The sequence below is a fragment of the Ammospiza caudacuta genome, chromosome 6 (genome assembly GCF_027887145.1).
Source record: "Ammospiza caudacuta isolate bAmmCau1 chromosome 6, bAmmCau1.pri, whole genome shotgun sequence".
Lineage (NCBI taxonomy): Eukaryota > Metazoa > Chordata > Aves > Passeriformes > Passerellidae > Ammospiza > Ammospiza caudacuta.
The window spans coordinates 890722-962810 of record NC_080598.1 but is presented as its reverse complement, the minus strand read 5'-3'; the positions used below and the strand labels follow the sequence as shown (position 1 = coordinate 962810).

General features: G+C 41.9%; 1 protein-coding gene across 2 annotated transcripts; it reads left to right on the top strand.

The window, feature by feature from the left end:
* The first annotated feature begins 41836 nt into the window (after positions 1 to 41836).
* On the top strand, positions 41837 to 54722 carry RCN1 (reticulocalbin 1). Of its 2 annotated transcripts, none has more exons than XM_058806940.1 (6): positions 41837 to 42070; positions 46714 to 46907; positions 48459 to 48637; positions 49158 to 49218; positions 51731 to 51930; positions 52825 to 54722. In XM_058806940.1, exons 1-6 carry the CDS (start codon positions 41853 to 41855, stop codon positions 52930 to 52932), a joined length of 960 nt encoding a protein of 319 aa, XP_058662923.1. In that variant the 5' UTR covers positions 41837 to 41852; the 3' UTR covers positions 52933 to 54722. The 2 variants fall into 2 exon arrangements, with proteins under 2 accessions (XP_058662923.1, XP_058662924.1); XM_058806941.1 differs by lacking the exon at positions 41837 to 42070 and adding an exon at positions 46401 to 46471.
* The last annotated feature ends 17367 nt before the right edge of the window (positions 54723 to 72089 follow it).

Genomic DNA, 72089 nt, shown 5'->3' with positions numbered 1-72089 from the left:
TCCAACCAAGCACTTCTGATTAAGGCAGTCGGTTCAATTCCTACCACAGCTCACATCTAAACCTTTTAGAGGTTTACTAAAATCTCATGCGCCTAAAAAAAGGAGCGGTGACTAACATCAGGTGTGCAAGCAAATATTTTTAACCCCAGAGCAAAACTGAGATGGGCAGGTAGGCTTTCCTGCTCTCAACTAAGCTACATATGGGATTTGTGATGTGATCATTCACATTTACAATGAGTGTCAATCCAGCATCTGCTCCTACCATATTGGACTGTGAATATTTCACATCAACAACTGAAATCCAGATGTGTTTGTGTCATGAGCTCTATGCACTCTACTTGAAATGATTTGTCTTTAAAAAACAGAATTAGGGATGCACTCAGGCTTGCAGGAGGATCCTGAAACATTCCTGGTGCACAGCAGAGCTTGGGAGGGAGCATTCAGCCACCTGGGCCCAAAGTCCCTGATATTCCAGGCCAGAGGCATGTGCAGATGGGGACTGCCTCCCTTCCCAGAGCAACAGCTGGAAGGAGAAGGCAAACCACCATCACATTCTGCACCATTATTTTCCCTGCTCCCAAACCTTTCCTGAGCACCCTCTATTCTAAGGCTACCACAACACTTTATATATGGTCACAAAATCAACAAAAGCCACACCCATTTTATCCCCATGTCTCCCCACACAGGTGACTAATTTTAAAATGGTTATTTCAAACCATGTGGGGCCTGCTGCACTTTACCAATTTTCCTGTCTTATTTCTTTTCTTTACTCTTCAAGTTGAGGATTTCCACCCTGATCACTGGCCTCACCTTCCTCCCCTTATTTAGGGAGAGGGCTGAGAGCTGTAGGGAGCAAAAGGGGCAGGATGTGCTGTGGAGCACACCACACAACCTGGGCACAAAGCTGGGAGGCTTTTGCAAACTGATTTTATAACAGGGTTAGTTCAGATGCTAAACACAGGGAAATTCCTAATGCTCGAACATCCTGCCCCAAACACAGGGAATATCTCTGGTTGTAAAAGGGGAAAGTTGTTGTTGAGGTTTAACTCATATCAGAATGTTTTAAGACCAATGATTACATTTTTATTTTGTTTTCCACCCAGCCTGGGTTCCAGCTGGTGCTGGAGATGGGGTTCATGTGCACATCTGCAAGAGCCGCACATCCAGATGTTCACCTGGGTATGGAATCAAACATGGATGCCTGGACACTGCTCCTCAACTTCCACCAAAAAAGAGATATTCACAGGACACTGCTCCTGCACTTCCACAAAAAAAAGATATTCACAGATTTGACCAGCCCTGGAGTTTAAGGCATTGCTTCTTTCAGAGGGATGGGGAAGGAGCTCATTGCCCTGGGTGGGGTAAAACACTGAGAATTTCTCTCTGCCTGCCATTAGCACAGCTCTGAAACTCCCTGTGCCAGAGAGCTTAAAAACTGCACTGAGGAGGGGGAAAAGACAGCCAAGAGCACAGGGGAGTGCTCACCATAGCCAGGGGACTTAAATTTATCCATCTGGATTACTGCTGTGGGTCTTTTCCCAGTTCTGCTCCATAAAACATTCATTGGGCCACCTTGTTTAGGTGTGTGGAACTTCAGAGCATGTTCCTTGTTTGTTAAAGTACCTGGCACTTCCCATATTCTAAGCAGAATTTGTATTTTTAGACACAAGCCTAAGCAAAGGTGCTCTTAAGTAAAATAACTATAATCAGTCAGGAGTATTCTGACAAAAAAAATCTCTGGAAAATACTAATTCATCGAATCCTGCCCTTCCTATTCTATTTTTGTGGGTTTTTTTTTTTTGGTAGGGAGAAGGTCAGAGAAATATTTTTTGGAACTATAACTTTATGTAAAGAAAAAAAAGCTATATAGAATAAAGACATTACTGTCTTTATTCTATACAGAATAAAGCTATATAGAATAAAAAAATATAGCTATCTAGAATAAAAAAAGCTATATGGAATAAAGACGTTCACCTGAAACACAAGAGACCCAGATTCAACCTGGAGCTTTATCTGATTTAATTTTGGCTTCAGCAAATCCTAGGTGAATGTCATGACCAAGTGCATACATCTCAGCCTTTGGTACTGGCCCAGGGAATTCAGGGAGCCCAAGACATTAAAAATGTCCCTTGGAAACTCATCAAGAAATCAGGACAATGGCAGGAGTGGGATCCAAATCTGCACAAATAACGGGAAAGAAAAACAGGTGCAAAAAAAAAGAAAAAAATTGCCAAAAGGAAATCAAAGATCTCATTTTACCACACGTCAGTCAGAAAATGCTGTGTTCCTCTACTATAAAACCTGGTAAAATGGAATGTCTTCATGAGGTCTGAAATCCCCATTTATGGTGATACATAAGCTCTAAACCATCCTCTTGATTAAAAAAAAAAAAAAAAAAAGGACCATTAAATCCAGATATCCCCAAGTCTGAGGAAAACTCCCAGTGACTTTATCGAGAACTTTGTCTTGATGAAGAGAGACTTTGGAGTTCAGGAGGTGGCCCTGAAATTTCACGGTCAGATCTCTTCAGCACCTCAAACCAAGCTCAGAGGAACCAGCCAGGACTCTGAAATTCTTCCCCTACCCCCTAACATATATAATATAGGGTGTATATATATAGGGTATATTACATATATATATATATATATATATATATACATCTATATATATATATATATATTATATATATATATATACATCTATATATAGAAAATATAATATATAAGGGTATATAATATATATATAAAAATATATATTATATACCCTTATATATTATATACCCTATATATACACCCTATATTATATGTATTTATATCATATATAATGATATAAATATAAAAGTCACAATATAAATATAAAAGCAATATAAAAGTCACCAAATACAATGTGAGATTTGCCAGGTTCTGGGTTCCTTTTCTGCTCCAGACTGTGGTGCTATCACACCCAATGCCACTGAGGGCTCAGGAAGTGCCAAAGTCCCTGATTTCTCAGACTCTGCATTTCCCACGCTGCCTGGATTTGCCTGTCACAGTTTTGCTGCTTGATAACTGCAGGGATGAGAATATTAGGAGTGGCAGACTAATCAGTGACCACTCTGGGCACTCAGCCTGTCACAGCTGAAAACTCATGAATGAGCTGCAGCGGGTCAGTGAGGAGCTCACACATCAACCAGAGCACCAGGGCTCTTCCTCCTCACACAGCCAGGACAAAAATGAAAACCACACAATTAAACAATTTTTTAAAAAATATTGAAATTAAAAAAAAAATTAAACAAATTTTAAAAATCTCAAACCAAAACCCAGCAAGAAGCAAAAGCCACACAACAAAGGTCTATTTCAGCACAGTGAAAATATAACAAAATATTTGCTTGTTTTTTAGACATGATATCAGGCAGGTATTGTACTAAAGAGATTTTTTTTTTTTTTTTGCAAAGTCATAGCACGGATCAGACCTTTTCTCTCACAGTGAATCCAAATATCAGATGTGCACAAATCCTTGTAAATCTCATCAATAACTATTTAAAAATAAATCTATCTATTTCAAATCCCACAAGTACAAGTAAATGAATTCAAATGTTCTCATTGCTCAATTAAATCTCATAAAGAGATGGGTCTGGGCACCATGGCCCCAGTTCAACAAACCACTTAAGCATATGCTTAAAACAAGCTCTGGATGAATTCCCAGTGAGGATTAATGCATATTCGTAAATGCTTCACTCCTTTGGAGACCACAGAATGAAATATTGCTGGAAAAGCCTTAAAAAGTAAAAGCACAATTTTAGTCACTTGTTTTTAAATTAGCTTAAGCCACACTGAATATTCCAGACTCAGCAAACCCTCTGCAGACAAATGCTTATTTTCATTCCCTAGCACCTTGTGCAAGGAAATTAAAATTTCAGGATGCAGCACGGGGTGGCCAGAGGGAGAGCTGAGGACAGAAGGTGGAGGTTAATGCAGAAGGACCCTCTGAGGTTTCCAAGTACATTAGAACAGAAAGCACACAGATAGCATGGCCCAGCCAGTAAATAATGATAGATCAATCTGCTGCTATTTCTGCAGCTCTGCAAGATGTACACGTCCTGACACTCCTGTTCATGTATTAAATTGAGAATGGGAATTGATACAAAGTGAAATGTTTTCTTTCCCTCAAGCCCCTTTTGTGCCTAGATGGACGGATGTTCACACTCTGCTTTTTTTCCTTTGGTTAACCAGAGAAATAAATTCTTGATTAGACCCACATTATTCTTGTTTTGCAGAGTATTTTTTTGCCTACACATACAAGTCCTGCTGGGGTAAGCCAGCAGAGACCTATTGACTTAGTGTCGTGGCAAATTACATGGCCCTACAGCCAGATGAAATATTAACTCAAGGGACTGATATTTTCACTGGATCAAAGACCCACTAATGAGAAACACAACACCGGTCCTCCAAGAGGCTTTAAAAAGTTAGAACAAAAACACAGATCACTTAATAACACTGCAAAAAGTTGCAGGAACTTCCTGACAGTTTGCTTGCCTCCAAACCTCTTAGCCCTGATTTATTAACATCAGCTGCTGTGCCAAGTTGGTGTCATAAAGGATAGATGCTGTGTGCCCACGCTCTGCTTGGAACTGCACAAACACGATCATCAACTCCATTTGACATCATAATCAAAACAATGAAAATAAGCTAAAGGTGGCAGGCAATATCCAAGAAAACGTATTAAGAAGCTCCGTCTACATTAGGAAAAATTAAATTTGTCTCCACTGATGGAGGGAAGGACCTGTTTTTTAAAGGAATTCAGGTGCTTAAAGGAGCAGATGGGTGCACAGTGGGATTTTTAGAAGCTCTTTGAGATGGCAACTCCCACTGAAAGCACTGTGTATTAGGCAGCTAGGTATTTTGGAAAACTCACATTACCTGCATCTTTAAGCACCTAAATACCTTTAAATATTTGGCCCAAAGACAGCTTACTGCAACGTCATAGGAAACAGAATAGTCCCTGCTCAAGGGAAAATAGTTTCTTGTATGGTCAATTAATTTTCCAGGGAGAGAAATCCGTACAAGCAATTTGTGAGAGAAATTAGGCCAGAACTCCTGAGCTATGGCTTCTGAACAGTATTTTGTAATTGAAATGAGAGATCTGGTACACCAAGAAACTGTGGGCTTTTTTTTTTTTTTTTTTTTTTGCAGGATTATAAGAGAGATAATACCTGTAGAGGTAAGGTGCTCACCTTAGTCCGGAGCACATCCCAATCCCATGGAACAGGGGAAGATAAATGTGGTGCCTGGGTGTTTGTGAAGGCAGGCAGGGGCTGGTAAGTGCAGGGGCTACAGGAGGGACACACTCCCTGTGGAGAAGGCAGGCAAATGGTCAGAGGAGTCATTTGTCTCTTTGGTCTGGGAGAAAGACACTGGAGGGCACAGGTGGTGTCCCAAGGAAGAGCTGGAATTCCAAACGTGAACGTGTCAGGGTTTTCCGGACATTTGTGTCCACCACTGTGAAGGAAAGGAGGCACTGCTCCTGATGCCTCAGGGTTTAGCTTTTATATTTTCCACATTCTGTGCTGCTTTAGTGTGTGGCTCTGGGCTCCACATTCAGGGATGGTGAGCTCTGTGCACAGAGCAGGGAGACAAAACAATTCCTGCTCCAGCTGGGCACCAAGGACAAATGATGCCAATCTCAGCCCCAGAGCACAAACCCCGTGGGCTGCAGAGAGAAAAACAAGCAGGCTGGGAGTGCCTGGGCTAAAGCTGCAATGGGACAATGAACTGCAAGGTGCAAATGGAGCAGAACTGATCCCAGGGAGAGAGCCCGGCAGCGCTCGTGCATTTTGGGGCCATTTTGGGTCATCTTGGGTGCAGCCCTGGCTGGGCTCTGGTGCTGCCCAAGGTGGATCCATGGAGGAGATGCTTTGAATCAATCCCTGCTTGATTCTGTAGCTCTGTCCTAGGGCAGCCTGCACAAGGCATCACACCTTCCTCAGAGGAGGCCAGTAACAGCTCCAGTGCCACATTGTGCCACCTTCCAGTTGCAGAAGAAGATTTCTCCTGCATCACCAATCTGTGTATCCCATCCAAGTCACTTCATTTAAAGTGGAAAAAAACAAGCAGTGACAGAACAGGGCCCTTAGAGTAAGGCTCCCAGCATAATGCAGCCACAAGAATTTAACAAGTGGGATTTACTTAACTGGTCACTAAGTGTTAGCATTGCTCTGAAGATATATGGCTGAAAGTGTTTCTCTGGCTATAAAGAAACAGAACCCAGGGAGCAGAGAAAATGCCTGGCAAGCAAACTCTCTCCCTTTTGTTTAATAGCTCTCTTCAGAATGGTAAGCCTAGAAAAAAGCTTCGTTAAAGTTAATGGACAAATCTTCCACGGAAAAATTAAGCACTTGATTTTTGGTCTGAGCACGCAAAATTTCTCTTCCTTGCTGGGTTCACCCCAAGACAGCAATCTTCAGGCGGAATTCCATAAATACTGTCAGCTCTCAGGCTGGCTTTGTGTCTCAGGGCTGATGAGTGACTGGCAGAGTTCAGGGACCAGGTTCACCAGCCTTGTGAGTGGGAACAGCCTCACTGAAGCCAGTGGGAGGCCTGAGCACATTACAGGAACCTTCCACAAATAGAGCAGAGCTGTGCCCATTTGTACCAGAAATGGCTGCAAATTGCTGCCAGCAACGAGGCAGAGAACATTTTTCACCCTGTAGACTTCAGGCAACCCATTCCTGAAGATGCCATACAAAAACACTGCCCCCAAGTCCCTTCCCTGGCTACTGCCATGGCACCCCTGCCCTTTATAACACTTTAAATCCCTTTAAGAGCCCAAAGCCAACCAGAGCTGTGCCCCCAGTGTGCTGCTGTGCTTGCTTTTCAATAGGTGACTCAGGCACAGATTGTGACCTTCACCAGGTCCCAGGGAGCTGATGGGGAGACACAGCAAGGTGCTGGGACAAAGAAAGGTGAAAATCATCCCTTATCTAAAGTATTTTACACTCAGGCTTTACCCACATTAGGCATTTCACAGAAGAAATGCTTTAAACAGGTTCTTTATACATTCACAGCACAGACAGAAAACTTAAAATTAAAAAAGCTGACAACACATGCTGCCATTTTAGATTATATTTGTGGCCAGATAAAAAGGGATAAAAATTCCACACCGAGCCAGGCAAAGCTGGGACTCTGCACGAAGACAACTGCACTCTAGTACCACACCTGAGGTGAGACACAGCAAACATCATCTGCAGCTCCCACCTGGGTGTTGCCAAGTGTAAAAACAGCATTTGAGATGTCCTGCTCTTGCCAGACACGAGTGATGCAATCACAGATAAAGTTCCCTGCTGTGAAGGCTGCAGCTCAAGCAGGGAGCAGAGTGAAACAGGGACCACTTACACAACGTGACACCGCTGCCTGCCCTTGGAACAAGGTTGGCAGAGACCCCTCTGGATGAACAAGGAGCTACAATTTCTCATCCGTGCACTGTTTCTGAAATTTCACATATCGTCTTTATTATAATGTCAGGATGATGCTGCTACCTGCTGTTTGTTCAAACTAATACAGTTAAGAATAGAAGAATAGATGGATTTTGGTGTAAAAGTGGCCTGTTTTGGCAACTTTCAACAGCACATTATGTGATGGCTTCTTTGGTCAATTTTTCTTCAAGTGCAATAGCAGGACATACAGCAAAATACTCCAAGAGAGATTTCAAAAATCTGAGAGAATTTAAGGGATCTGTTGGTGGCACTGTCAGGCAGCTCAGCAAAACACAGAATATTTTAATACTGCCTTATAAGCAGAGACCAAAAAATATGATTCTGAGCTTCCTCCCATGAGGAGGCTGAATACTTTTGTAGTCACAAGGAAAACCTGCTATCTTTGACAGAAAAAAAATCAAAAATTGGGAGGGTTCAGCTTAACAAACCTCATGTTTTTCCCCATCAAAATTAAGAGGAAGAAATCCAAGAGTTTGCTGTTCAAACTCAGGAGTCCAGACTGACAGCGCTAGGTGCACTACAGCACAGAATGGAGAGCACAAGGACCTGATGTTTGTGGCTTTCCATTGTGATCCTCAGCATCTGCTGAAGTTTCTGCAAAGTTATTCTAATTTATTCCCCAAAACACACGGACCCAAACAGACCGGAGAACTCTAAAAGTTCATGTCCTGACTGACCTCCTGAAGAGAGTAGATTGAAGCTTTTTAAAGTTGAGCTTCATGTTTCAGGCTGAATCTCCCCACAATGCACAATCTAATTTACCTAGACCCCAAATGTTTCACATTTTACTTCCAAATCCCAAAATTTGTTAACACTGACAGAAACAAAATATCCAAAACGTCGCTATAGGACACGAAAGAGCACAAGCGCACGCCGCTGTTCTCAAGGTGAAGAAAAAGAGAAGTTTTATTTTCTGACTCCAACATTTATAGTTTTCTACAACTGACAGTGGATTGGAAGGTGACAGTGCCACCTCTCCAATGACACTGGACAAACCAACAGTCCGTCAACTTTCTCTTCTTCCATAAAAGAGTGCAAAACAATGAGTTATTTACAGAAAGTGTGTGAGAAAGTTCACCACAAGAACGTCAACATCAGAAGGCTTAGAAAATCTTCAAAAACCAGGGTGACATCATAGTGGTGACATTGCAATCCTGGAAATACAATGCTGTAAGGTTTCACACCTCCCAGGAGCCTTTAAATATGGAGATAAGGATGTATGAGCCCACAGCACACCCAGGGAAATGTTATTTGCTAATAACAGCTTCCATTCCCCATCCCAGCTCAGGACTCTGCTGCTTGTGAGCAATCGAGGTCCCTGCAAATTTCATCTCCAATATTCCTGCACTTTGAGACAGTTTTTTATTGTGCCCCCCTCCCACAAGGGCTTTCCTAGCTGAAATAGTAAATATTACTATTAACAGTAACCTCTATGCCATTAAAGAGAGGCTGGCCAAAGGAGGGAAATGGAAAACGCTGATACCCATCATGCTAATCCCTGCACTCTGCTCAACACCACAGTGAGCCAGTGGAAGAATTAGAAGTGATCAGTGTAATTGTTTCAACATTAGATGCAGAATTTCAGATCAGAAACTGAGCAGCAGCTGCAGAGATTGCTGGAAATTCAGTGTTAAGTATCACCACCCTTGCCTGTGGGTAGAGTGCTGAGAGAGAAGACCATATTCTGACTCATGGAGTGGTAAAAGCACTCCAGCATTTTCCAGCAGGCTTCTCTGCAGAGCTACCATGCCTAAAGTGAACTTGAAAATGTGTTCTTCAACAACTCCACAATAAAAGTGAAGGGAAAAGGATTTTCCTGCTTTTTTCCAAAGCATGCTGGCACCACTTGACAATTTTTTGTCACATTGATCCAAATTCACTTCTTCCCCTGAGAAGTATAAGAATTCCTCAGCTTTCCTTACCTGATTTCTGCTGTCAAACACATCAGGAAGGATGTACCTCTCCACAATTCAAATGTTTTCCTGCCCACCTTAATTGTGTGTCTCTTTTCTGGATGTAACACAGGAAGAATGGGATGTCTTCAAGGGAGGCTTGCCCTGGATGCCCTCCCAAGGCAGGTGCACATGATCACTGAAGGGTAAGTCCCACCCATAATTCTTCTGTCATCAATTTACTTTACATCTCCATGCCCCATGACAGCCATTTTAAAGGCCTTGTCCACAGGGAATGCTGCCATGAACTTCCTTAGGCTCTGCAAGGAGTGACAGGAAATCCACACCTCCAAGAGTAAGCAATTCCAGCTGTTCCAGGAGAAAGCAAAATGGTAAACTCATGCTCTTCAGGAGCAACAAAAATCCTGATTTAGATAACTTTCTTAGCACAGGAGTTGAGGACAACTTCACATTTCTGTGGAAGCCAGTTAAAATCTCACATATTTCCACTTGTCTTTAACAACTTCCAGGGAGCTGATAAGAAGCTCTGCTGATAACAAGAAGTTGGTGTGTCAGACAGCAATTGCTAGAAAAGAGCATATGTTCATCTCTGTGCTTCACAGATCTCTAGTTTCATAGATCTCTAACAGCCTGTAGACCCTGAGGTTTGGATGGTTGTGGATTTTGGGTTAATCTGACTGTCCCCAGCATTATACAGAAAACATTATTTGTGGATGGTTGTGGATTTTGGGTTAATCTGACTGTCCCCAGTGTTATACAGAAAACATTATTTGTGGATGGTTGTGGATTTTGGGTTAATCTGACTGTCCCCAGCGTTATACAGAAAACATTATTTGTGCCACATCTTCAGGGATTAGGGCTCTGCATCTCTACCCTTTTAACTCCAAATGTCACATATTGCTTAAGAAAAATCTTTAAAAATACCTAAAATTCAGTCTGCAGCACTGGATTGCTTCTAGATGGCAGCTTTCTGAAATGTCTTCACCCTAGTATGCTGTGGTACCCACTGCAGGTTGTAAAGAGCAACAGAGATAAGGACAAAAAAGGAAAAGGGGTACTATAAAAATATTGAACAAAAAAAGAAAGTGTCAAGCATGGAAAGGGAAGATAAGCCAACTGTTAAATAAAGATTTTCTTACCCTGATAAACTGGGGGCTTCTGGTAAGAGTTCACAACTGAGTGGTGGGAAAATGTGTCATGGCTCTGCTCAATGACTGCTGCTTATTTTGTCTGCCCAAAAATCTTCCCCAGGACTGTGCAGAGTGTACAGAACACATCCTGTGTGCTGGATCACCAATGGGCCAAACTCCCATTGTTCACTGAGCAGCCACAGAGCTGTCCCCTTGCTCTGCTGCCACATTTCACCCAAATCAAACCATCACTGTAAACATATGGATGCCTCAGAATAAGGTTATATACAGGTAGGTGCACAAAGGAGGTGCTAAGCTTGTTTCTTTCCAGGATAAACATGGTGGAGGGGAGTGTGTGTGTGAGGAAACTACAAATCTTGGTCATCAATTGAATTGATTAAATGTCAATCCCATCAGTGGAAAAAAAGGAAAGGAGAAAGGAAAAATAAATAATAAGATTTTCCCTTCTTTTTCATATTCTCTCAACATTCCAGAATTTCTATAATGGAGATTTACCCTCTTTTAGAAGAAGAAACTTCCTAAGATATCTGACTCTATGAGATTTTTTCAGGCTTATCATTATTCAAACAATTTCTCATTTAGTTAAACAACTGCATAGTTAAGGAACCTGGCATTCAGTGCTGTATATTATTCCTTGATGCTCCCAGCAAATATAAAGTTATGACTGTATGGCAAAAATCCACCACCCCCAAAAGAAAATCCCTCCCAAAACCTGGAAGAAGGTAACTGTGCTTGAGAGATGCTACTTTTGCCTTTCTTTCCTTGCCCTCTTTAGAAAAATCCAACCGTGACATAATCTTGCCAACTGCTTACTGAAGGGGCTGAAGCGCCTTTTGTTAAAGTCAGAGAGAATCAGAATAAGGTTTTAAAAAAACCTGGGAATAAAAATAAAACAATCACCCAGCAAACAGGGTAAAAAGGAACTGCAAGCAAGTATTTGTATCAGTAAACTTGAAAACCATCATCTGCTGTCTCCACTTAATGTCAATAGTTTCTGATGTCCACTTTCATCAATATCATCTTGTAACTGGCTTTTCCTCCCTTTCCACACACTGCACCCCTCCCCCTCAACAAGCACTCGGTTGTAATGCATGGGAAAATTGAGCTTGGGAAGCAAATTTCAGACCGTGATGGCAAATCTTAAGAGACTTCCACACAGTGCTGGCAATTTACACTGATGGCTAATTTGGCCATTAAAGAAGTTGTTCTGGTCAATGAATTAGTTTGTTTACAAGTAAAAGGAAGTAGTAACTGTGAACTAAAGTGCTGTTTGAATATTCCTTGTTTACAAACTCTGGTTCGGCAAAGCTTACACTAGTTACATTTGATTCAAACTGATTCTGTGGTGCAACCCAAGTACAGGTTGTGTTTATCTGACTAAAATAACACATTTTGCTAATAAGCTGCAACACTGTGCTCTACCTCTTTTCCCCCAGATCTTTAAGGGAAAAAAAGAAATAAAATCCATAAATATACATACATTGCTTATATGCCTGAAGGCCAAATGAATATACTTACTGCTACTTGAAATAAGGCAGGGGAATGCTGCTGGAATCTTCCTGAAGGAGCCAGAAAAAGGCCTGAGGAGCAGAACACAATAAGCGTTCAAAACCATCTCACAATGTAATAATCAATGTGTAATATGAGCTAGGGGTTAGTTAAATAAAATGTGAAAGCTGTATTAATGAACCCTTTCGCTGTCCAACACAGCATTTCATTTTCTTTCATAGGCTGCATAATGCAGGGCTTGGGAATAAATTATAGATGAAACCCCCATCATATGTTTATAAATACACTAACATTAGCATTTTACTTCCTCATAAATCTGCAGCAAACATTCAGGCACAAGATAGAAAGCCCTGTAAAACAATGATATATTCTCTGCTTGCAAGACTTGCCTAGTGGCCCATTCATTTTTACCGCTGTTCTTCAAACATTACTTCCTTCGCTCATGCCCCCTCATTTAAAATCCATTTTAATTTAAAGATGTTCCACGCAGTCCTAGTGGTACATTTACTCATCCTGGTTATACATCATGGAGCAGGGAAAAGAAAATTGTTTAATCTAGAGATACGGTTCACTGTGGTCACCACTGAACAGTGGAGTAATTACCAGATCAGCTCTGCTAAAAATGCACTCAGGGTGTTCTGTGACCTATCATCTTCTAATCTGCATAGTGAAGTATAGCTTCATAACTATAAATTGCTGACTTAATTAAAACCAGGACCTTTCTGTCATTTAATTACAGGGAGAAAGGTTATTGCTTAAATGCAATTTTCCAAATGTGATTTCTTAACAGTTATTAACTGCTTCACCATCATTTATTGTTTCAGATTTTTCAATTTGAAAATAGTCCCTGTGACAGAAGTAATGACTTCATGAAAAACTCAATCTAGATGGAGCTGAGCAGACCCATTTGTTTCTCATAAGTGGAGCAGACAGAAAACTTGAAAATGTCACAGGAGAATGCTGTGATTGCTCCACTTTACAGGAGTAATTAAAAACCAAGAGGTTGTATTAAAGGTGAAGAGAGGAGGTTTATGACAATTTCCAGGTTTTTCCCCTTACCAAAATATTGTCTGTGCCTTTTCAACTCTGTTAGGAAAGGTTTGGATTAATAATTAATAGTTTATCCCAATCCAATGCGCAATACTAGCACCAGTGCACTAAGCTCTGCAGTTTTCTATTCATCTGCCAAGAGCCTCCTTAATTTCAACATAAGCAAGTTCCATGCAATTTCTCTCTGCATATAAAGCTTTTTATTCCCAAGAATTGTTGTTTCCATGAATTAAGAGCATTTTAACTAAAATTTGAAGGTCTAAGACAGATCTTTTCCAAGAATGAACTTGATTCTGCAAGGCCACTTTTGCATCAATCTGAGTCCCATGAGAAAAAAAAAAAATCAGCATCAAGACCTCCCCTGCAGAGTGCTGCAAGAAATTCTGCTTAAAGGACTAAACCCTGACCATTATAACTCACACGAACAGCTAAAACCTGAAAGCCCTTTTGTCACTGCAAATACAAGACAAGGTTCCTCTCCCAATAAAAAAAAAAAGATAAATTAAAAAAAATATATAAAATAAAAGATAAAAAAAGGACATAAAAAAGAGGGAGAAGAAAGAGGGGGGGGGGAAAGAAAAAAAGAAGAGAAAAAGAGAGAAAAAGAGACAAAGAAAAAAGAGGGAAAAGGGAAAATATAGGAGGGAAAAATTTAAAAAAAGAAGAGAGAAAATGCAGATGCTTGTTGTTGCCAGGACAACAATTTCTCGCTCCCAATAAGAACACATTTTTAATCTGAATTTTCCTTGCATCCCCTTTTGTCTAATTAACAGTCCTTCCAAGATATATGTGAATTTTAGATGGAGGAGGTTTTGCAGATCAAGGGAAGTTTATTGTTCAAGAGTACCAGAGGAAGTGAAGAAGCTTTCTACCAGTCAGCCACACTCTCCTTTCCCCTGTGGGGAGCCTCCACATTCCCAGAAAGTTTCCCTGCCATCTCTGATGGGGGCTTTAAGCTATCAGAGGAGCTGGACATAACAGGCAGCACTACAGATCCAATCATTTTAAACATCTTTGTGGCCCTACAAGCACATTAGAGTCTCCAATTCATTAACCCAGCAACACCCCCATTAGTGAGGAGAGAGCTGCTGCCCCAGCACACTGGAGCTGAGGGATCCGGAGCCTTCAGCTCCAGGGCAAGGCCAGAGGAAGAGAGAACTTATTTCCTGAACGAAAAAGGCGTAAGGATTCCTTTGCCGCCCAATTTTCCAAAGCATTCTGCTGCACACGGACTAATTGTGAGGCTCTGGAGCCGAGTGGGGGCTGCTCCTCAGCAGGCAAATTCTGCGGAGCAGTTTGGTGCAGATATTCAGGGTAGGCACGAGCCATGTGGCAATGTTTGCTCTCCCTGCAGCAACACAGCTGAGTGTTGCCCACTCAGAATTTGCTCTGCTTTTGCTGCGAACACAACAACTAAAATATTTTCAAACCACTTGTCACCGCCGTTCCAAATTGCGTTACCGAGCGGAATACGAGCTTTGGACTCTTCTTTTTCTTATTGTGAGCACAAATCACATTTTTGATTAGTCACCAAACATATGGGGCATTGGTTTTGTTCCCTGACTGGTAGACTTGCATAACTTAGCAATGGAATCAAAACTGTAAACAGACAGCATATGTGCATGTACGACGTGCAGCTTGCTCTCAGCTAATGATCAAGCACTCTGGGTTGCAGTTTGCCCTTGGCAAGCAATCTGTACTAGCATAGCTTGAATCCCCACATGTTTACACTCCACACTGGCAGGGGAGTGGCACTGTGGCACAGGGAATAGCACAGGGAACGTGAATTATATATTTTCGGGCTCTGGAGATGGCCTTTGCAAGAATAAAAACTGCACGGATAGAAAATCAAGGAGAGAGAAATAAAAAAAACCCGGGAGATTTTAAGAGAAAAAGGGGAAAATAAAATGCAGCTACTGTAGGAAAAGAACAGGGAAAGTGGGATACAGCCCCAATCCCTGGAACAAAAATGCAGCAGCTCTGAGCAGAAAGCACCAGGTACAAGCAGTCTTGACCAGGACTCAAAACCTGGAATTTCCTGCCAGGCCAAACCAACATCTTAGAGATGAGAAAGATGCACGTAGAGATATACACTTAGAGATATACACTGTGGCCCTGTCTATTTATTTGTTACTGCCAAAGTCATGGAATTCTGTGGTAGGACTAATAAATTCCATTATTTTTGTGACCTTCTCCTCATGCAGGGGAAAGTCTCCCCTCCGGCCAAGAGTGCAGGATTTTCTCCTAAATAGAACAATACACCTTGCACCCCCATTTAAAATGAAGCTAGAAATTGTACTATCAGGACACCAGTGCAACTAGAGGGGTTTACTGACAATTTTCCAGTCTCAGCTCGACACTCAAAACACTTCTGTGTCCTCCCCAGTGCCAAGAGCTGCTCTGCAGGTGGAGGAAGGAAAGCCACTGCAGAATTCCTGCTGGGTTGTGTCCTGTGCAAGTTGCAGCAGAGCTCCTTACCACCACATCCACGCTGGGTTTGAGTTTTCATAAAGCCCTTGCACAGAACTCCAAGGAGACTGACATTCTCTAAAAGGGCCCAAAACACACTTACAGAGTATAAGCATGGGTATTTGGGGTTTCCAACCCTTGTCAAATACTTTATCTCTGATGGCATTGTAAACAGGACTGAGAATCAGAGACCCAGTTCCTAATATCAGAGTACAGGTCCACCCAGGCTTTGATCCCTCTTACCCAAGTTTAACTCACATACAAAAGGAAGCAAACATAATAAATTCCAGTGGTATTTTTTATGTACCCTTGCAGCTGCTGAGGTTCACAAGGCAACAGGACACATAGCACAGCTCGGGGAATTAGAAGAATGAGGAGGAAAGGACAATGACAGTTCCTTTACAAATACTTTAGGACTGAATTCAAGTGAACCCACTAACATCAAACCTGTGTCTTTAACACCTAAGAGATTCTCACAGGTTACTGTAAAGTAGATACTCTTTTAGTGAACACCAAAATAGTAAGAGAAGCCCATAATTCATTTAAATTTATTGTTTTGCCTTGGATAAGCTGGGGGGCACCAGCGATCTGCTCTGAGGCAAACTCCTTATGCTCACATATCCAGAAATATGCGGTCCTGTTTCACAGACAGAACTGGCTCAACCATGTGAAATCAGACTCAGTTTAGGTAGGCTCTGCCAAAGCAGGTGACACAAAAACCATCACGCCACGCTGCCTTACGAGCTTCCCACGTTTTCCTATGAATCCCAAAATCATGTACTCTCAGAGAACCAACACCTGGGCTCCGAACCACACCACCAGCACAACCAGGATGCAGCGGCCATGAGGGTTAACAGCCTGAAAACACAGAATGAGCCCTTTCTGTGATCTCCTACGGTCTGTTCATCTGATTAATTGAGCCCGTTCCATTCCCATTTCAGACTATTAAGAAGTCTGTAGCTTTAGCTATTTTTGTCTGCCAGACTCAGCCTGGAGATTTCAGAAGCTTAACATTCGAGCTGCATGTCACTGCAACCATTGTCTCTTGTCACAATTCTAATTCTATGTTCTGATAATAAAATTTCATTAGTGTCTGCACATCCTTTGCCTTACCTTTGAAGCACTGTCTTGTGCTGAAACGATTAGCAGTACTTTACGTCATATCACTTGACTGTTTGACAGCCATTGTGAGTGAGCTAAACGGGGAGAAATTAAAATTTCTGACAATTCCCATTACATCTAAATTGCTGAGAAATTAAGGGATATTTACTTTTACAAATATTAAAGGTTGTTTAAAATGTAAACTGACTTCTTTTTATTAGTAGATTCCACAATGTGCTAATTCAAAATGACTACAACGGCCTTATGTGAATAAATTACCAACTCATTTTCCAAAAGCGAAGGACATTTCCTCCAGGCTGCTTTTTGACTGTTTGTGTCAGTAGAAAAAGAAAACAAAAAAACTTATGAATATTTCAGGACAGAAGACATTCCTTGGTGCCTGCATTCCGTGCTTCATCTTAACACAATAATGAGGTTATCCCTGTATGATATGATTTTTTTAACAACTTAACAAACGGCATGCCATGAAGCACTGAGTTTATCACATGTTAATTTATCTTAGGAGGGGTTCTTCCCTGATCAATGCCTTGAACACAGCTAATCCAGACCATCACACCCCACATACCTGCCCATACAATGACTGAACTTAATTTTGAAAGTAATTTACATTTTCCTGCTCCTGAGGATTCACATGTTTGGTGTCACAGTTTCTTCCATGATTCGGTGTTGCCTCAAACCTAAGTGGTCCCTGTCCCTGCAGACTCCAAAGGGACACGAGCAAAAGAGGTGCTGAGATGTTTAGCACACCTGCACGAGTTTGTGGGGTCTCACCAGTCAGATTTCAGACACAAATGCATGGCTGAAAGTCTTCTAGCTGTTCGTTTTACCACCCAGAGCTGCAGCTCAGTTGTAATTTTTAAAAAGTGACTCAGTGCAGCTGCCTAGAGTTATTTAGATTCCAGGCTGGGAATGAGCAAGGTTAACAATGTTATGACTTTAACTCTCAGCTGAACTATTACAAGGTGACCAGATGTTCCTCTACACTTTTAATTGCAGCCAAGAAAATCTGGTCATGGTTCCTCCACTCTAAAACCCTTCCTTTGATTCCTCAGACCATCCTCAACACTACCATTCTTTCCACACTGATGAACCTTCATTTCATCATTCGTTAGACTTTTTCACCTTCAATTATTTCCAAGACTTTTCTTGGTGTCTAATCACAGTTCACAATTTTTTCCAAGCTCTCTGCATAAGGTCCAAAGACAAACACAGCTTCTAAAAGTGCTTTGCCTTGTAGATACCTCCATTGTAGACAGCATTTTGGGATGAAACCCTGCTCACACTGTGCTGGCATGGTGAATGCAGCTTATTCCACAAAGTCTGGCCCCTGTAAAAGGGGCAGAACAGTTACCCACCACATAGGATGGGGTAAGGCGTAATTTATTAGTGCTGTAAAGCATTGTAGACCCCCAGAAGAAGGGTATTAGGAAAACATAAAGTGCTATTGCCATAAAAGATTTGTCTGGCTGAAAGCCCTCACTGGTCTGCTTGAGGAACAAAGAGGGATGTGGGGAACCAGAGCACTTCCCAATAAGAATAAAAGTGGTGCTGACATTTATTCGGTGCCAGCATGCATACTCTACGACACCTGGTGATGGAGAAGGAGGGAGAGCAGTAAGGCTATTGCACGAAACATTACTATTTGATTAAAAGATTACTAGGACATGGAAAAGCACACAAGCTATTTCCTGTCACCCAAGCACATTCACCAAGAGAAACAGATCTGCAAATGGAGGAACTTGAAAAGTTTTAAGTCCTTCTGATCAAAGCAATTAATTATGAATCAAGCAAACTGCGTAAGGAATGCTGTGCAAGGATGTGAAAATGAAGAAAGATTACAATATTTTTGATGGCTTCATTGTTGGCAACTGCTTTGTTTGGTTGGGATTTTTGAGAAGCAGGAATCCCAGCAGTAAATGCAGTCATGTTCACTGGCTGCCACCAAAGCTCACTGTGTCTGAAATTCTTTCTTACATGCTTTGCTGAACCAGGATTCCAGTACATGAAATCGACTTTGATCTTGACAGTGGTTTTCAAGTCTTTTCCTTAAAGTCAAAGCCCAATTTGGCTTTTTTGCTTTGATGCACCATCAAGCTCATGCACATTCTTTGTCAAAATATATCCATATAATAGGGTTATAATAAATAGTTCTCTTAACAGTTTATTTAGGATTCCAAAATGATGAGGTTTGCAAAATGCAAAGAAAAAGATCACACAGATTTTTTAAAAGCAAACAAACTGAAACAACCCCTGAATTAATACTACAACCAAAAGAAAATTAAATCTGAGATAAGTTTATATGACCAAAAAGGCTTTGGGGCAGGACACTGCAATATGCTAAAGACACACTCGTAACCACAAGCTACATTTAGGACTCAAATCACATATGAGTGGCACATTTCAGATGTTCTTCTACTCCTTAAAATAGATATGAACTTAGGAGATGCTGACAAATGGCTAAAGAAAGATTTCTTTGTGTTCATATTTCATCTTCTTTCCCATTCTATGTCATGTCCAGCTCCTGCTCATTTGCTACTGAGTCAAAAATAGAGATACTCCATGAGAAATGTTGATATTTCTGATCTGCCCAGAAGACAACACAGCATGTGACAGCACATATTTCATAAAAGATTTCCATTGAGTTCACTAGAAACCCCCATACAGGTGCTCATAATTTGGGCTCTACATTTCAGTTCCAGGAATCAGAGGTTGTAAGTCTCAAAAGGACCTTTAAGACTCTGGGCTGCCCTCCAGCAAAAAAAAAAAAAAAAAAATCCCCATCAGAATATTCCTCCAGCAAATCGGAAAGATTCAGAGGAGCATCTCAACTTTTGGGAATATACTTAGATCAAACTTCCAAACCTCTCCCAACAATATAAAAACAGAAATAAAACTGGCAGGTGCATCTTTTGCTATGTCCTATAACATAAAAATCATGGGCCACTTCATTGAAGTGATTGGAAGTCAAGAAGATAATATATATATATATATAATTTATATATTTATCTGCAGCCATCCTGTGAAGCCTGCTATTTGCAGCTGGACTTCCAAAGCTTTGCTAGCAAACCGGTAATCGTATCTAAAATTAAAAAGCACAAAATGAGCTTGGCTTTAAATTAAATTTAAATTAACAAATGAATGCAATAGCTCAGGTGAATTCACTGGGCAGTGACCAGCTCAGCCTCGCTGGAATTGTGCTAGTGCTGCACTAGAAATTTATATAAATAAATATAAATAATAAATAAATATAATATATAAAGATATATTTATTTTATATATTTGTATAATATATAAATAAATACATAAAGATAATATATAAATATATAAAAATAAATAAATAAATTTATATATAAACATAAATAGTATAAAATAAATATATTTTAAAAGCAAACAAAAATATTTATTTATATAAATAAATATATATTTATATATTAAATATATAAAATATTTAAATATATTTATTTATATATAAATATATATAATAAATAAATAAATGTATAAATCTCCATACCTTTCCCTGCTGCACAGCAATGTGTCAGGGTGCCTGGAGAAGGGATTATCCTCATGATCCCATGGACAGACACTGACCTCAGGGCATGCACACAGAGCTACTCCTTGCCAGTAAAACCATGGCTGGCTCTAGGTTGAGCAGGGGGTTTTGCACCAGGAAAATGGCAGCACCAAGGAAGCTTCCCAGGGAAGGGGCAGAATTGATGTCTGTGTCACACCACTCAGCAAGTGCCTGCCTCAGTGACAGCAGATCTTTGACAAGTTTCTAAACCACCCAAAGTGGGCAATCCTGCCCCCAGGGCACAGCCCTTCCCCTCAAAGTATTGTTTGGATAAATAAATTTAGCCCCCAGTTTGGCCTGTCCCTTATTGCCAGCTTACAGTGTCATTTCTGTCTGTCTTACATAGGATAACAAATTTAAGAAACCCCCTCCCCCCTCGAATTGACTTTAGCCTTGAAAATCTGTATTTTAACTGAGCGGTTTGCCTGATTGCAGAGTGGCAAATGGGAGATTGTCACTTGTTTTTAAAGTGTGTGCTTTTTACAGTGAAGAGCATGAAGTGTACCAGCAACGTTAACCTTCTGGAAACAAACAATATTTAAATTACACTGCTCAGAGCACAGTAATTGAGCCAAACAGACATAAGTTCACATCCACTGAGCTTTCAACGCAGCAAATGCTGCCATCAATCCCTCTCAAGTGCCCAAAGGATGCTTCATATGCCCAGAATGCTGCAGGATTTTTTTTTCCCTAACCCTAGCCGTAGATTTAATAAACTAAAAACTTCCTCTTGCAAATCTCACCTCAGCCATGTAATCTAGGGATAGTCAGATTGCTGGCTAACTCAGACCTTTCTAAGATGCTTAGCTGAAGCCCTGGGTAAATGGTGCAGTACCACTCAATGCACTTTCTGTGAGCAAGCAGCCTGTGCGTAGACCTGATCATACATTTGTTTAACTGCCATGTTTATAAAAAGTCTCCAACTCATTTAGAACTACTTGAAGAAAAGATTTAATCACTTCAGAGTCCTCTATTTGGTTATGAGCAGTGCCTAGTAACAAAAACAAGACTTTCCACAGAGGCTGTCATCAAGCTTCATCCTTCAGAGGTCCAGATACCTGCTCATCAGCCTTTACCACATTACTTAGAACTATAGTAAAGGATGACCTGCTTGCCCACTGAATTCCTCACAAAAATGGATTTGTTCATCCTTTTTGCCCATTTCCAAGCATCTGAATCCACTCTGCACTCACCTAGGAACATTCCAGGCACCAAAACACGAAGTTGCCACACAGCTGCTGCTTCCAGATATCTCAGCCTGGGTGCTGCTGGATCCCAAGATAAATAATATTAAATAATGTTCCTAGAAAAGGAAGGATTGTCCTGCACATTCTTTCTTGTTGCACACCACTGCAATGACTCTGGCATCACAGGTACCCACTAAGATGCTTTATGTAAGAAAACAATTCAAATTCCAGCAACTTAACACTGAGTGAAACATTACTTACATGTCTAGAGGTCCATCTATAATTTCTTAATGTGTAGATCTGACCTATGGCCGCATTTCAAAAGACATCACGAACAGCAGCAGCCACATTTCCCCCTCTCCTCTTTATTTTGCACACGTTGCACTGAGTTTCCGGACTTGGTGGCAGCTGTGACATTTTAGGTTGTTGCGGGGTAAAGTGTAACCCCTGTGGAGAACCTGCACGCGGCACAGGAACCACTGCTGCGCCTCCCTCATCTCCAAAGCAAGGTGCATTCACCCTGGCTGGGAACATCCAGAAGTGCTGCGCTCTCCCTGCTGGGTTACACAGGCACAAAGCAGAGCAGGCAAAAACGTTTCCTCAGCTAAGAAATCCAAACAGCCTCTTGAAAAATTAAGGTCTAAACTATCTTTTGAGAGGAAGTGTCTGATATTCATGAATAAAAGAAACAGCTTTGTTATGTGTTCAGAACGTGTGGTTAAGCATTTTTTCTTTTATAGTATTATAAAATCTTGCTTCACTGATGAATCCAGCTCTCAATATGCAGGAAACGAGCAGATGCTCAACATTGTCTATTAACTGTCCTATCAACCCATCAAAACGACATATGGAAGCTTAATAGCAGATTTTAAATAAAAATTTCATAAGTCCAGGTGTAAAACACATGTTATGTCACAAATAAAAAGGGTTTCCCAATGTCAGCTGGAGCCTGCTCTGCTGGGTTTTTGCAGAGTAGGAACCTTGGAGGAAATCAGATAATGCCTGAACTTGAATTCTACTTGGAAACAAATTATATAAATTATCCCCACACTCCCTCAAACTAAATAACAGCATCTTTTTTGCTCTACTTCTACCTGTGCATACCATCCCCTACAAGAAGGAATAACAGCACATACATGCACTCTCAATTCCACATTTCTATTGCATGAATCCAAACAATCCTCATAAATAAAGTGTCTGGAATCTCATTCCAGAGGCAAACTTTGCTGGTTTGAGTCTCTCCCTACTCTCAAATTCAATGCAATGTGTCTCACTGTAGGCTAACAAACTCTTCTAAAATAAGGAGATAAGTGACCATTTGAAGTGTAGGGTTTTTTCCAAGGGGAAGTTGACGGTCTAGATCCCGATCCAGCAACACCCAAACTGATTAAAACAAAACTGTTGTTGGAAACAGGCGTGAGCTGAAGTATGCTGTGGAGTTTGTCCTTAAATATATCTAATTTATATATATATAAATTAGATATAAATTTTATATATATATATATACATATATATAAAAATATATAATATATATCTGTGTATATATATTATACATATTATATATAATTATATATCTATTATATAATATATATAAGTATATAACATATCTATTATATAATATATATTATATATTATATCTTATATTATTATATGTGTAATTATATATAATATATCTATTATATAATATATATCATATATTATATATTATATACTATATATTATATTATTATATATGTAATTATGTAATATATATCTATACAATTATAAAATATGTTTGTATAATATATATAATTATATAATATTTTTTATTTATATATATACACACACAAACATAAAAGCCTTTAGACATAACATCTCCTCCTCATCCAAAAGCACCCTCATCTCAAAGTAAATCTGTGGTGTAAATACCCTCACTCTTGATCACTGTGCTCATCTCAAACTCATAAAAGCAGCAGTATAACTTCAGAAAAAGTACCTTAATGCATCGTTTATCACCCTGTCCTTTTTACAAGTATTGTCAATGAAAAAGCCTGGGCAGATTTTTATGCGGTGTTCTCATTTCTAAAAAGAAAAAATTTCAAAACGCATGAAGTTTAGAATAAAACCATCTCAAGAACCATAGCTATATCTCTGCCTTCATCACTTTTCCTTCGCTGAGAGCTCTTGAAATCAAATGCCAGTAAAAGCACAAGATCAGTGCGTGTTATTATTATCAAGCACTCGGGGCGCGTGTAAATTTACTCAGCGCTTTACAAGCGGAGATAAGATATCCTTAGAGTCAACACAGGGCACGGCAAACACGAGGGCGGCAGGGAGGGAGCGGGAGAGGGAGATCAGAGATGTGCACGGAGCCCCGGCAAGGAGGGAGCGCGTCCCGCCCGGCCGACAGCAGGTGGGGCTGCTGCAGTGCGGGCTGGAGGCCGCGGGGACAGGGATGGGGAGAGGAGGCATGCAGGGAGCGACGAGGGATGGAGGGAAGGCGGAAGGGAGGAGGGAGGGAGGGAGGACAGAGGATGGAGCGAGGATGGAGCGAGGATGGAGCGAGGATGGAGCGAGGATGGAGCGAGGATGGAGCGAGGATGGAGCGAGGATGGAGCGAGGATGGAGCGAGGATGGAGCGAGGATGGAGCGAGGATGGAGCGAGGATGGAGCGAGGATGGAGCGAGGATGGAGCGAGGATGGAGCGAGGATGGAGCGAGGATGGAGCGAGGATGGAGCGAGGATGGAGCGAGGATGGAGCGAGGATGGAGCGAGGATGGAGCGAGGATGGAGCGAGGATGGAGCGAGGATGGAGCGAGGATGGAGCGAGGATGGAGCGAGGATGGAGCGAGGATGGAGCGAGGATGGAGCGAGGATGGAGCGAGGATGGAGCGAGGATGGAGCGAGGATGGAGCGAGGATGGAGCGAGGATGGAGCGAGGATGGAGCGAGGATGGAGCGAGGATGGAGCGAGGATGGAGCGAGGATGGAGCGAGGATGGAGCGAGGATGGAGCGAGGATGGAGCGAGGATGGAGCGAGGATGGAGCGAGGATGGAGCGAGGATGGAGCGAGGATGGAGCGAGGATGGAGCGAGGATGGAGCGAGGATGGAGCGAGGATGGAGCGAGGATGGAGCGAGGATGGAGCGAGGATGGAGCGAGGATGGAGCGAGGATGGAGCGAGGATGGAGCGAGGATGGAGCGAGGATGGAGCGAGGATGGAGCGAGGATGGAGCGAGGATGGAGCGAGGATGGAGCGAGGATGGAGCGAGGATGGAGCGAGGATGGAGCGAGGATGGAGCGAGGATGGAGCGAGGATGGAGCGAGGATGGAGCGAGGATGGAGCGAGGATGGAGCGAGGATGGAGCGAGGATGGAGCGAGGATGGAGCGAGGATGGAGCGAGGATGGAGCGAGGATGGAGCGAGGATGGAGCGAGGATGGAGCGAGGATGGAGCGAGGATGGAGCGAGGATGGAGCGAGGATGGAGCGAGGATGGAGCGAGGATGGAGCGAGGATGGAGCGAGGATGGAGCGAGGATGGAGCGAGGATGGAGCGAGGATGGAGCGAGGATGGAGCGAGGATGGAGCGAGGATGGAGCGAGGATGGAGCGAGGATGGAGCGAGGATGGAGCGAGGATGGAGCGAGGATGGAGCGAGGATGGAGCGAGGATGGAGCGAGGATGGAGCGAGGATGGAGCGAGGATGGAGCGAGGATGGAGCGAGGATGGAGCGAGGATGGAGCGAGGATGGAGCGAGGATGGAGCGAGGATGGAGCGAGGATGGAGCGAGGATGGAGCGAGGATGGAGCGAGGATGGAGCGAGGATGGAGCGAGGATGGAGCGAGGATGGAGCGAGGATGGAGCGAGGATGGAGCGAGGATGGAGCGAGGATGGAGCCACGATGGAGCGAGGATGGAGCCACGATGGAGCCACGATGGAGCGAGGATGGAGCCACGATGGAGCCACGATGGAGCCACGATGGAGCCACGATGGAGCCACGATGGAGCCACGATGGAGCCACGATGGAGCCACGATGGAGCCACGATGGAGCCACGATGGAGCCACGATGGAGCCACGATGGAGCCACGATGGAGCCACGATGGAGCCACGATGGAGCCACGATGGAGCCACGATGGAGCCACGATGGAGCCACGATGGAGCCACGATGGAGCCACGATGGAGCCAGCATGTGTCACTCGTGCACCAGGGTCAGGGCAGGAGCAGCAAGAGGCAGGACCGTAGCAAAGGCAAAGAAGGCTTTATTCAAAAGAACCTCACGGTTTTTACAGAGCGGTATGATAGGTTCTATTCTACTGGCTAGCATCTTTCTCACGCACTGTTCTTGAGAGGAACAGAAAAATAAACTAGAAAAACACCACTTACAAGTTGCTTATAGTCAACAAGTTATCATATCTTTCCTGCTCCCTAAAACTTCTCACAAGCTGCTGTGAGAAACTCTTGCCATTTCTCTCTCTCTGTCCCATGGCATCCACAAGGATGGAGGGAGGGAGGATGGAGGGAGGCTCTGGAGCTCCCAACCTGCAGGAAACCGACAGCTTCAATTCAGAACAGGCCTGGTTATCACATGGCTCATTTCATTGCCCCTCTTGGCCTCAGCAAGCCTCAGCCAAAGTCCCAAGTGCTTTTCTGTGTGTGACTAAAGCACTGATTTGGAAATATCCAGGCCAGACGCTCGTCCCAAATCTGGATCACATCTCCTGTGGCAGAGCTAGTGATACACAGCCAGTCTACACCTGTGGGGAGCACACTTGAATGACTCTGAAAAACTGCACTGCATTTAGAACATGGTGTAGACCACAGCCAGGTGTTTTTAATCCAAGGGCCATCTCCATGTGCAGGTCATTCCTGTCACAGGCATCTTATATGAAAAATCCTTTCCTTGGGATTTTTTCCTCCTGTGATGCGGAGAAGCCTCAAGAAAAAAAATGTAAACATTGATTATCTGCTGCTGTGGAATGCAACAGGTGCATCTGTGATTGGTCTCATATGGTTATTTCTAATTAATGGCCAATCACAGCTGCTCAGACTCTGTCTGAGCCACAAGCCTTTGTTATCACTCTCTCTTTTTCTATTCTTAGCTAGCCTTCTGATGAAATCCTTTCTTCTATTCTTTTAGCATAGTTTTAATATAATATATATCATAAAATAATAAATCAGCCTTCTGAAACATGGAGTCAGATCCTCGTCTCTTCCCTCATCCTGAGACCCCTGTGAGCACCGTCACACACTCCCATTGCCCCATCACATTTAGGAGCATGTAAAAAATCATGTTCAAAGTAGAATGCAAGAAAAAGTCCTGAGGACAAATCTTGTCAGCTGCAAGCCTGATATTATTTTCAAGCCCAAAGGCCCAGTTATGCTGGCCTGAAGGGGAAGCTGAGCCCTTTTTCCAGGAAGAGAATGGGCACAGAAAGTTGGCGCCTGGTTTGGCAGCCCAAACGCACTGCGGGATGAGAGCAGCAAGCTCTAGGCTTGGGCAGGCAGAGCTCAGTGAGAAGCACTGGCCGGCAGAGCAGAGCCCTGAACTGAGCTCGGCTCTCATGACCTTGACAGGTTACAGGAGCCACGGCACAGGAGCAGCAGGAGAGCCCTGGGATTGCTCTGTGCCAGCTAACAGCCACACAGGAGGGCTTGGAGGGGCACTTCTGCTGCTCTGCTTCTACCACTTGTGAGGCACTGGCAGGATGTTCTACCATGGAAACCCAGGGCACTGGGAATACTTCTCTGTCTGCTCTGGGGTGCCCTGACCCCCAGGGCAGCACTGACTCTGACCCTCACTCATGGAGAAAGTTTCCCAGACTCTTAGATAGGCCAGAATCCACAGAAGTGTGAAATAGATTATAGAGAGAAGTGTGGATGTATCACTTGGTGAGAAATACAGGTTTTGGGATTTGTAGTATGCTGTGGATGGAAGCAAGATGGAGGGCACAGGGTGCTGTCCTGGGTTTCTCCTTCATGCTTCTTCTTCCTCCTTCTTTATGGGTTTGGGTGGCTTTTTGTAATTGGGCAGAAAAGTCCCCATTGCAGCTCTGTGGGATCAGTTATTGGGTTAAAAGGGGAAATAATCCTGGTGTCAGCTCTTAATTGGATAGTTTAGTCTTAAAAGACCTTGTACCAAGAGATTGTTGGCCATTTTGTGCCTTGTAATGAAAAGCTGCTGAACTCACAGTTGTAAGACTGTTTTACTGATAAGAAATAATAAACACCTGAGTCCAAACATGAACTATTGTCTCAAATGCCTTCAATCCAGACCCAGAGAAATTTATATTCTGCTACATGAGATAGGCTCTGCCAGCACTTTGTATCTTCCAGAATCATGCACCATGGGAGGGTTTCTGTCCCAGCAGAGACAGACACCATACACAGAGCATCACCACACAATTTCAGAAAGCTTTAAGCATTCTCCCAAACACAGCAAGACTTCACCTCATTAGAAGGCTTCAGGAATCTGCCCATACAGAATACATCATGGCACTTCAGAAGTCTGCAAGTTCTGCCTTTCTTGTCCTTTAGCCCAGCCTTTTATGTCCTCCTGCTGATGCCCTGCCCCTGTGTGATTGCCCAGCACTCCTTACCTTCAACAGCATTCACCTGTCCTGCACAGCTGGAGCCACTGGGGATGGGGATACAAACTGTGTGCCTACAGGTTTCAACAGTTCTGGTCCAATCAGGTTTCAATCATTTTTCTGGTGTGGGCTCACACTTCCAGCACTGGAGTGTCCACTGCTTTGTGAACATCCTTCCCCTGATGTCGCAGACATCTTTTTATGAAAATCCTTTCTTTAGGGTTTTTTCTTCCTGAGGAGCTGAGAGGCTTCAGGAGCAAGATGTAAACAATGGTTATCTGCTGCTGTGGGATGCAACAGGTGCATCTGTGATTGGTCTCATGTGGTTGTTTGCAATTAATGGCCAATCACAGCCCAGCTGGCTTGGACAGAGTCTGAGGCAGCTGCCTTTGTTATCATTCTTTTGTTTTCTATTCTTAGCTTAGCTAGCCTTCTGAGATGAAACCTTTTCTTCTATTCTTTTTAGTGTATTTTTAATGTAATATATATAATAAAATAATAAATCAAGCTTTCTGAAATATGGAGTCAAATTCTACATCTCTTCCCTCATCCTAAGACCCCTGTGACCACCGTCACACCCTGACATAAAGTAGCTCTAGATAAAGCTACTCTTCTCTATGTTTGCCTCATTTTCCATCTTTGGTCTCTCAGCATTGGTTCATTATGTGCTGAGGATGTGTCTGGATGGATATTCATATTATTAATGTAAAACACTATCCCTGTTTTCTGCTAGCTAAAATGAGTGCATCCCATTCACAGCAGCGCAGTACTCAGGACAAGCTGAAAAACTCACCCAAGGCACAGAACAAACTCTGTGACCATTACTGAACTCAGTCACTGCTAACTAACCATTCAGTTAGTTAGGGAAATTATTAAGAGCCATCTCAAGGTGTCTCTGCAAGCAGCAGTTGCTGCAGTGTCAACATACCTTGAGATACACACACGAGGTCTCTAGAGACTTTATAAATTGGTTGTTGGCCAGTGCTGCTATTACCTCTGATGGCTAAATTAAGACAGGCCAACATGCTACAATCACACCTCCATTCTGTCAGGTAGACCTATGGAGATAAAGACAGACCCAAACCAAAAAAGAGTCCCTGATCACAGCAAGAGACAGATGCATAAAGACAGGCCAAACTGTAATTTTTCCAGAGAACCTAATAATTCCACTCTTTGAAGGGCAGCACATAGAACCAAAATACACAAGCTGGGGGCTGGCCATGTCTCAGACACCCCTGAGGTAGTTACAGCTGCCTCTGGACAAGTGCACAGCAGCTCATCAGGCTCAGGGTCCCTCCCTGCCAGCCAGGACAGCAAGGGAACAAGAGCATTAAGAGGGCATGATGCCAAGTTGGGGACTCCTTGACTTATTTTCTTTTCACTGCATGATGCCACCTGTGTGATGCCCCTTTGCAGGGCCACGCACAACTCCCTGATGACCACAGGAGACACAGCAGGGTTTTCCACTCACACAGGAAGAAACAGAATTAGGAAGGAGAGCCAAAAGAATAAATAAACATTTAGAATCACTTTTCGATGGAACACATATTAAAAAAAGCACTTTGCTCTTTGCCCAGCAAGTTTGGCACTCCCAGTAAGATGCCTGGCTACATCAGAGGCACTCCTCTGGGAGAGGAGGAGGAGGAACTTGCTGTCTGGAGGATGGTAAGGGCTAGAGACAGAGTTTCACATTTACACACACCCTCCTTTGAGCAGTGTCTGCTCACAGCCTTAGCAAATGTGCTCTCTCCAACCCATGGCCTATTTTCTTACTGACCTGTATTGCACAGGGACTGCAAGAAGCCTCTGAAACCAGAGGTCTGCATCTCCCCCACAGCCATTTTTACACCAAGTTAGCGTCACTTTTCACAGCAGGCTTAGTCCCAGCTCGCACTTTGCTTGAGAGCAGCATCTCTCCAGATGCAGCATTGCTGAATTTGTGTCAACACTCTTTCCAGAAGCATCATTCCAAATAGAAGCCTACCCCTCACAGCAGAAGGGCACACTCTTAGATGTGGTAATTAACAGGCAGCACTACAACAAATGCTGTAAACATTAATAACATGAAATCTTTAGTAGATTTCTGGCATCTGCTGATAGAAGTTTGTTTTTCATGGGAGACAAAGCAGTGACTGCGTGTTAATTACACTCATGTCAAGTGTTAAAATGCAATAATACACCACCCTAGAACATGCATAGAAATGGCTGCCTTGCTATGTATTTTTGTACTAAAAGCAGTAGCTTAATCATCAGAGTAAAGCTGAATGGGTTGCTTTACACCCTCATCACAGGAGCTCTTACATGTTGTTATTTGGAATCAGCAATTCACATTTCCCTCTGAAAACCAAGACCAAAGGGCACAGAGAAACTTCCTCACTCACATCAGATGAATGCTGGCAACGAAGCCCAACTCTGCCACCTACAATGAAGTCCATGCTTAGTCCCTGCAGCAGTCAGAGCCACCACATTCAAACAACAGACCTGGCTGTCCACGCTATCCAGCCTGGATATTGTCTGCCCTACCTGTGCTGGACAAGGAGCCTCATCCGTGAACAAAATTCCTGAAGCATTCCCACCTCAGGAAACTCCAAACTCCTTTGTGGGCTACTTCAATACAGAAAACTAAGATGAGGCCTTTGCACACAGAATTTCTTCCTTCTCATCATTTGTGCTTTGAAGCAGTGAAGAAAAATGTCACAGCCTAAATGTGGCTTCTGAAGGTGTCTCTGCCCATGGCAGGGGTTTGGAGCTACATGATCCCCTAGAGGTGCCTTTCAACTCCAACCTTCCTATGTTTCTATTGCTCCATGATTTGCCAACACAAACACAACAGCTCTCATCCTCCATGTGTTTTGCCCTGTTTCTCTAACTCTGTCCTCTAGAGTTGCCAACACAGGGGCAGAAATTTCTGCCACTTACCTTCTGGGGAAATCCCTGCTGGGAAGGTATTACAGCATAGGTCACAGTTGAGATGGCCACGATACCCAGAGTGTCACCACACAATTCCAGAAGGCTTCAGCCCTTACAGAGCAGCACCAGACCACTTCAGAAGGCTGCAAATGTCTGCCCTTGTCCTTCAGCCGAGCCTTCTATCCCCTCCTGTAGATGCCCTGCACTTGCGTGCCCTCTGCTCCCCGTGTGATTGCTCAGCACCCCAGGGCACTCTGTCTCATTATCTTCAATGCTGCTCACCTGCTTTTCACAGCTGTAGCCACTCCCAATCACCACAAAGTGTGTGCCTACAGGAGGGTCAGGTGTGGTCTGAAAACTGGCCGGGGAAGCATCTGCCATTTCCTCGTGAGGTCACCCTCGCAGGGGGAAGTTGACTTTGGCAGGAGCACTGTGTGTTCTGGCTAGCCCAGCTGGCAGCCAGACTCCCAGGGACTCCTGGCAGGGTGAAGCAGAGCAGCCTGAGGCTGCACTCTGACGCTCTGGGGCAGAGACACTGAGTGCAGCACAGAGCCCCCATAAAAGCCTGAGCCAGCTTACAGGGAGGCTGGTGCCAAGGCTCCTGTAGGACAGGGAATCCGGCTTGCTCACAACAGCGCCTTCTGTGTCACTGCCAAACCCCACAGGATCTCAGGTCCGCCGCTACTCGTGCTGCTGGTGGCAGTACACATTTATGGGGGCTGTTGTTGAGGCTCTGCCATTTAGTGCTTTGTTCAGGCAAGAAATCCAAGTTGGCTTAATCTTCTCGTGTTAATAGATCTAAATATGGACATAAAGAACTTGAGCATACATAAGCACAATGAATATGAGTCCCTCATTCATTCCTGCATAGTACAGAGTAAATTGCCAGCACAGCCCTTTGAGCTTACCAACATCTTTAGACTTGGCCTCACAAAGATTACACTCCCCCATCAGCAATTCAACCTCCTTCTAATACTTTTAAAACAGAGGAAAGGCCAAGACCTCTCTGGAGAAGATGCCAAAGATTGAATGGCTGGCCCTGAAAGCAGAGCAAGTGCAGCAGGCAGCAAAGCAAAGAGGCCATGCCAGCAGTGGTGCTCTCAAGGAAAGGAAGCACAGTTTCTGTCCTGGCATCCACAGCACCCAAACACACACACAATGCAGGTCCCAGTATCTGCTTGGAAAGGGTTCTTTGCTACTTGGAACTTTTTCAGACTCTCTTAACACTGTGGCTTTTCTAAGGATTCCCTTACCCTTCTGGCCACTATGGAAAAAATAAAATTACTGGGCCCCAGAAAGCTGGAAAAGCTAAGAGCAGGAATACACTGCATGATACTTTGTTTTCTTTCTAACAAGGAAGAACTTTTGTTTCTCTCCAAACAACAGTAAGCTCACATCAGGAAATGAGCATTTGCAAGGCTGAAATCTCAACATGGAGCATTATTTAAATTTGTAGGGCTATTTAATGTTCGTCACACGTTTGATCCTAACAGTGCAAATGATTTTCTATCAGAACATTCTTTTTCCACTTCAACAAGGAAAACTGCCCCTCCAAATATAAGCACTGCTTGTTATTTTGAGGCAGTGAGGCAAAACATGCAGCACAGAGACCATTTGGCCTGCTTAGCAGATGTCTACAGATCACTTGATGTTAATTTCAACATAAAAGCTATTATATTTCTGGCCTCGCCCTATTAGTTGTTAAATAATTATTTATGCTTGGCAGATAAATTCTAGGAACCTTGAATAAAGCCCATCAACCCTACTAATCAAGCCATTTTGACACAACAGTTTTCACTCACAAGATGTAATGTTTGTTGCCTGTGTGATTGTGTCTCACAACCTAAAAGGTAACCCCATATTTACATTTAAATACAGGCTGTGTATAGGATGTGTTCCAACACTACTTCACAGGCAAAGAATGAGCTTGTTTGCTTCACTGACATTTGCAACTATACTGTAGCCAGTTTCAGTTCATAACTCAGTTTATTTAAATCTGCACTTCACAATTCCAGCACTAGTTTGTATGTTTTTCCATAGGTGTTTTGGCTTTGCCTATCAAATTTGGCTGCACTTGTCACTGGTTAAGCCCTGCTACGCTGTGACCTTGTACAAAACAAAACAATAACTGCAAACGTGGACTTCCCTTAATTAACATTTTAAAGCAGCTAACCTAACTCACAGGAGTGCTATTTATACACATTCAAAACTGTAGTCATGTATTCTGCTTGAATGGTTTGTAAATTCCAAATAGTCACTCCACAACAAAACTTGGAGAAGATACTGAGTGCAGGGCCCTGCATGAAAGGCTTTCAAGGAAGTCTTTGGACATTCATATGCTGTTGTCTGAAGAAATTTAGTTGATGTGTTGTCTTTTGAAAGCACATTTTAGTTTAATTATACTTTTTTATCCTTAACAGACCAGTTAGAATTTAAAGATTTGGAAAAAAGAAGGAATTTGAACATTCCACTGATGAGAACTCGTTCAATATGTCTATTTCTATTTCATCTGTCTGGTTAAAGGAGCACAGCTTCTCTATTATCACAGTAATGTACATTATGTCTGCATTTAAGTTTATGTGCAGTTTATGATTTTGTGTGATAAATAAAAATTAGTGATGCAAAAAGGAGCCAAAGGAATTCACATTGCTTCCAGCAAACTGCACTTCCTGCCCTAAAAGCTGTGTGGCTTTGCTTTGCATCGTTGGCCAAATAAAGTTACAGAGATGCTTTCAGCTGATTTTGGTGGGCACTGAGACCCCTTTGAAAGGGCCAGAAAAGAGTCAAGTTCCTCCACTCCCCTGGATATCCCCATTCCAGGCTGCTCTGGAATGGGTAAATCAGCACTTCTGCATCTCTCAGCCCCGTGATGAGTCCTTTCCACAGCTGACCTTTGCACAGGGAGATTTTAACCCTGGGTTAAAAATGCTCAGTGAGAGCTCTGGGCTGTGTTTCACTGCTGCATCCAGGAGGCAGAGGTCGTGGCCAAAAGCAGGGTTTATTGTAAGGTTGATTTTACAATTTTTATTAATAGGAAGCCAATTTCTCTCTACCGATGTCTGTGATAATGCAACGCAACCCCTTGAACTTTGTGTCATAACGTAGCAAAGGTGAGCAACTGCTGAGGCAGAAGAAGTGAGGGGAAAAGACTATAAATAAAATAATGTACATCAAATAATACTTGTTAAACACTTGCTTTTTTGACATGTGACTTTGATGTTACTATTTCCTTTGCTTGTTGATAACACATACCCACCAGTTAAATACAAACTGCCCAGCTAGCTGATACAGCAGGGTTTCCCATGCTGGCAGGTTCCCACAGTGTGGATAACTAGAAGCAAACCAAAAAATATGGTGGAGGCAAGCAGAGTCACTAAATCCAACACCAGCCCTGCATGTGGCATTTACCTGACAGGTCTTTTCTGAGGCACACTTTTTTCCTCTGTGCTGGAATGGTATTGCAGCTCTGAGGGAAGCTTTGCAATGTCAGCAGATTCTGAGATGAACTTTTAAGATCTTCATTTGCTACGAGTTTCAATAACAGCTGACACCGTTGCTCGGGTTGCTTGCAGCCTTTTGGCTTTTAACCACTGTTAACCATGCCTTGCTCTGTGAATAACAGCAGTAAATCAAAACCATAGAGTTTCACAACAAAGGCACCAGGAAACAAAAATTATGCCAGTGTTGATCCCCACTATCCTCTAGACTTAGGAGGAGGTCAGTTCAGTCCTGAAGGAGACATCCTGGCCTTGGGAAGCAGAGGACTGGATAACTTCAGTTAAGTGTTTTCTCTGACTCTGGTACTGGTCAAACACTGGCCCATGAACAGGGTTTCAGTAGGTCTAGCAGTGCAGTTAATACAAATATTATTTTGAAGAAGTGTGTATTTAACTTGCCAGGGCCTCTGTAATTCCAAGGCACCTGTTGTTCTCTTTGATGTGATTTGAGTTTTAAGGAGATGCCATTCTCAGACAATCACATGCTGAAAATAGAAACGACAAAGAAATATCCACTAGATTCAAAGTAGGCAGACAGACAAGTTCTCCTGCAGATAATTAGGTTCAATAGTTTCCGTCAGATGACTGAAAAGCCTGACCTTACATACTTCTTACTGGTGTAGTTTGCTTTTCTTAGGTAGGCATCCTAACAGGTGGTTTCCTTTGAAAGAAAGGAATATACTTTTAATAATTTAATAATTACAAAGGCCAGTAATATACTCCAGTGTAAATCAGAGGTGTCCATAACTTCAGGTGCTGTGGCAAGGTTTGACAGCAAACTGGATGATCTGAACATGGGCACCTTTCAAATTGCACTGCCTGGGAGGCTGGCACAGCTGAGCAGTGCTGAACTGTTAAATCACAGAGAAATTAGAGGGGAAAAGATGAAACCTTACAATGTGGGATTTGCAGGCAGACCTGTAGGAGTGGCAAACCCTCCTGTACAGATATCAAGGGATACAGATTAGCAGTATTTTAATCCCCAGTTAATTAATACTCTCTATGTCTACTACCTTTAGCACAACAAAATTTCTCTGTGACTTCAATAATTTTGTTTGCACTCTCCCCCACAGCTCTGTTTGAGACAGATCATGTTTTTGTGATGAAGACCATTCAGTGCTGGCCCATTGAACAGCACAGCCTACTTTGGGATATGTCCCTTACAAACTGTGATCCAGCTGTGCTTGTCTGCACCGGTCTTTCCATCTCTCTCCACAAATCTCCACTCTCTTCTGTTGGGGTATTTCCTCATTTAAAGGCTGGGGCAGTGCAGCTTTCAGTTATCAGCAACTTCAGCACAGATTGCAGCACTGAAACCATATTTTCACTATTTAAGTCCAAAGAAGAACAAATTCAGCAACAGTTTTACTCTTCACCAAAAAATGCAAAATCTTTACTTAACCAATTTCCTTGTCTGATTTTTCTCTATCTTTAACAAAAGACTCCAGCTACAGTTTGGAGGTGTACCTTAAAGTAAAGCTGTAACTTACTTTCACACATCCAGGGTTCTGAGGTTACACAAGGGCTAGTGTATATGCAGATCAGCTCTCCTAGAGATTCAATTTTGTTGCTCTTGCTTATGACCAAACAAGGGATAACTTTTTCCAGCTCCTTCTCTGCTATGTCCCCATTTCACTAGCAACACTGATAAGTATTCAGCTACATCAGTGTCTGCTTGGAGCAACAAAGCTGCTCTCCCCTATCTTCTGTAACTGATTTGAGGACATTTACACCTCTGTGCCTGCAATTCCACCCCCACGTGCTCACACCCCGTGTTTGCAAAGGCAGGAACTTTGCTTTAAGCTCAACAGTGCGTCCAAGTCTCCAGACTTTTATGCCCTACATACACCATGGAATTTCCACTGTGCATACAAAATTATTCATGACAGAAGCATTGAAGGACCATCCTCCCCCCTCCCTCTGTGAATACTAATGAGAAGCATAGAAAGAGGTATCCTTTTGCTTCCTGATCATAGGGAGGAAAGGAAATTTTAACCCAACGTGTTTTGCGGGAGGGAAAGGGAAAGTCACTGCAAAATGTTGAAGACCAGGGGTGCAAGTACATACTTGTATTAACATCTCCCATCCCTGGAGCTGCAGTAATTTGCATGGCATTATCTACCTGGGATGTTGCTATGGTTATCACCATACATAAGTAATTACCAGGGCAAATTGCACATACAGCGCATGGATTTACGCTGTCAGAAGCAAAGGATCTTTTTATACACTTGAAAATGTACATGTTTGAAAAAAAAACACTAATCACAAAGATTCTTGATACGAGAAAAACTTCTGGAGTGCTCCAAAATTGTTGCTAACTATGCCTATTGACACTTTAAGGACCGAGCCAAGCCATGTCCAGGTGAAGAGAGACGCTGCACAGGCTCAGTAGAAAATCAGCAGAAAGTCACCAGTGGCAGTCAGCAGAAACCAACCAGCAGGAAAAGTAGAAATCCCTGCCAAAGAGTTTAATGATGAGAAAGGCAAAGAGAAGGGGAAGGGGTGTATCAGACAGAGCAAATAAGATTGTCAGCTTCCTTGACAGCACAGGCCATGATTATTTTGGATATACAAAAAGACGAACACAAGAGAAGGAGGAGAGAGTGATGCGGACTACACCCATGCTAAGAAAAAGACAAGAGACGTGGTGTTGTGATGAAGCAGCTAGTCAGGACAAGCCAAAACTAAGTCTGATCAAAGTGGTTCTCTAGAAGCTCCCCTATTTCCTCTCCTGCAAAGCTTCTGCTGCTGTTTGCAGGCTAGGATCTGATTGTGCTCCCTGTGGCTTCCCACAGGAGATGAGACAAAAGTCCATATACACTTGCACACCTAAGCTGAACAGAGCAATTAACACCCAGCAGGATTTGGATGAAAGTAAAAATACAGAGTATCTAATGCTAAGTCATACAAAGTAAATTAGACATTAAAAGCTCATTCTGAAATACTGATCCTTTTACACTTCCAATAAAATACAGCTATGCTCTAAACTAACAGCTTGAGCTGGAGTCTACTGGTATCAATGAAAACTTTCCCACAAGTTTGAAGAAGGTGTCCTGTGTCCTCAGGAAAAGACAAAGCTTCAAAAATAGTGCTGATACTGTGACCTGAGTAAACCACATTAGGCTAACTAGAACGTAAAATATAATTCTGAAAAGCACAAAATAACATTTCTTCAATTTAATTTTAGGTGGCATACACAAGTCTCATATCTATTCAAACCAACCATGTTTTCCATGTACAGAGAAATACTGTGATTATTCCAGATTTACAAACTACAGTAGAACTGAGGAGAAAAAAAAAAGTATTTTTTTCCATTCGTAGCTTCTCTTAAAAACAAGTTCTTTTGTTTACTTAGAAATCATCTGCTTCTCTCAGACATATATTTTTACCTCCAAGTAGTACCAGGATACTACAATGCCATCAAATATTTTGATTATTTAAGCAGCTAGAACTAGAAAAACATAGAGGCATGCTCTGAGAGGCGCTTCAGAAGCGTGACAAGAGCAGGTATGAGCCAGCAGGCAGTCAGAAAGCACAGCAGCCCTTAGGGACCATTTGCATGGCCTCAGGGAAGTCACAATTAATGATGTCCAGAAACACTGGCCAAAGATGCAAGATATGTGTAACCTCATTAGGATAAAGGCAGGCTGAAGACAAAGAGAGATTTCAAATAAGTCATCTCAGGCTTTATCCCAGTGACTGAACACCCACGGTGACAGGAATACTGTAACTCTAAATATATTTCATACAGAATAGTATGTTGGCTTTAAATATATCAGTGAAAGGGAAAGTAAATATGTGAAGAGCAAAATGCAAGATGGAAAAAGTGAGATAAATATTGTTAGATTCAGAGGAAAAATGCTATAAACAGTAAGCAAAGCTCTTTGATTTGCACTGTTTTCCAGCCCATAAAACCCTAATATCTGCCAGCATTTCATTAAAAGCTTATGAACTACCCAGCATGCCTGCTCCTGCATAAATGTATTGCTAAAAACACTGTTGATGTTGCAGATCTTGTATTTTGCAATGTTTCACAGAAACCTTATGTGTATAAAATTCAGATGCATTATTGAAAGAATGTGGGCATGGTGAAAATAGCCCCACAAACTCTAAAACTAATTAATCATTCAGGAAGTTTCTCTCGGAGATGTTTGAAGTAATATCTCTAAACCAAAAAATACAAATATTTTAAGAAACAGGCATAGTGGACTTAAGAGAAAACTACAATTTTGTGAATTGAGTAAAAGGAGTGGAAGGCATGTCTTCACAGAGGATTAAGAGTTCAAGGTCACGACAGCCCAACAGCAAAATCTGTAAATGTTAATCCGAGTGATACAAAGATCTGGCAATGCTAAGACTGACCAGATCAACAACTGTTCTGACTGAATGTGCAGCCTATTCTCAGCATTACAATCCCAGACTTCAGCCCTCTAAGGACAAGTAATGGCAATATCATTCCTTTTCCACAAAAAGTCATATTGGATCAGTCAAATGTTTATTGTTGTTACCAATGGTCCCGAACCGAGTCTGCAGGGATCAGGACACTCATGATTTCCCATCTTTCATAAGACCCCTGCATTTCAGGGCTCGTTCTCACTGGAACCCAAACACAGGGCAGAATTAAGATGTTCCGACGGGCAGAACCCACATCCCTGAGGCAAAGCCTCACGGTGTCTGGAGGCTTTCCAGTGATCAGCCATGTATGCACTTAGCCCATCCTGCACTGCTCTTACTGCAGCTCTCCTCACACAAGTGCCTCCTAATTGTTCCGACAACAAAACACAGACATTCATTTCCCACATCTCTCAAATAACTTCATATCCCTCTGCTGCTGAGATCAAGTATCAAGCTGATGTTTGATTACAACACTGATGGGGTGAATGGGCAGTAAAGCCCACCTGTTACCCATGCAAATGACTTGTCTCTTAACTAGCAGCACACTCTGGCACTTGTGGCTAGGCAAACTAAAAATTCAGCACCTCAGCACACACCCACCTCTGGAATAACGTTAATAAAAAAATTAGTCATCTTTTCCATCCTATAGATGTAGGAAGCAGAGACAGGAATATTAGAAGACCAAGACAGAAAAAAGAGCCATATCTGAATTATTGCACAAACATGAGATTCCTGACTACACTGAAAGTAGATGCTTAATAACAAATAAACCCAAACACAGCAGAAGGATTGCTGTAATCATATTTCTAGAGTCCCAGCTCTCAGGCTGCCACAGCTCTCGGCTGTCCTATCTTCCACAGCTCTCAGGCTGCATATCTCCACCATGTCGGGGTCACCACTTACTGCATTCATACTGTAATTAGCTTTCTAAAGTCCATACCTTCTGGGTGGCCTTCTCACATGCAGCTCTTCCCAGCAGTGCTGTTCCTTGTGGCTTCATCAGGGCTCCTCCAGGGCTCTCAACCCACCCCCTTTTTATCCTAGTAACCTTCACGAGCCACAGCTGCTGCCCAACTAAGGACTTCACAGCTGTGGCTCATTTAGAATAACTAGAACTTGGGCAAATACATAGATACTTATACAGTACATAGATATTACAGGGACTTCTACTATACTACTATAAAGGATTACATCTCACTAGCTTTGGAAACTCAAAGGCAGCTGGTCGGATCAATGGAGCCATTCTCAAGCTGCCACATGCCCATCACAGCTCTCAACAAACAGAACTGGAGCAGTAGCTCAGCTGTGGATGCACAAACAGCCCCAGAGGACAGACTGCCCAGCCCATCGAGTGACTGAGCTCCGGGGGTGCATTAGTGTTCCTCTCTGTCTAATTAACCAACAAACCAACATATCTGACTGTTTAAACCTTTGAAATCTGCTGCTGTTGCCAGTGGTTCTGAGGCAAACCAGCACCAGCTCTGCAAGGCTCTCACTCACTCCTTGCACGAGTCACAAAAGGCAGAGGACAGCACACGTGGAAATCTCCAACGCCACATTTTTGTGGTCATTACAACCAAATCCTCTACCAGGCATCAGCTGTGTATGAGCTTTAGGTCAAAAGGAGTTCTACCAGTGTAACAAGAGTACAAGGGGAAGCTGTGGGTTGGTGCAGCACCCTGCACACCCGTGTCAGTGGTACACCCAAAGGCCACATCAGACGTGGTTCATACACCCTGTGGGCTGGGCTGACAAACCAGCTGTCACAATTTGGAAAAGCAACAATGGACGGACCAGCCTTGGTGGTGGAGCACAGCTCACCACAGGAGGCCTCAGCAACAGGGTCATTACCCTGCAGTGTGCTGCACACAATGACAATCTTCTCTGCACTCTGTTTCTGGAGATGTGAATTACTGTGTAACACAAGAAAAAGGATCATACTGGGAGAAGGAATCTATTTCCTCTGCCTAGAGACTTTCACAACTGTCAACAAAATAAATTTCACTTTAGGCAAAACAAACAAAAACTTTTTCTTTCGCTACATGGTTTGGGCTTCCTGTCTCCCACATTTTCAGGATCCCAAGTTCGGTTCCCTTATCATGACACCAACCCCATCACAATAAATATCCTTTGTGAGAGTGCTGGCAACCTTTCCTGTACCCCAGAGTGGTGCCCTCAACCCCAGTGTGATGCTCTGTATGCCACAGTAGTGCCCTGAACCCCAGTGTGATGCTCTGTACCCCACAGTAGTGCCCTGAACCCCAGTGCAATGCTCTGTACCCCACAGTAGTGCCCTGAACCCCAGTGTGATGCTCTGTACCCCACAGTAGTGCCCTGAACCCCAGTGTGATGCTCTGTACCCCACAGTAGTGCCCTGAACCCCAGTGCAATGCTCTGTACCCCACAGTAGTGCCCTGACCCCAGTGTGATGCTCTGTACCCCACAGTAGTGCCCTGAACCCCAGTGTGATGCTCTGTACCGCAGAGTGGGACCCTTTACTCCAGACTTGTGCCCTGAGCCCCACTATGATGCTTTTTCCCTCGCATTTTTCGGGTATCAACACTCAAGACAGCGTGCAGGGTTAGTTTGTTTGTGTTCAAACCACACTTTTTGTCTTTTCCCAAACGATTTAGGACGCCAGCAGCAACCATCATCAACCCGCCGCTCCGGACGAGCGAGCAGCAGCGGCGGGACAGCCCCGAGCCGCTGTTTGGAGCTGCCGCGGTGTTTGTCAGGCTGAGCTCGGGGCGCTTCGGCGATGCAGCGGCCGCCCGGCTCTGCCCGCCCGGCTCTGCCCGCCCGGCTCTGCCCGCCCGGCTCTGCCCGCCCGGCTCTGCCCGCCCGGCTCTGCCCGCCCGGCTCTGCCCGCCCGGCTCTGCCCGCCCGGCTCTGCCCGCAGCCCCGGCCCCGCCGCCGGGCCCCGTGCGGACGTGGCGCAGCCGGGCCGGGCGCGCTGCCAAAGGCCGGCCCGGGGGCGGAGCGGGCCGGGGCGGGGCGGTGGCGGGCAGCGGAGCGGAGCGGGGTGCGAGCCGGGCCGGCGGGGCATGGCGGGCGGCGGGGCGCTGAGGGCATTGCCCGCGCTGCTGCTGGTGGCGGCGGGCGCGCTGGGCAAGCCCACGGCGCGGCAGGAGCGGGCCCGGGCCGGAGCCGCGCAGCACGAGGACCTGCCCGGCTTCCAGTACGACCACGAGGCCTTCCTGGGCAAGGAGGAGGCGCGGAGCTTCGACCAGCTCAGCCCGGAGGAGAGCCGGGAGCGCCTGGGGTGAGCGCCCGGCCCGGGCGGGAGACGTGGCAGGGGGAGGGCCCGAGCTGGGCCCGGGGCGGAGGAGGCGGCCTGGGGCTGCCTGAGTGACCGAGGGGACAGCGGGGCTCTGTACCTCAGAGCGGTGCCCTGTACCCCACAGTGGTGCCCTGAGCTGCAGTGTCGGACCCTGTATTCCAGAGTAATGCCCTGAGCCCCAGTGTGATGCTCTGTACCCCAGAGTGGTGCCCTGAAGCCCACTATGATGTGCTTTACACCAGAGTGGGACCCTGTACTCCAGAGTAATGCCCTGAGCCCCAGTGTAGGACCCTGTACCCCAAAGTAGTGCCCTGAACCCCAGTGTGATGCTCTGTACCCACAGTGGTGCCCTGAACTGCAGTGTAGGGCCCTGTACCCCAAAGTAGTGCCCTGAACCCCAGTGTGGTACCCTGAATCCCGCTGTGAATGCTCTGTAACCCAGAGTGATGCTCTGTACCCCAAAGTAGTGCCCTGAACCCCGCTGTGATGCTCTGTACCCCGAGGTGGCACCCTGTACTCCAGAGTGGTGCCCTGAGCCCCAGTGTGATGCTCTGTACCCCAAAGTAGTGCCCTGAACCCCACTGTGATGCTCTGTACCCCACAGTACCCCAGTGTGATGCTCTGTACCCCAGAGCGGGACCCTGTATCCGAGTGGCTGCAGGTCGAAGCTCTGGGTTGTGACTTCTCTCCCACCCCGCTGGTTTTGCAAAGGAGCAGCCAGCAGTCCATGGCTTTGGGGTTCCTCCCTGCTGCCTTTTGTGGCCCCACAGCAGCAAGGCTGTCAGAGGGAGCTGCTGGGCTGGACCTGCTGCTGGAGGCTTTGCTGCTGCTGCTCCCTGCCTCTGGGACACCTGCCCACACCACATCAGTGTTAATGAGTTTCAACCATTCCTTCTCTACAGCCACAGTTTACAAATGCTCTTCAAGCATCTTCCCACTTGTGCCTTCTTTGCTCACAGTGTTTCAGCTGCTATTATTTCCATGCAAAGGGCAGGGACCGTGCCTAACTTCACTGCTTCTCCCTCCTTTACACCTACAGGAAGCCAGATCACTAAGCAGAACTAAATTTAATAGGAGTTAAAGAAAGACCCTTTAATGTAGTTACCACAAAGAAGATAGCTTAAAATACCCTGCATGTTCTCACTATGATTCCCCCCTGCCTTCTCTTCCACAGGGAGTTGCACTTGCTAATTTTCTGTCTAGTCCTACCATAAGCAGCAGCACTGCGATCTCACTCTTGATCCTTCTCAAAGCTGTCACTGCTATTTGTATGTCTCAGTGAGTAAACAGATGAAATGATTACCAGAAATTATCAACTCCATCCTCATTGTTTAAAGAAGGAGCAAAAGAAACCATGTTCTCAGCATACATGGCTATGACCTAGATTCTCATCACTTGTGTCACGAAAATGGACATGCCCTCCTAATATTGGTCTGCACTTACTGGTACAGATAATTCAGTCAGGGATGTGATTTAACAACACAGATGTTTTTAAACGATTTTTACAAACTGTAAAGCAAGGGAAGAAGTTTTAATTGATCTCACTGATTGCCCTTTGGAGGGGTGACACAGGCACATTAAAGTACAGAGTCAATAATTACCTTTTAAATGGAGGTGTCTCTCTGAGGACACATTGAGGGTGAGCACTGTGCATCTCAGCATCAAGGATATGGCTCCTGGGGGACTTTTGGGAAAGTTTCATAACTTCCAGCATTCCCCAACCTTGTAATCTTGGATAGCAGCACACTGGGAGGTAAAGAGAGGATTAAAAAAACATCTTGTGGTTTAACAGTCACATGCTGAACCCTTTCTCCCCATTTTTGTTAGGGGCAACTTCTGTAGTGGGTTACAAACAGAGTCACTTCTCAACAAGTGACTGCTCTTAGGAAGAAGGCAGATTTAATTAAAAGCTATTTTTAAATGATTTCTGGGAGAAAACAGAAACATACAGTCTGCTGCTCTAACCAGAGTGCATGCTGTTGTATTTATAAGGCATTTTACCTTGCTTAGGAAATGTGGCAGCACATTGGTCATCCCAATAATAACAACAGTAAAAAGTGAAGTCCACACAACAGCTTTTTATCTGTGCCTCTGGGAGCCTATAGGCTTGTTTTATTGCCCCCAAGACTGTTTTATTGTCCCCAGCTTCAGCTGAGAAGTGGGATGGAATAGTGCCTGTGGATGCAATGGACCTATAAAAACAGGGGAAAAGGAGAAGACATGAAGTATTTTCTGGTACACAGAAAATGTGTACCTGACTTCTTTCATGTTACACATTGCCAAGAGCTACCAGCATAATCATTTCATACCTTAACAGTAGAAAGAAATACCAGTTAAACAAATGAAATTAAATCATTGTGGGGAAAATCTGGTGACAAATATAGTCCCTCATGCAGGGAAAGGGACCACTGGCAATGGATACAGAAGAGAAAAGGTTTTCTAGTCAGTTCATCCACACTTCACTAATTCAGAAATGAAATTCAGCAGCCCCTTTTTTGCCCCATAACTCAAACAACATGTTCACAAAATCAATCTGATACTATCAGACTCACACAACATTGCTGAAGTTCAGCAGAAGCTGCTGCTGATATTTCAGCAACCACTTCTGTAACAAAGGCTTGGGCAGAGACATTGCTTCACTACTTGACAGTTCCAAATGTGGTTTCTTGGTGGAGAACCAAGATGTGGAATTGCAAAGAATGTTTAGAAGTGCAGATTGTTTTCCCTGAGGTTTAGGGAGCTCACCTGCTGAGTGTCAAGTCAGCATTTAGACAGGTCAGCTTCTGCTCTTCCCCCTGCATTGCAGTGGCACCTCAGTATTCCATGGGCATGGGATGAGCTGGCCACTGGATGAGGCACAGGGCACCTGCAGACAGGCTGCCCCTGCACCTCATGGCCAGGGGGAAGGGTGCTGGTGTGCCCAAAGCCAGCCTGGATGTGCCAGAGGGCCAAGGTGGATGTGCTCAGTTCCAAGAGCAGGCACAGAAGGCAGTTTTACAAGCTCGGCCCCAAAATGGTGAAGTTCATCAGTTGCAGAGAGATTAATTGCAGTGAGATTAGTTGCAGAGAACATAAATGGTAGAGAGAGCACTGTCCTTTTTTTTTGTTTTTTTGAACTGCAGCTGTGTGCAGAATGTTTCACTCCTGCTGGTTCCAACGGTGCTGGCAGCTTTACACAGGACAGAGGTTTATAGCCCTTTTAGTCTCTAAAATGCCAAGTCTTCCAGCCATGGCTGCAGACCTGCTGCAGACTTGATGCTGCTTTAGTGAGTAACCGGCATTCCTGGCAACACCAGCAGTACTGATTTCCACTGGGAATCAAGGAAAAGAAACAAGTGCAGGGACAGGCTGGGAAGGGGAGGCTGTGCCTGGTGGACATCCCCAGCATTACACGCTCACACTCACTGCACCCTGATGTCAGCCTGCTGCAAAGCCAGAGGACAAACTGCAGGTCTCCGCCAAATCCTGGATTTTTGCTCGGCTTGCCTCCAGCAAGTTTGAGTTCAGGCTTTGTCCTGAAGTGAAGTTGCTGTCTGTCATGGATATATTTTCTGAAAAATACTTTTGCTAGGATTTTTCCTGCTGAGAAGCCTCAGAGGAAAAGAAAAACAATAATTATCTGCTGCTGTGGAATGCAACAGGTGCATCTTTGATTGGTCCATGTGAGTTGTTTCTATTTGATGACCAATTGCAGGTCCACCATTCTTTTCCTTGTTAGCCTCCGGATGAAATCCTTTCTTCTATTCTTTTAGTATAGTTTTAATAATTTTCTTTTAATATATATTTTAATATATATTAATCTATATTAAAATATATAAAATCATATTCTATATCATTATATATTATATATTATACTATTATATATTATATTATTATATATTATATTAACATAATATTATATATAATATTATTATAAAATTCTAATATATAATATTAGAATTAAATATATTCTATGTATTATATACAATATATTATATATAATAAATAGAATGTAATTAAAATTATATTACATATAATATTACAAATAATAATTATTATATGATATATTATGTTTTATTATTAATTATATTAATATATATAAAAGATATAACATATATATTAAAATAGATATTAAAATAAATAAATACATATTTTAATATATATTAATATCATTTTCTTTTAATATATCATAAAATAGATAATTTTCTTTTTAATATATAATAAAATAATAAATCAGCCTTCTGAAATATGGAGTGAAAATTCTCATCTCTTCCCTCATCCCGTGACCCCTGCCAGCACCACCACAGGTGTCTCCTGCTCTGAGCCAGCACAGCCACTCCCTGTAGGCAGTGAAGAACAGATGCCCCTAAGACAGGAGGCACAACCTAAGAAAAAGAAAGCCAGGTATTCTCTGCTCACTAATTTTAGTTGTGCAAGTTTCCTTTGAGTTATTCATAGCAATGCTGAATAACAAACAGAGACACATTCCTTTATATGATGTGTAAAATGCAGGAAAACCTTAACCAGTAGGACAGCTTTAGGAGTTTGGGGCACTGTGTTTTTGTGGAAAATCAGGGCCAGATGAAGATTACTAAAATTGGCCTGACATGCAGTAGGGTTTTAATGATGCTGATCTCTTTTTACAGGAAGATTGTGGACAGAATAGATGATGACAAAGATGGCTATATCACAACAGAGGAGTTAAAAACCTGGATTAAACGAGTGCAGAAACGCTACATCTATGAAAATGTGGCCAAAGTTTGGAAAGATTATGATCTAAACAAGGATGATAAAATTGCCTGGGAAGAATACAAGCAAGCTACATATGGTTATTATCTAGGTAAGAGAACAGATTGTATGATCGAGGATTTTTAAGATTATAAAATATGATTTCTTGCCTTGCAGACAACTGGAGGTTGTTGTCACATTGAGGACTCTTGAAGCTCACATTAAATTTTATGGATGCTCAGAGGTCAAAAGCACTTTTTAGTTATTTATTGCAGCCCTTTGCACATGGGTCACCAGCACACAGAAGGTTTTGTAGAGGTATCATTAAATATACTGACACAGCTGAATTAAAGTCTCCTCCAGTTAGAAGTATATTATTTTTTAGCATTGAAAAGGGTACTTCAATTAAAAAATAATATATTGTCTAATTAACTGTATTTGTGAATTTAGTCTCTAAAATCCCAAGTCTAGATGTTAAAAATGTAGCCTGTGTCTAAGCTACAGCAAAGTTATTGATTAAAGTCATTCTTGCAGAATAACATGCTTCAGACTGTGATCAACAGCACATGAAAATCCTTAACAAATCAGGCAAAATAAACATTTATTAAAAAAAAATACCTGAATTCCCCCCACCCCCCTCCACATTCCCTTTGCTTTTATAAGTTAATGAAGGAGGAGGAGGAGAAGAGATCACTTAAGCTAAAGGGCAATACTGACAGAGCAACAAATCAGTATTAATTGACCATTTATACTTACTGGAAATGAGAAAACAATATTTACCTACCACAGAGGCAGTTTCTGGAGCAAGCTTCCTGTAGCAGTAATAATTCCATAGTCTACCTTAGATTTAAATGGAGTTTGTTACATTTGTGAAAGGAAATATTTAACACACAGTCCCTGCAGAATTATCCCTGGAACCCTTCTCAGCCTTGTCTTTGCTTCCTCTAAGCCCCAAGATTTGGAGAGCAGCATTGTGGGCTTGTGTTAATTAATACTTAAAACTCCCATCTGTAATTCCTGACCCAGTCTTTTTCACATATGTTTGTCTCCCAACATGTGAATTGTGAAATTGTTATGAGTATTTTTCATTTTTCAAGTCAGTTTAATGATCCTATTTTAAAAATTATATCAAATACCATTCCTTTTATGCCACTGAACACTCTGAAAAAATGCCATTGTTTTAAACTGAAAAGAATTGTTAGGTTCCCTGTAGCAGAGGTCTAGCACTGAGATAATTTCAGTCAGTCTGCCACCTTCTGAACCACATTTCCTTGGTTTGCTCTTCTTGAAATTGAAAAGTTGTGTGGATCATACTGATTCCTAAAGATGAAGAAAACTACTGTGAATGAAGTCTACCCCAAATATTGCCTCAGTGGTGCTTGTAAAGGCAGATAAAAAAAATCTCTGAGGGAATACTGCAAAACCCATTATTCTGGATTGTAAGAGAAGGCTTGCTCAGAAATTTACCTCCTACTACTGTCACCTTTAAAAATCAAACCAAGTATTTGACCCCTGAGTTTTAAACTTCATGGGGAAGAGAATTTCCATTTAGAGCAACAGCTATTCTGGCAATAAACCTTTTTATTTCTAAACTCAAACAGCTTTGTTTTGCTAGTATGTTTTAAAGGAGAACACCTCTGAGATCATCTTGATTTGTCTGCAGAAAATCCAGAAGAATTCCAAGATGCAACTGATCAGCACAGTTTTAAGAAAATGCTGCCCAGAGATGAAAGACGATTCAAAGCTGCAGACCTGGATGGAGACTTGGCTGCCACTCATGAGGAGTTCACTGCTTTCCTGCACCCAGAGGAGTTTGAGCACATGAAAAACATTGTTGTCTTAGTAAGCAAAGCAAAATCAATGCCATTGTTTCTGCTTTTATGGGTGAATTTGAAGGCTTCTCTCACCTTTCCAGGCAGGGTTTAGAAAGAGACACGCACATAAAAGCTAAGTGGGGAACAGAAAGGGGTGCCTTTCATGATAATCACTTGGTTTAGAAGTCTCAACATAAGAAAGACTTTTTAAGTGCACTTAGACAGCTCCTAAATTGAATCAAGAAACAATCTTGGGGCACAGACTTAAACCAAAATATAAGGAGGGTGTGCTGACATACAGCAGCTGAGTGTTTCATGCAGGCTGGTATCTGCCCCTAACATAAGCAGTTCATTCATACAGGGAATTTATTCAACATGAAAGGATATTTTTATATTCATTGTGCAAACAACAGTCCCACTGGGTTTAGTGAGACTACATTCACTTGTGTACAGGGGCAGGTCAAGGCCTCAGAACATTAAATTATCAAAGGCAGGTGATCAGAGCTCTCAGTTTTTCTTGATGACTTTCATGCAAAATTGTTTCCCAGGAAACCTTAGAAGACATAGACAAAAACGAGGATGGTTTTGTGGATCAAGATGAATACATTGGTAAGTGTTGTTACTTGTTTCTTATATAATCTCCAGTCCATTTTTCCATCTTCTCTCAAACTGGCAGCAGCATTAACAACCCAGAGTGAACAGTTCAACTATTTTATACCAGCCATCCAACCCAGAAAGTTTAATTTCATTTTAGGTAGATAGCAACATGACCAGGAAGAATTCCTCATGCTTCACAACACAAAATTCTCCTCTTGCTCTTATTTAACTCAGCTAAGAGTTATATGAGAACAAAAGAGAATCTGGAATAATATTTTTCATGGCAGGGATATTCTTTGAATATTGCACCATGTTAACTGCTGTTTGAAGGCACTGTTTAGAAATGCAGGAGGATGAGAAAATGAATTAGTCTTTTCCCAAATAAATGGTTTTGGATGGTGCTCAAATATCCAAGACACCTGGGAATCAACCATTGCAAAAAGAGAAAGTTCACCTTGTTCCTGCTAGGTTTTTTTCCTAGTTTAATTAGTAAGTAAAGCCCATACTTCTGTACTGATGATACCATTCTATTTTGATGAGTTTTAAATCCAGAAAGTAGCACTGAGAAGGCATTAGTGCAAAGTTGGATGAAGCTTTCTGTTTCTAGTGGTGCTATAAAGATCACTTCACATAGAATCAGGAACAATATACACACACTAATTAATGGCAGGGGGTTCTGTTCCTTGTAAATTATATTTAGCCCAGAAAGTGAATGCTATTCATCTATGACTGAAATAACAGAGCAGCATAATTTCCACAGTAATTTCAGTTCATTCAGTGACATTACCTACATATAATTATAAGGTAATTGTCAACATTTGTTACCATGTGAATGCTGGTTCTTCTTGTCTTCTATAGATAGGAACATAGAATGTTCTAGTCACGATCACCCCACATTGGCAAGGATGATAAAATCAAATTGACAGGACATGTCAGTTGCTTCAAATAAACAATATAATTTGCACTTTAAAAAAATGAAAAAAGAAAGTGAATGTGTTGTCTGAAGTTTTCTTCCTGAGTTGAGAAAACTATGCTTAAAATATTCCTACTTTCCTTTTTCAGATGTATTTTTTTTTTTAATTTTGATGAAGTTGGGATTAATAAACCAACAGAAAACGAAATCTCTTCTTTGGTAGTTTATAAGGAGCAACAAAAAGAAGTCCAAAAATTTCAGTCTCTAGATGGAGTATTTGTTGGGGGGATCTGTTGAAGCTTATAGAATGATCCCACCCTCCATTCCCTTCTTTGCACCCATTTTGTCTTTTGCAAAATTTGGTTTAGATTTACACAAGCAGCGGAGCAAAATGCCTATAAAAATGTTGAGCAGAGAGGACTAAATTCTCACTGTGCATGGGCAGGTAACAGAGTATTTCAGGGACACTGGGGACAGTGACAATGGAGAGCCTCAGCCCAGTGTCAGGGGTACTTACTCCTGCCTTGGAATTCAGCATTTGTGTTTCCCACAGGTACCAGCCAGCCTCTGACCCTCACACCATCCATGAGGGCCCTTGAAAACCAAATCCAGAAGGCACTGGAGAGGAGAGGAGTAGTGTCACAAAGCAGGTTTCATTCTAAATAGAGAAGTGGAAGGCTTGAGGATGAGTAGGAAAGGATTGGCCACAGTGACCAGAAGGATGACAGAGACACCACTCATGATTTGGAAAGCCCTGTGATGTAAAGAACATTGGTTTGAATAATCACTGCTGCTGTGCTGTGTTTATGCAGAAAGCAGCTGCCACTGTGGCTCCCAAAATGCAGCACAGGAGTGATGTGCAGAGCAGCTGGGGTGTGTGACCTCTGCATGCTGCCACACACACTGCTCCCTCCCCAGGTCCCAGGCTGTGACCAGTGCTCTGTGCCTGTGGCTCCTCACACAGTGCACCATGACTCCTGACTTCTGCAGCTCTTTCCTGGAGCAGTGTCTTCTGCTGGAATGTGCTGCAGCACTGCATGCCTAAATGAGAGCTGATCTCCTAAGCTGAATGTCTCTCACACAAGACTTCTCTAAAATGCATGCAGGTTCCATTTAGCAATTTTTGTTTGCCTAAATTCCCCCTGTGCCTTTTTTCCTGTAATCACTCTGCTGGCTGGAGTCTGATCTTATCCACAAAGACATTTGCTGGCAGGGACAAGATAAAATGGCTGAGTTCCTTTCTCCCCATGTGACCAAGCCTAGCACTAAAGCTTAAGACTGCTGTTCAGCCAAAGATCCTTAGAGGATTTTGTTCATTCTGAATTTCAGATGATGGCCTTTGAACATGTTAGCTGTCCTGTTAGCCCCACCAGAAGTGCACAGGTATGATACAGGGTGCTGTGAGAATGGGCAGAATCACCAGCAGTGAAGAAATAGGCCTGAGAGAAGATGCAGCTACTCCATCTGCACCCCACATTTCTCTTTCTGTACAGAGACACTGTGCAAAGAATGAAAAGTTCAGTCTCCTCTGAGGAACACTGAAAAATCTTTATTTTGTGCTTAATTTGAAAAGTAAATAGGACTCAAGTAAGACCCTTATTTCCTCTCCAGCTGATATGTTTGCAAATGAGGAGGGTGGACCAGAGCCCGACTGGGTGATTACAGAGCGTGAGCAGTTCTCAGATTTCCGTGATCTCAACAAGGATGGAAAGATGGACAAAGATGAGATCCAGCACTGGATCCTCCCCCAGGACTATGACCATGCACTAGCTGAAGCCAGGCACTTAGTCTATGAATCTGATGTAGACAAGGTATGTGGTGCTCCAGTGTTGTTTTTAAAGAAGTTATATAGGGTCTTGTGGGTTTTTTAAAACACCAGCTTGCAAGAATTTATTCCTACTAACTTTAGAGGCTAGACTTGCTAATGGATTAAAGAGGCTAGACTTCTCTTTAGAGGCTAGACTTGCTGGTGGATTAATGTTTCCATCCCAATCTCAGCTGGTAGTGTTAGAATTACAAAGTGTTACAATACAGTTTATCAGCTTTAGAAGGTCCCCTGGTTTTCATTAGATGAGATGAGAAACTATCACTATTTTAACACAGCAAAAAATACTCTTTTTCCTTTAAGAGTGGTCATTACTTCTGTATGTTAATATAGACTAAGAGAGGTAAATAAAGTTACATTTAGATACCCCTTGTACTCAAATATAGGGGTAGCAAACCCACTCTTAGTTCTATATTCAAGCACATACCTTTCACTTAAACACTAGCTCTGATCAGGGACAGCATATGAGGAACCTGAAAGCCAAAATGCTCTGAACACAGAAAACTGCTAACATAAGCAACCACCTTCCACAAAGTGCACCAGAGGATTTTTGTTTTTACAGTCAGGAAGATGAACCAAACCACAAAACTGTGCACCAGGTAATCCACTGTTAACCTACTGTTCCTACTGCTTGGCATTACAAAGAACTTTCAGTTAGCAGTTTGACCTACCTGAAGCTTGTGGGGCTTCTGTCTTCCACTAAGGCCCAAATTTCACTCACTGTGACAGCTACAAATGATTGCTGAACCTGCAGTCTGCTGCTGTGAAGAACTGTTTCCCAGGGCTCTTGCAAGTCTGTGCTGGTGTGTCTTTGTGTCTTAGACTTAGTTCTGAAAATATTCTTACAGAGTTGTTTTTTGGTTTTTTTTTCTTCTACCAGGATCAAAAACTAACAAAAGAGGAAGTTCTAGACAACTGGAACATGTTTGTTGGAAGTCAAGCTACCAATTATGGGGAGGACCTCACGAGAAACCATGATGAGCTATGATCTAGTGTGCCAGCCAGTGTGCCACACATCTTTTCTCCACATTACTGAAATCACTGTGTCCATCCCCTCCAGGATGGAAGATGGCCAAGGGACACTCACAACTGAATTACTTGCATTAAGATTATTTTTAACATGCCAGCTTATTACCTCAGAAACCACATAGAAATAGCTTTTTTACTCCTTTCACATGGTTAAATACCATCTTTAGTTACTAGAGTTTTATTTTTGAAAAAATTAAGAGGGTAACTTTTCTGAATAGGTTAGAGCCTGGCATGGAAAAGGGACTTTTAAAAACATTGCAAAGATCTTTAATAGCCAAGTATTTTCTTCAAATACCCACTTTTACCATAGTGAAATGCACCTAGGATTAGAACCCTAATGTTTAATCAGACTTAAGTTATTTAGTTGTCTTTTCTAATAGTTTAGAGGTGACCCTTTGAGCCTCCTGCCCAGAGAAGAGTTTGATACCAGCTTTGTCTCCACAGAGTTGCTGTGTTGGGTGAGTGCTGCTGCAGCCCCCTGGCTCCTGCTCCAGTGTGCAAATGCACAGGTCCCTTGTTCCTGACCCTGCATTCCCAGGCAGGGATGCAGAGTCCAGCCTGGCAGCTGCTCCTTCCACAGCAGGGTAATGTACAGCTGTTTGTGGGCCCTTGGCCTGGCTGCTTCCTGGGAGGAGTTGTGCCACATGGAGCATAATTTATCTCCTGCTTTTCACACTTCACCCCAGCCCTGCTTCTGTTCACACAGTGTGAATGGCAGCAGCTCTGTGATGGAGAAGGAGTGAGACATGTCATCCCTCTGGGCCTTCTGTCTCCTCTGCCACTAAGAGGACAGATTCTTGTGGCTGAACTTCTGGGTTTGTGTGTTTATACCTGTAACTCTAGAGACAGCTCTCCTTCCAAAAAAGGGGGAAGTTTTCCGCATAGGTGCTTTATTTTTTACTGTATAATGTGAGTTGTTACATGTATATTTTTATATAACCAACTTCTCCAAGTTTGGTTGTTTTTATCTGTACTGGTTTGAAAAGAAGCACAATAAAACCAATACTTCTTTTTGATACTGTGAAGGTGCAATAACACTAACACAGATTAGCAGAGAGATGATGTGAAAACACAAACCAAGCCTCTAAAGCCAGTAGTTACCAAAGCACTGGGATGGTCATTTCCAAAAGCATCTGCACATACAACCCCAACTGTTCTTTGTCACCTCGTTAAATAAAAAAAAGAAAATCCAAAAAGAAGTGCATTATACATAGCAGCTGTAACTAGAATTTGTTCTGGACACTAGTACTGGGAGATCAGGACTCCCCGGCAGCATTCTCTGGGAGGTTCCTGGAAGGTTTGGTGTAAAACATCACACCCTGAACAATCCAGAGGGGAGCTTTGAGACTCCCAGGCTGTGAGACACTTCAGCAGTTCAACACATTTGTAAAAATCATCAGGAGGCAGTGCAAAACTGTGACCTCTGTGAACACTGCCATTTTTATAAGGTCACGGAAGAACCCTGGTGCAATATTTTACATCTTGCAGTTGAAGATAATTAAATGTAGATTGCTGAGTCTGACAGAAATTACATGTGCTTGCTGGCAGCACCACTAAGCTTTTGGGGTGCACATCTTGTGACATTGCCAGCAATGTCTCTGAAAAATCCCCACCTCTCCCACTAACATAGAGCAGGGAAAATGTCATAAAAGTGAACTGGTTTTGTTTTTACAGTACCCTCAAGTTAAATAAAAGCCTAAATGCAGTGTTATCTGGAAAGCAATAAAATTGTATCTTGGCACGTGAAAATGATTATATATTTTCTTTATGGCTTGGATTTGGAAAGGTTTATTGTACTCAATAATCCTGACAATCTTTATCAAACTAACATGTTTTGCTAACAGATTTTCAGCACTCTCTGTGTACTCAGATTATCTTCTGCTGTTTCAGGAAACAATACCTCAAAAGACCTCAAAAAACCACTTGTTTCCTGCAAGTGAAACTGCAGCTCAGGCTGGATACTAAGCCAAGGATTTTCACTGGAGCCCAGGGGAAGGTTGTTTGCTCACTCTTGTTGAAATTCAGTGGGAGTTGGGTGCTGAGACACTAAGCATTGTTGCCCACAGCTAAACATGACACTTCTGAATGCTCTGTGCACTGTCCCAACAAAAAACCACATCTGTGCTTTGACAAGCAATCACATTTTCTTCCACGTTACTAAATGAGTTTGGAACAGAATTAGCAGCACACAAGAGAAAAATCCTGTTCTCATATTTGTTCTTGATTCCTGTTACTGCTTGGAACACATTGGTATTTTCCAGGGTAAAACTGTACTTACGTGACTAAGAATGCTGAAATCAGAGGAGCTTTTCACACAAACAGTAACTGAAAATTCAGATCCAGAAAAAGGTTTTCTTTTTTTTTCCAAAAGAATGGTACTCAGCATATATCCAGCTAGGAAAAAGGCAAATATGCCAATTAGAATGAGGTTTAAAATAATCAAATTATTTATCAATAGTGGGTTATGGGGTCATAGTATGATTAGGAGCTTTTTTAATGAAGCAGTTTTAGAGAACATAAGTATCCCTGATGTGATTTCATTTTAAAGGCTCCCCTGTTTCTGCAGTTCTCCAGGGTGTTTCTCTTACCAACATTCAGTAATGGCACAGTACATTCCATGCTCTAAATTTCCCTTTCAAGCTCAATGCACTATGGAAGAGTAACTCCAAAAGAGACTAGAGCTTCTGGGTTTAAATTTAACACTATTTAAGGGAAGCAAACCTTTGCTAGGGGATATAACTGTTAACATTGTGATTTTTCAAGCCTAAGGTTTCTAATGGGGTTTGACTGTTCCAGAGATAACATTTTCTTTCCTAGGTAACATATTTCAACTCATATTATGAGCAAACATTACAAAATTTTAGTGTAATGTGAAATACTGAAATGTCAGATAGCATTATTTATCTTCTTAATATGACTAAAACCATTAATTGCTGGGAGCCATACTTCATCCCAGCAACATGAAAATCCATTTTGTGCCTATCTTGTCAGTTATTGCCGATTTTCTTAATCAATTGTGACACAGTGAAATTCTGTTGGGAAGCATGTTTATATATTTGCAGCTGCAGGATCTGTATGGTAACTTATTACACAGATCCTCCACTAACTCAGTGTTTTTGCCATGACTATGCCACAATACATCAAAGGTGCATTTTTCTTACTTAGATATCTGGAATAGCCCATTATTATTGCCCATGCAGTTTTAATTATTGGGATTTATGAAATGAGCTAAGTGGCTAATGTTCATTGTCTTATAATTCCATTTAATGATTCAGTCAGGTTGAATGTCTCCTGTTCCAATGAAAGGGGCTGTACAGAACTCCCTAGAGAGAGATCACAGCCCATCCTGCTGCTGTTACAAGAGTACCTTACAATAGTTGCAGAATGTTTAATTATTTGCTGTGCAGAAGCTGATCTTGATCCCACTGAAGTTATCATGAACTCCTAGTTCTAAGGAATATAAGAATTACTCTAAGGCCTTGGCCACACAAAGGCAAGCAGAGCAATGGGGTGGTGGGACTGGAGGTCAGAATTACCTTACAACCAGCAGATCCTGATCTCCTTACTGCCACTGACCACTAACATTTAGGAATTAGTTCATACTCCTGTGAGATAGGCTGTAAGTAGTTCATGGAAGGCAGTGTGTAAAGTCTTTGTGGTCTGCTCAGGGAGCCTGAAGCGTTTTATTGAGTCATGGTAGCATCACCCTTAGCAAATGAAGTGAGTTTTACAGAGTGACAGAAGCATCTAAAAAAAAAAAAAAAAGATTTCATAGCTAAAAATTTTGCACAACCTGACTTGGCCTATAGCCAAGCACTTGGAAGCATCCAGCATTTCTCTTTTCATGGCTGCAGTTTAGTTGTGCTGTGTTCCATTCAGAGTATCCAGCACATTAACCATTTCCACTAATCTCAAAGGGAGAACTGAGGGTTGTTTCCCACTGAAGTTTCAGGCACCAGGAAGGATGATGTCCCTGAGACTCAAGTGCTGTATAGATTACCCCAGGCATGGTGAATTCAAAGCAACCTCAGAAGAAGTTACCAGCTTTCCCCTAGTGTGAAACAGTGAACAAAGGGCACACATGTGCACATGACACAACAGCCAATTTCACACCTGCATGCTGCCTCTCCACAGGATAAAGGTAAAAAAGCAAATAATAAAACATTCTGCAACTATTGTGAGGTACTCTTGTAACAGCAGCAGGATGGGCTGTGATCTCCTTTCTCCAGGGAGTTCTGTACAGTCCCTTTCATTGGAACAGGAGACACATTCAACCTGACTGAATCATTTCTTCACTCTGGCAGTGACAAGGATCCAATGATCCTACTGTATCCTATTGATAATTACTATTCCTATTGATAATTAAGGGATGGCCATCCTCAGCACAAGTATTGGCTCAGGGCAGCAGAGCTCACCTTCATATACTGCACATTAGCTGTTTTCCCTGTGGAAGAATTTGTTTCATCATCATAAAGGGTCCAGATATGATCTGGCTGGCTAACTTCTGAAGTTGTAGTGTTTTTAAATGTTTCTTAGTTGTCCTCATTTGTAATGTTGGCCACATTTGTGGTCTGAAACTAGCACATACCAGAAATTCCAGAACAGCTGAATAGAACAAGTCATGGCAGGATCCTGAATCTCAGTGCTAATTAGAATGAGTACTATTAGAATCTGAGTGCTAATTAAGGGGGACACCTACATTAGAAATGTTCCATCTTATCAACAAGAATTTAGATATGCATTGAGATGTGTAGAAAATATTTTCTTTATATGGGACGAGCCTGACAGCTTTTAAAAAGGACGAATGGGAGCACTGAAGATGAAACATTAGTATAGCTTTTAAAAATGTGCCTTGAAGGAATTAGTGAGCTCCCAGGAGCCTGATGTTCTCAGGGCTTCTCAGGACATAGCTCCTGTTTGGATAGAAGTCAGAGAATTTAATGTTTCAGGAAGAAATAAAAGTGGGGATGAGCTTTGATCATTAGATCAACTGTAAGATAACAGAGACATACAGAACACAGTATTGATGAGATGGACAGGTCAGAGAAATTCCCCCAAATCACTCCTAATGCCCTCTCCATTTTTAAACTTAAATATGGCTTTCACTGCTTCACACAGGTTGCTGGGACACAAAAGGAAGGAAGGCCACTTGAGAACCCATCAAATGACAAGTGGAACAGATTTTAGATGGCTAAAGCTTCCTGAAATCTTTGCAGGGTAACACGTAGGTGAGACATTTTAAAATCATAGGGAGCGTCTTTTTTAAAGAGTGAATTCACAAGGAAATTCCAGCGGGAATGAATTCAAAATTGCTGGAGAGGTATCCTAGAGGTATCCTTCTCTTCATTCCTGCTCTTAGTTTAACAGATTTTGCATCAATTTTATGCCTTTTATCTTTGTCCTTAGATTTTGAATTCAGTTAATAGTACAGGTGTAACATTTCAGGAACCCCCAGACCTGCCCAAGTCACTGAGAACTGATAACTTTTAATTGTTTTCTGCCAAAGAAATGAAGTTTTCCCAGCTATTACATCTGTTCCGAACTGGATACAGCAAACTATAGTTAAACCATTAATTAAAAAAACTCCACAAATGCAAGGGACTAAAAAAGTATGATTCCATAATTCTCGTATATACTTATAAACATTAATATATCTAACCTGAAACAGATTTACTTAGGGTTATACTGAGTTGGAATATTTAGTTTACTACAAGATAATTTAAAATTTAGCTCTGTACCAGAAAAGTATTTGTATACTTGCAGGCTAGAGAGTTTGCATGGAGACATTAAATGCAATAATTTACACTTGAGTTTAGTCAAACTGCCAAATGTTTCCTGCACGGGTCTTTCTATAGGGTAAGCTGCATGACCTATTCTGGAGCTAACATTCCAACCCCATGGCTCTGTGCCAAGGCTGCCAGCTCATCTTCTTAATAAAAATTTCTGGTTTAGATCAGCTCTACACATGCTGCATCTTCTGAGCATGGAGTTTGGAAATTTTCAATCATCACAAACCTGTTATGAAATTATTTCAGTCTAAAAGGACCTTTGTAAAGCCTTGTTATCCCCTTGCAGTAGGTGTACAGGACAATTCTCTGAACATCTGAATGGATAATTTATTTCTCCTCTTTTTGCAAGGAAATCCATTTTCTGCTCTTGTTACCCCCAAAGCTGGTAAAAAGTAAACTTGCACCCAAGATGTTAAAACAGGTCCTCTAGGATAAGGAGCTTGGGGATAAAGCAGGTTTTCCCCTGGATCAGACTGTATTCATGGTCCAGCTTTGCAGAGAATTTTCTAAGCATGTAACTGTGATGCAAATAAACATTAGTTTAATAGTGGGAACCTGTGTCCAAAATGCAGTCAACAGGGACAAGTAGGGCCCTTCCACTGTGGCTTTGGAAGGTCTAATTGTGGGTGCATAAAGCAGCCAGTTCAAACATCCCCTCTTTGTATCCTGCATCCCTCCTAACACACACAAACACAGCTGAAATGAAACAGGCAGGATGAAGAGCAATGAGAAATGACATGAAATACTGCCCTCAAAATCTACTTTATTCAACTGGAAACAAAACATTTTAAAAGGTGATAATGCTCTAAAAGCTATTTAACTCACCAGCCAAATCAAACTGACCAAAATCTAATTTATTCCTTGTCTTGTTTAGCAGATGCTTAAAAGATCAATATAGTTGTCTCTGTAGATCGACATGAAATATTAACCAGCCCGAGTGTTCTGAAGCTTTTTACAACATATTCAGCCTCATTAAACATTAAGCAGCCTTGAAATATAAATATAAAATAACTATCAGCTTCCTATCCTTCAGACTCAGAACAAAGGTAACTCAAATGTGGGAAGCATGAGGAAAATATATTAAATGAACTGGGAATTCACAGAGAAGTTAACTTAGGAAAGCTGTCAGTATAAATTGGCTCAATCAGATACACTTTACCATGAGGAAGGAAAATATTGTAAGAGCAGGAGAATATCTGCTACGGAACAGAAGAGTAGTGTGGCATTTATAGCATGACAAATTAATAGAAATAAACCTCTGACCACGACTACACTAATCTGGGGCCCAGGTTTTTTTTATACTCCAGCTCCTTCCATCCCTCCCCAGGTTCAGTGAGAAAGGAGCCCTCTTTTCCCTGCTTTTCACTAGTGCCTGGTACGTTCAAAATATCTGGGCAAGACAGCAGAAAGGAGTTTCAGGTTCACTAAAGGGAAATGTCAGCTTTGCAAACCACTGAGAGTGACCGGACATAAGCTGTCAAAGTCAGTCAGTGAGAGAGACGGTGTGGGTATTGTCAGCACAGAGCTCAGGCCTGCCAGGCTGTACAGACCAACCAACTCAGCTAAAAACGCTGTTTAACATTAACAGATGCGACTAAAATAGGCAATATGTAATATATGCTTATATATGCAATACACGCAATGTGCAATTAAAATATGCAATATGTGTTTATCTATGCAATAGGCAATATACGCAACAGGACATAAGCTGTCAAAGTAAGTCAGTGAGACAGTGTGGTTATTATCAGCACAGAGCTGAGGTCTACAACCCCAGCTGTGCTAAAAGGTTCCAGACAGCACAGCAGCACAGGCCTGCCAGGCTGTACAGACCAACTCACTTAGCTAAAAACGCTGTTTAACATTAATAGATGCAATTAAAATAGGCAATATGTAATATATGCTTATATATGCAACATGCAGCTAAAATATGCAATATATGTTTATCTATGCAATATGCAATATATGCAACATGCAATTAAAATATGCAGTATATGTTTATCTATGCAATATATACAACATGAAATTAAAATATGCAATATATGTATATATATGCAATATGCAATATATGCAACAGGACATAAACTGTCAAAATCAGTCAGTGATGGAGACAGTGTGGTCAGCACAGAGCTGAGGTCTACAACCCCAGCTGTGCTAAAAGGTTCCAGACAGCACAGCAGCACAGGCCTGCCAGGGTGTACAGAACAATCAACTTAGCTAAAAACGTTGTTTAATATTAATAGATGCAATTAAAATAGGCAATATGTAATATATACTTATATATGCTTATATATGCAATATATGCAACACGCAATTAAAATATGCAATATATGTTTATCTATGCAATATGCAATATATGCAACACGCAATTAAAATATGCAGTATATGTTTATCTATGCAATATATACAACATGAAATTAAAATATGCAATATATGTATATATATGCAATATGCAATACATGCAACAGGACATAAACTGTCAAAATAGGTCAGTGAGGGAGACAGTGTGGTTATTATCAGCACCTGGTTGGTCCTGCCAGGCTGTACAGACCGACTCACTTAGCTAAAAACGCTGTTTAATATTAATAGATGAAATTAAAATAGGCAATATGTAACATATGCTTATATATGCTTATATATGCAACATGCAGCTAAAATATGCAATATATGTTTATCTATGCAATATGCAATATATGCAACATGCAATTAAAATATGCAGTACATGTTTATCTATGCAAAATATACAACATGAAATTAAAATATGCAATATATGTATATATATGCAATATGCAATAGGACATAAACTGTCAAAATCAGTCAGTGATGGAGAGACAGTGTGGTCAGCACAGAGCTCAGGCCTGCAACCCAAGCTGTGCATAAAGGTTACAGTCAACACAGCAGCACAGTCCTGCCAGGGTGTACAGACCAACTAATTTAGCTAAAAATGCTGCTCAATTTTAATAGATGCAATTAAAATGGGCAATACGCAATATACGCATATAGATGCAATACACACAACATGCAATTAAAATATGCAATATATGTTTAATACCTGTTTCTCCCGTTTATCTGCTTGCTTTAATATTACCATTCCTTGCTTTAACATTAGAATAAAATCCAACCTCTCACCACTGCTGGGTCTGCCAGTGTTTACAGAGAAGCTTTGGGTGTTGCTTTTTTACTTCTACTTCTTGTCCAGCATTGGTGTCAGAGCAGACATGCCAGTGCTGCAATTCCTTGCAGCCACCTTCCCTCAGTTTGGCCAGGAGTGAAACTGCAGGAATTCATTCCCCTGCAGAGACACAAGATTTTCTAATCAGTACGTGGAGCTGTTAAGTTCAAATTCTCTTCTACAACACAAAGGTAGGAATGCCATTAATTCATCAATGCAAAAACCATGAGGAGCAGAGAATGAAACCAAGAAACTAATTTGGTACACTTAGAGCCAAACAAAAAAATAAATATATAGGTATTTTTGCAGCATAAGCAAGATAGCAGTGGGCTCACATAAAGAATAAGTGTATCAGACACATTAAGAAGTGATATCAAATAGCATTTGACATCAGGCTATTTTTGCTGCATTCTCACAACAGAACTGGAAAGATACTTTTTCATTCCACTGCATTACACCATATTTTTATACTTTCTCTACCTGTATGCCATGCTGTTAGCAGGCATTGCTTTGAACAGCATCAAATCAAATGCTTTACACTCACTTGCATGCTGAAATTTCACATGTGCTTTGCAGACAGGGTTACACTACTTCCAAGCACGTACTTTAAAACAAAATTAAAAATTATGTGTGATGGGAAAAGATTACACACTGCGAGCAAAGTTTTAAGTCAAGGGGACAACATCATTGCCAGCTGGGACAGGCTTGTGGAGGCAAGCAAAGCCTCACATCTGCTGTACCTTCTGCACCATCCCTCCCTGCTCCTGGTGAAACCCACAACAATCCCAGACAGCCTTTTTTTGTTGTTGTTGTTTTTTGGGGTTTTGGTTCTTTATTTTTTGGGGGTTTTTGGGGGGGATTTTGGGGGGTTTTTTGTTTGTTTTCTGGGGCGGTTTTTGTGGTTGCTGTTGTTTTCTTTGTTTTGTGGGTTTGTTTTTTGTTTTGTTTTTGGTTTTGTTGGTTTTTGTTGGGAGTTTGGTTTTTTTTTTGTTTTGGAGTTTTTTGTTTGTTTTTGGGGCGGTTGTTTTGTTGGTTTTGTGGTTTTGTTTTTGTTTTGTTTTTGGTTTTGTTGGGGTTTTTTTGGAAGCTTGGGTTTTTTGTGTTTTTTTTTTTTTTTTTTTTTTGTTATTGTTGTATTTTTGTTTGCTTTTTGGGGTGGTTTGTTTTGTTGGTTTTGTGATTTTGTTTTTTGTTTCATTTTTGTTTTCCCATAGCTCAGCAGTGGGACAAGGAGTCGCTCCCATTTCTCACAGCCGCAATGCACAGAGATGAGGAATGCACAAAACTCTCACAGCAGCTCAAGAAGCAGCCTGGAGCCTTGCTTGCTTCTTTAATCTGAGTGCTTTGCCCAAATTCCAGGTCCTGCAGGCTGTTTGGGAGCAAAGGTAACGTGGCAGTTGAGTCAAGCATTTCTTTGGTACCTTGGTACAACACAGAGGAACGGAACAAGGCAGTTCTCTCGCTGAGATTGTCACAGCTCTTTTTTCCAAAAAATCCTCTTTTCTCAAGGCCGTTCTCACTCATGTGTCATCCTTGTGTCTCCCTGAGCTGCTGGTGTGTAGGGAACAAGCCAAAACCCACAGTTAAAGGGCACCCAAGTGTTATGAAATTGGCATTAAGGCTTGGGGTAGAGCAGGCAGGCACAGAGATGGACAGACAGCAATAGTTCTGTGAGGGCAGAGGAGTTTTCCCTGTCCCCTTCTCTCCAATCAAACTTGGAAATCAAGCATAGATGAAATCTGCTTGGCTTTTGGTGCTTTGCTCCCCTTAAAACATCTGAGCTCCCCTTAAAACCAAAACGAGTGCCAAATTTACTGTAAACTTTGCTCGCTCAAGGTTTACCTTCTTTCATCAAGCTGCGCTTGCACTTCTCTTCAACACCCATCCAAACCCAGAGTCTGGAATGCAATCTTTGAAGCCTTGCAGGTTGTTTTCACACAAGACCTCACAGCTGAGCCTTTTAGCCAGGCTGTCCCTCATCATTTATAACTTTATTACTACAGTGGTTTATTTTTCCCCTGAATGCACAGCTCCCAGCAGCACTGCAAAGCAGAGCAACAATCCACTTCACTCCCTCCAATCCATCCAATTCCACAGGACCCATCTTCACTTCCAAAAATCCTCACAGACCCCAAGATGCTCTCTTAGGTCTTCATTTCTTGCTCTCCTCATCTCTTGATCTCTCACCCACTGCTGAAAGTTTTATTACTCTTGCTCAACTAAATTATTTTTTAAAAGGCCAAATAGAAGCCAAAAAAACGTGACTATGCTCCCGTGCTGCTCCTCACATTTCAGAGGGTTTTCTGAATTTCTAGTTAGCTCCCAATGCTCTCCTCAGCCACAGCTTTGAGGGATCTAACTGCCCAGCTGCACAATAATTATGTTTCCTCTATCAGCAGCACATTAATTATGTTTCCTCTATCAGCAGCACTAACAGAGAGCAAGAAATGAAGACCTAAGAGAACAATTGACAGTGCAGAGAGAGAAAAAACTTCCTCAGTCCCATGCAGGGTGCTGAACTCAGGCTGTGGATCCCTCCTCTGCCTCCCTTCTCCTGGTGCTGTCGTTTCCTCAGCAATCTCTTCTGGACCAGCACTGCTGCAGTGGTTAGGGCAGGGAAATTGTGCCTCATGACTTGGATTCCTGAGAATTACATTAATACTGGTAATAAAACAACCAGTTTTGTCCTCATTTGACTAAAATTCATACCTCAAGAGCACCAAACCATGAAGAAATAGCATACAAGGGAGAGAGAAAATAATCAGATCAGAATGGCACACCACAAATGCATCAACCATCAGCTCATATTAATTTTATGGTTCTAAAAATGATATTTTCTCTCTCTCTTTCAATGCACCTACGCTCATTTACATCTAGGGGCACTATTTAAAACAAATTTAAAATAACTTTGTCTGCAAACAGTTCTCCTAGGATAAAAAAAAAACAACTAACACTGAATAGAACATCTCTGCACAGGTTTTTTCTTGCTGCTGTAGAGGACATGCAATGGATGTCTGTGCAGCAGCACATGAAAGACATGAAGAAGCAAATTATTCAGCTGTTTGGTTTGAAACAGTACAAAAATGTTAAAAAATAAGCAGATTTCTTTCACTGAAAATTATATATATATAAATATATTACATATATAAAATTATTTTTGTATTAAACAATATAATTATATAAAATAATTATAAATAAAATAAAATAAAAATTACTAAATAAATTATAATACTAAATACTAAATTATAATACTAAATTATAATACTAAATAAATTATAATACTAAATTATTGAATAAATTAATAAACTAATAAATAAAATTATATAATTATATATTATATAATATATAATATATAATATATATTATATGATGTTATATATAACATTTATATATATATAAATTATATTTTATATAATCTATATATAAAATAAATAAATAAATAAATAAATAAATATATATATATATATATAGACACACACAAAATATATATTTTTATTGGTACAGCTCTATCTCTCCACTGTCTCTAGAAAAACTGAACACCTGTTTAAGATCCAGACAAACCCTGGCACACTCATACTTGTGGGCAGGTAGAAAGCCATCAAAGCATGCCAACAGGAATGTGTGCTGGTTTTAACTGGGATGGAGTGATTTTTTTTATTCATAATAGCTGGCATAGGTCTGTGCTTTGGATTTCTGCTGGCGTCAGTGTTGATAAGTCAGGGGTGGTTTTATTATTGCTGAGCATCCCTCACACAGAGCCAGGGCCTTTGAATCTCTGCTTGCCACAGGTGATTGGAAAAATGAGTTTCTGCAGCAGATCTTTCAATAGAGTTAATTTTTTCCTTTAGGATTTAAATGCCTATATATAAATGATTTATATAACTGGCTACAAGCACACACATAACATAGATGAACTACCAGCAGCAAAGCCACTTGATCACTTATTTTCTTCAAATGTCTGATACTCTTCAGTAAGTTTGTTTTCAAAATATATTGGGCTAGATTTGCAAACAGGCTGGATATAAAAACCTAATTAGAACTAACCATTGCTGAGAAATGTTAATGTGGAATGGAAGGCATTTAAAGAACAGTAACAGAGTTTAAAGTATAAGTTCATTGCAGTAAATCAGTGTCAAAATGACAAGAGAAGCCAGCATAGCTCAAGACAGATATATGGAACAATATGTAAGACAAACAAAACTGCTTTTGAACCCATCCATAGAATATTAGAAGTGAAAGATTTGATCAAGTAATAAAATAAAAAGGCTGAACTAAATGAAACAAAACCAAAAGTGAATCAGACAGTCAAAATCTCTTAGTGTGAGGGTTTTTTCCTGGTTTGGGTTTTTTAATTTTTTTGTTTTTAAGTTGGGTCAAACCCAAAGATTTAAGAATTCACTTACCAGAATGAGAGTGGAAAGCATCAAACTAAAATCCAATGACTACTTGGAATAGCTAAAGAATTAATTTGCCTTAATTGAACTGTTCCAAGATATGACTGTATCTGATGCCTCCTACCTGAACACTGGTGCTTTGCAGCAGGGGCAAAGTGGCTTTCTCACCCTGTCATAACAATGAAAACTGCAAAGGTGGAGTTGGTGGGTTGGATCATCCATGGTGGCTGATCTCAGGTAAAAAACCTATGGCAGAATTGGGGTTTTGCTTGCTTTTACTAAATCAAAGTAAGCTGCTAGGAGAAACAACTTAAAATTGTTAAAAATCATACTGGGGTGTTCTATAGATCTTCCTTAATCTTCCCCACGAGGCTTCCCAGGTCTCTGACTTTACTCGAAAGCAGAGAGACTTTACACTTAACCTGAAAGCTTCACTGGCACTTCAGTCTGAGCCTTCTAACTCTGGTTAGACAATTAATGATGCAAGGGCCATGTGGGCATATCCTGATATAAAAAGCCAAAAGAACTCAGTGTTTGATGCACTGTTAATGGCATCAATGCCAAGTTTTCCCTTGTACAATGCAGTTTCCCTATTTGGATGATCTTAGGTTAAAAACCTGCGACGGAATTGGGTTTTGCTTGCTTTTACTAAATCAAAATTAGTAAAATTTCTCTGCTAGGAGAAACAACTTAAAATTGTTACAAATCATACTGGGGTGTTCTATAGATCTTCCTCAACCTTCCCAGATCTCTGACTTTACACTAAACCAGAGCTCCAGCCTGAGAGCTTCACTGGCACTTCAGTCTGAGCTTTCTAACTCTGGTTAGACAATTAATGATGCAAGGGCCATGTGGGCATATCCTGATATAAAAAGCCAAAAGAACCCAGTGTTTGATGCACTGTTAATGGCATCAATGCCAAGTTTTCCCTTGTACAATGCAGTTTCCCTATTGGCTCAGTGGCAGCCCATGCAGGGGAGCAAAGCAGTGACTTCCACCCCTTTCTTCTCCTGCCAAAGGATGCACAGCTGAGCATCAGACATCCAAGAGAGAAATAAAAGTGGGAACAGAAAGTGAGAGAAGTCCTCACTGACACTTCAGGAGTTCATGTAGTTCAAGAGAGATCCCTGAAGGCAGGAGACCATCATAATGCCATTAGTTAAGGAAAAGGCTGGGGAGGATGAAAACGTGTGTAGGGAAAGCTTAAAAATCATTTTAGAAAGCCAGGCGAGGGAAACACTTTAAACAAGCACACTGGTGGTTCAATTAGGGGTTTCAGAGATGCCTGCAGGAGGAAATCTCAGAGGATATTCCTGCTAGGATAGACAAAGGGATGCAATGGGAACCTGATGTGGAGATGTTCAGAACCATTTCCCCAAGTTTCATATTGGAAGCTAAATGCATTAAAAAATTTAGAGCAGCAAATGTATTCCAGAAATGTGGACAAAGTGCATTCAATAAGCTATTCAATCATAAATCAGCACAAACAGAGGGGCTGAAGCTATAATTCTACAAACAGAAAACCACTGAAAAGCAAAGCAAAGGAAGCATTGATTAATAAGGTAGGCAGATGTGAGAATAGATAATTTGGTTTTTAATAAATAATTTGGACATTTGTTAAAGAGAATATGCAAGTCCTTTTAGGAAGAACTCTGCCGGTTGATCTATCAAAGAATGCAAAATGAAGAGAAAAAGGCAGAGAAAAAAGTCACAATGAAATCTGTTTTAAATCATTAACCAAGAGTTCACCAAGTGCTTTGCAAAACAAAGAATACAACTCAGTGTGAATAACAGGATACAATTAGTACAATTTTACATTACAATAATTTCTTTTTAAAACAATAGCAGGGTTGTTTTCTTTTTTGTGGGAGGTGCTGGTGGACAGGTGGTGTTGTAATTTAACACTAAACCAGCGTACAGATTTAAAAAGATGAGCAAATTTCATCATTTATCCCTTTCTCTCCCAAAACCAGGTTACATTTCCCCTAGAAGCACAAGGTATTTTCCATCCACTGGTTAGTGTGCATTTTACAGCCCCAGTGTGAGCCCTACACTTAAGTGCTGACTTATTCAGCAGAGAAATCAAAGAGCTTCTTCCTTCTCCTGCTCCCCATCCTCCATTCTCCATGGTCACAGCTGCATGGCCTCCATTTAAAAGTAGGTCTGCTTTGCCTTGTTCATAGGGAATGGGAGGTTTTTACTGGAGCTACAAGCTTCAGCTTCGTGCTTTTAGCTTGGAGAGATCCAGTTAGATTTCCCATGAGCTGGACAAATATCAGAGGTCACCCAAAGAGAGAATATGTGACCCTATAAGAGCAAAAAAACTGAGGAGGAGAGTAGAAGAATCAGCAACAGCTTCTACCTACCACCATCAACAGTAAATCACAACAAGCTGTTTAATGGGGTTTAAAAATACTGATGCAGAAACTGACTTCACCCCGTGTCCAGCAAGCTGAAATAGATACTTAAAGTTGTGCTGCTCAGTTTTCTCAATACAGTGAACATTAAATAGCCTTTCCCCAAAGATTGGTCTTAGTAACTCGAGAAGGCCAGCAGAGTTTGATTGATTTGCACAAACAATGCTCACACCTCTCCCTCCTCTGCCTCTCCATTTCAGAGCCACGTTCCTACATCAGCCTGGCTGGCTGGAAGGATGGGGAGCAGCAGAGGATGCTGCTCTGCACATTCCCCTGGGAATGGGGATGCTTCTCCTGCACCCTCCTCAGCCCTTGGCAGGGATGGCAGCCTGCAAAATAATGGCCTCAACAGCTTGCAGGCCACTTGCTGCTATAATCTGTATAATAAGTATTAGTTTAGCTTTTCATATGGAAAGTTAATCCCCTAATAACATTTCAAATTGCTGAACAGCGTTTGGAAAAAATCATACCTACTCTTCAGAAACCTGTGCTGCAATCAGCTACAGGAGATATAGAGCGTCCTGTAATTAGTGCACACCTTTCAGACTTGGCTAATTATCTCTTGTGAATTAAAAATGTTCCCCCACCACTACACTTGAGAGGGAAGAGAAAAAGGAAGAAGAGATAAGGACTATACTTCTAAGTTGGCTGAAAATTCAGTAAGATAATGTCCCTGATGTGGTTATTTCCAGGTGAGTGTCAGGTTATTCAACCTAGGTGAATTTAATGACTCTGGACAGGTTGTGCAATGAATTTTCCTTTAAATCACTTATAATTGCAAACATAAAAATTAAAAAGCAGTCTGAAGAGAGAGATAACACAATATAAATGATGGAAAGCAGTCATCTACAGATAGTGATGCTGCTGTTTTAATTGAGGCCATTCTGATGGGAAGCTGCTGAGCCTCACAGGGACAGCACCAGGGTGAGCAACTCAGAAAAAAAAACCCCAAAAACAGGAAAAGGACAAGGGGCTCCAGACCAATCACTGCTATTCCTTAAAATAACAACTGGAAAATACAACTGTTCTCCTCTCACAGGAAATAGGAACATGATAGGGTCTCTTCTCTTCCCTTTACAAGCCCAGGGCCTGAAGCAAAGGGCTGTACCTGCAGCAAGAAGAATGTTCTCAAATCCTCTGAGTTGGTGTAGATGTGTTTCATCACCTTCCAGCAGGGAACCCACTCTTCTTCATGCATGCCACCCAATGAAGCAATGCTGCCCTTTTAAAAATAACTCTGTTTTAATTTATCACCTCTTTAGGGTTTTTGACAGGTTTTGATCCCTTTTATTTGAGACCAAAGCTTTTAGGGAATGTTAGCTGCATCAAAAAGGAAATGTTGAAAACCACATTACAGATTTTCAGAATTAGAGATGACTTGAGTTTCAGTCTAGGAGCCAAACTCGTCTGCTTTGGCCTGTAAAAGTTGGGAGCCAAGATTAAACCCAGGCTTTTTCTGGTCATAATTTAGATAAGACAGAACATTTCAAACATTATCCATTTTTATCAGATTTTGGCTCCAGATGAAAGAAACCTTGCAGGTACAGTCATACAGCCAAATGACTAACTGCCACCCTTTGTGCCTGTTAATTATTTCTGGCCACAGCATTCAGTGCATAATGGAGCATGGACACAATATGATGGCTTTTCTTTTTCCTTTTGCTTTTTTCCCTCCTCCCCCTTATTCCCCCCCCCCCCCCCCCCCCCACCTTCTCTATTTTTTTTAAATTTTTTTTTTAATTTGGCTTCTAGATTAACATTTTGAGAAGTCAACACTTGCTTTGTTGAAAGTAAAGGGATGGTCAGCCTGAAGCATCCTGGGTTGTTTTTATAGGTATTCAGTATTTGCTGCTCCAAATGACTTTTAGTTAGAAATGGGAGAGCAACCATAATTATGAAATCAAGCCCAAACTGCTTCAAAATTAATCACTTCAAAAATCCAGAAACCATTTAACAAATATAGACATGATGTTGGGGGCAGGGAGGGTGAGGGAAGGATTCTCATCCTTGGGAGAAAAATCCCACAAACTCCTTGTCCCAAGCCATTATATTTTATTTTTAACTTCTTCCTACTCGCCATGGGACAGAGGTATTGAAATCTTTCTATGGTATCACATTAATATAAAATCATTCTGCTTTTTTTCTCTTGTGATAGTGAAGTGTAGTCACGTTAGCACATTTCATTGTAAGTTAGTAAAAAGGAACATTAATATGACCTGATACTAATCCACCATGACAGAAAATTCCTAATACGATAAAACTTTCATATCATATTAGTAGACAAAAGTCAGTTCCTGCCTGTTCCAGGTCACTTTCAATGTTGCCTTTGAGCATAAAGTAATGACAAGCATTTGTCTATCTACAAAAAGGGTCTCTAGCACTGTTCAATGGCAAAATAAAATTATATTTCAATGTGCCTTTCTTTATTTTTATTTTTTTTCTCTGTGCGATTTAGCCCATTGCAGGAGAGCTCTCAAACACATCATCTGAATTCACCTTCATTTCCAGGCTTTCATTTTGAGATGCCCAGAGTGCCTTTTTTATTGAAGAACAATCTCCCTTTAAATGGTTGTTTCTGTATATTGAAACTCTAACAGCTGCAAAGATAAATTACCAGTCCAGCTTGGCTCCTCTACACATTTTCATGACCAGATCTGGCAGGAATCAGTCACCCATGGGCAGCCAGGTAGACAAATAGTTTGGGTTTGGTTTTGTTTTTCCTGCAAGACCTGGAGGTGTGGATGAAGCAGAGCCAAGCCACAGCTGGTTCTACAGCAGCTTTCCATGTAGGCCAACCTCCATCCCAGTCACACCAGGCTGGAAAAGTTACAAACCAGTAACGCTGGTTTGGAAGCTGCCACCAGTGCTTCGACTTGTCTTTTGTAGTTACAAAAGCTTAAACTCCGATTCCCCCATGTTTGTCAGCTCTGGGTAACGTGTTTGGACTAGGATTTAATGAACCAAAGTTGTAAATCTAATCTAAAACGTCTAAATAAGATGATAGGCACCATCTAAATAAGACATCACATGTAAATAAAGATGTGCTTCCCAGGACTTGGGCATTTCCCAGAAACTGATACAAGACGTGAAGGAACCACCATCAACTTACTACAAAGCTTTGCAAAACCTCTCAGTCTAAATCATAATTGAGCTGGGTCTAAATCTTAATTAAATCCATTTCCTTTGTCCCTGGTGACCCAAGTGAGTGGCACCTAGGTCATTCTGTCACCTGAGGTAGATTCAGGAGGAGGTCAGTTTAAATCCAGATCTCCGTGGCAATTTCCAGCAAACTGAGGCCTGGTTTTCTTGCTGTAGTCACTTTACCACTGAAGAGCTGCAAATGCTGA

Excerpts from the sequence above, each read along its gene's own strand:
- RCN1 (XM_058806940.1), top strand. The coding sequence starts at position 41,853 with ATGGCGGGCGGCGGGGCGCTGAGGGCATTGCCCGCGCTGCTGCTGGTG. Across the intron at positions 42,071-46,713 it reads GAGAGCCGGGAGCGCCTGGG|GAAGATTGTGGACAGAATAG; the intron begins GTGAGCGCCCGG and ends CTCTTTTTACAG. Across the intron at positions 51,931-52,824 it reads ATGAATCTGATGTAGACAAG|GATCAAAAACTAACAAAAGA; the intron begins GTATGTGGTGCT and ends TTCTTCTACCAG.